Source organism: Dermochelys coriacea, chromosome 4 (genome assembly GCF_009764565.3).
Source record: "Dermochelys coriacea isolate rDerCor1 chromosome 4, rDerCor1.pri.v4, whole genome shotgun sequence".
NCBI lineage: Eukaryota > Metazoa > Chordata > Testudines > Dermochelyidae > Dermochelys > Dermochelys coriacea.
In genome coordinates, this window is record NC_050071.1 from 107,658,420 (window position 1) to 107,730,508 (window position 72,089).

The window sequence follows — 72,089 nt, forward strand, 5'->3', positions numbered from 1 at the left end:
TCAAAGTCTGACAATCCTAAATATTATGGAGTGTCATGTGATGTAATAAAATATTCTATTATAAAATATATGCACAGGAGGACCGATTTAAGGTTCACCTGAGAACTATAATTATGAATTTTTAATTCTACAGTAGCAATGAAATATCTGATTTAATAATATATAGTTTTGGCAAATGTAAGATGAATACAAACACATATATAAAGTATATGTATTATAATTTAATTATTAGGCAATCCGATTTGCCTCAAGAAGATACAAGAATGTGGGAACAGGATTAAGTATTTATTAGCACTGAAGAAAAATATCTAGAACTTGTTTAGTGCATTTATCATTTTCAGTTTCTGGAATGTCCATGAGCTGATCTAGATTTTTTTAAAAATATATTTATTAAACTTTTTAGTTCCATGCATCAATCACAAAATGTTCTCAGTGAGTATTTGATACTTGAAATACAAAATTCAAGGTGTGTTGGCCAGATAAGTCCTGTAGTAGTGCATCTGTTCTTGATAGATCGGATAAGTGTAGCTCTTATAAGTCCCAATTCATCAAGGTACTTAAGAATATGCCTGACTTCAAGAGCATGAAGTCCAATTGAATCACTGATACTACTCATTCACTTGCTGTTAAGCACATATGCTTAAGCAGCTTGTTGAATCTGGGCCATAATCAGGAGGAGGAGAGCTTCAAAAAGCAACTGGAGATTGGGTTTTTCAGGGAGGAATCACAGAAAAGTAGTTTTAGAAATTGTAGAATATCTTCAGATTTTCTCTTCTGAGTCTCACAGCTCTTAACACTGCTAGAAAAGTTAGACTACTAAAAGATTTATTGGCTGGTGACAACATTAAAAGGTTTTTTTGTCTTTTCTTCTCACCTCCACATAAATTAGTTCGAAGTGCACGTAAAATCCTAGCTGTCAAGTTTGTGGTCCAGTAGTTGTCGTCTGTCTTCATCCTCCTGAACCCTCTCCGGTGCATAGGACATCCACCAGTTTCTGCCATTATTTTGATCTTGTGCTAGTCTGTTCAGGCTTCTGTGTGTCATGTCAATGAATTTGGCTTATTTCTCTTAGTTCTGTGCAATGGTTCTATTGGTCTCTCCTTTTTTCTCTTTCATGGTGGTGTTCATATTGTCATTTGCCATGAAGGTTGTGTTGGTGGCATCCTTAAAATGTGTCCTAAATATGTCCATCATCTTCTTACCATATTTGACACTTTAGATTGGTATGCTCTCCTTAGAATTTCTGATGTTGCAAGGAACTCTTTCAAATGCACTCTGAAGATCTTCTGCAGTCATTTACTTTAGCATGAATTGATCTTATCAATTTCTGTGTTAGATTTCTATCACTCTGCTACATAACGGAGGATAGACATGATACCAGTGTTTAAACTTGGCATTGACACAAATACAAATCATGTTTCTTTTCTAAATCTTTTGTTTGCTCTTTTTGATAGTCAGTGCTTGACATCTTGCATGGTGTCACCCCATCATTGCATTCTCCCTTAGTAAAATGATTTATTTCGTCTAGTGTTTCTTCATCCACTCTAATGATTACTTTGGGGACACTGATAGCCATATATCTTTCCCTTGTTGATGAATAAACCAAATTGTTTTGCCAAAAGCTGGGTCTCTTCTTCCATAAAGTGATTTGTAGTCCTAGCAGGACAGTGTCATCAAAAAATGAGGTCCTCCAATTGTGCTTTATCATTTTCCCATAAAATTCCTTAGTTGCCTTCTGCAATTACTTTCCTCATGTCAAGATGAATGACCAGAAAGGACATAATACACCCTTGTCTTACTCCAGTTGTCACTGCAAACTATTGGCTGATGGTTTTCACCATCTCTGCCTGTGTAATGGACATTATCATATAGATCCTTGATGGTTCTAATTATTTTTGCTGGTACAGTAGAACACCAATTATCCAAGCCTCTGTTATCTGGTTCTCTGTAGTTACCAAACTGAGAGGCAGGGCTCAGGCTGTCAGACCTGCCACCCCTGGGGATGACAGCCTGAGCCCCACTGTCCCAAGGACAGACAGCCCAAGCCCCACCCATTCTCTGGATTACCCAAACTTTGGTTTATCTGAACTGGCCTCAGTCCCATTAGATTGGATAAATGAGGTTCCACTGTATTCTGTAATATTCCAAAGATTGTTTGTGTACGCTGTCAAAAGCCTTTTGGAAAGCTATAAAATTTACCACAAGAGGTGTTTGCCACTCCCCACTAGGCTCTGTAATATGCCTCAGAACAACAGTATGCTCTGCACATGATTTCAGTGGACTAAAACCTGCTTGTTCCTTTAAGTTGAAGGTCTATTTGTTTCTTGATAAGTTCCAGGATGATATTGCAAATGATTTTCCCAGATGCTCAGAGTAATGTGATTCCTCTTCAGTTATTGCACTTGGTAAGGTCACTCTTCGGCAACTTTACTATAAGACCTCTCTTCCACTGAGGTTGGGTTCTTTTCTTTATTCCATATTCTATCCAAAAACACATGGAGAGCCTGGAAATCTGTTTTGTCACTTGCTTTAAGCATCTCTCCACTTGTCTCTTCATTTTAAGTCTTTCCTCTTGTGTCTCTCTACTTGTCTGGCCCAGTTTAATTTTTTCAACCACAGTGATGGTCTAGAGATGGACAAATGCCTTTTCTGAGAGGCTTTGCATAATTCAACTGTACTATCTAATCTATCTAGTTTTTATATTGCTGCTTATGCCTGGTGACTCAAAGAAAAAGGCTTAACATTTTCTAAACCTACTGTTCTCCTACAAAGTAATTGCATTTTAATACATGTTCCCAGTTGCACAGGGTTCAGTTTATTGCCCTTGTACAAGAATTTTGAGAGGTCTGCCGAGGTCAGAGTAATTTCAACAGAAACACATGCTCTTGGAATATGCAGTTCCATTGAAATCAAAATGCTTCAAAAAATTGGGTTGTTTTTTCTGAAATTTTGTTCTAGAAGAAAACCAGAAAATCAAGTTCCAACCATGTCAAAATATTCTGTTTCAACATTTTCAGAATGAAATATTTTGATTTTTCATTTTGAAATAACTTCTTTTGCTTTAAAATTTTCTTTACTTTGAAAGATATTATATGATGTAATACAAAATAAACAGTAAATGTTGAACAAAATGTTTTAATCAGATTTTTTTTATTTTTATTTTTCAGAATTTTCTTTCAGAGAATTTGGGGTTTTGGTCTGATTAGAAATGAAGCCAAATTTGAAATCTCAAAATCCTTCACAAAATGAAACTTCTGTCCTTTGCACAGTTCTAACTTTGGGAACTGTTGTCAGACTCCACCGGTGTGGTGCTCTGCTCTGTTCAATGTTGATAACAGTTGGCTGCGTGCATGTGTTCCCTCTGTGTGCTGCAGTTTGCTGACACAGCAGACCCCAAGAGAACCACCAATGACCACAGACTCTGATAAGGTATGAAGGTACCCGACCAGGTTTATTGTCAAACGAAGCACAGTAATAGTTTCCAGCAGACTGTACAGGATATACTACGAATATGTGCTCCCTGACAATGGACACAGCTCAGTCAGTGGTGAGACACTCTGCTGCTCCCTAGGCTGGACAAAGACACCGCCCCAGGGATGCATTCTTATACACAGGTACATACAAGTTACACATCACTCCTGACGTATTGAGGTGCAACCCCTCTACGTAACAAGGTGCTGCCTTTCACCTTGTACATGTTGGTTCGAACAAAATAACTCTATCCATCATATTGTCCTTCTGACCCTGTGTTTAGGATGGGTCTGCCTGTTCCTCGTTATCTCTGTCGAATGTGTTCATACCAGGATGTTCTGATATCTAGTGTCCAGTACCTTTAGTTATGTATCTTTCTGCAGTATCAGCCCTTTCCTTGCCAGCTTCTGTGAGCCAGGCCTGCCTCTGGCTCACAGCTTAACTTTGCTTTATGTTAGCAAAGTCTTGACCATTACTTCAGTTCAGACCTCAGGCCTCATACCGGGCCTCTGATACCAAGGGTTTATGTTTCAGGGCCTCATCTTACTACAGGAACCTTATACCCCAGCTGCATTAGTATTTTTCATAAGAGAAAAATTCTTAACTGTATTTTGTGGATGTCAAAGCTGATTCACCACTCTGGCACTTAGAGTGCAGAAGGTGGGGGCCCACAAGGATTCTAAAAATTTAATACTGGCCACTCCAGGCTTGTATTAAGTTCCCATGGTTACAGCTTCTCTCTGACCTTGGATGGGTAGATCCTGCTACCACCCAAATGCAAAAAAACCCTTTGAACCCAGGAAGGTACACTTGGGAATTCCTACCTCTGGGGTACCCTCAAGCCCTTTCACCCTCCCTCCCGGGAAGAGCTGAGAAAGAAAACAAAGGAAATCAGCTGTTGCCATCAGCTAATTAAACAACATGTGCACAAACCTCTTAGGACACACAAACCCAATCCTGTCCTTAAAGGTAAATTTAATTAAAAACAAAAAAGAAAATACCTCCGAAACTTAGGCTATTGCTAGATTTAAACAGAGCAAATATAATCATTAAGCATCAAGAGTGGTTTTCTTGAGGTCCAGTTTAATGTTGAATATTCATGGAAAGTGAACACAGAGTAAATTAGAATGTAAATCCTCTCTAAAAGTCAAGTGGATATGTATAGCAAAAATTTTGCAGTACTGTTTTTGCCCAGTTCCAGGATGGTGTTATGTTTCTTAAAACTATTTCTAAGAATTATAAAATTGCTTAGATTAATAGACAAGCCTTATCTAGTGTGTATCCAATCTTTTCCTTAACTGAGCAAAACTCCACATTGAAGCCACTGGGAGTTTTCCTAAGGAAGGTTGGAAAGATTGTTCTGTGTGGGTCTGAATCTTCATTGTCTTTCATCATGTGTAGTTATAATATGCTTGGAAAACATGTCTCTCATCCCCAACCATTGGTTAGTCCACAATAAGAATAACAGTTTAGTGCTCTTCACAGCTAAAGGATTTACTCCTTAAACTCAAGGGGAAAATCAATGCCTAGTTGTTGAAAGTTTCGTATCCAAAATTTACTTGCAGTCCATGGGAGTATCATTTACACCTTTCCAATGTAAAACATTACCAAATCAGAATTCTCTGAGCATTATGCACTGGTGTAAATGACAATGCAAATTACAAGGCAGTGGAGAATTGGATCCTATGTCATTTTTATCAGCCATACTTTCTTCTTCAAGCATACTTCTCCTATCTTGTGTATTCATAGGATTCCTTTAAAAGAAGTCAAGCAGCCATGAAGCATATCCCACACAAAAAAAATATGGCAACAAGGAGGTATTATTCTAAAGACAAATCCTTATTGTATTCACAACCATATCCTAAAGTAACTAGTTTATAAAGAATTTATGGATATGTTTTATTTATAGAATGCTGTGGCATTACATACTACAGATATCATGCAGAGGACTGAATAAATGGCAGAGAATTTGGGTATTTTTTAACAAATATAGCCCTTAAGAGAAACTCATTATTCTCTTCTAAAATTGATAAAGACTATAATTACTCCAGCACCTGTTCATTTTCTTAAAGGAATACTAATTTGTCTCAATGTTCTTTAGTTCTAACGAGTGAGAAATATGCACTTGGAAGACATGAGACTATTTGAACTGCAGTGAACAGATGCTTTATGTTTTAGTGTATTAAATTATGTATGATGCATGAATTTTTCTATCCATTAATGTGCAAATTGCAACTGAAATTGAGCAGTTTGTCTGTCCCATACCCCAAAGAAAATGACCAGTTAAAAGATGCATCTGTTTTATGCCTACGTATACACTGTTGCCCAATCTTTAGATTATATGTTAATCTTATTGATTACTTAATAATCCTCAGTTATTACTTTAAGGGTGGACAGGTTCTTGTCCCAAGATCAGGCCCAGTATTTAAATTATTACATAGTTGGGAACCCCAATGTAATAGAGTTGCAACACTGTCACTATAGGGACTCTTTTTTTATATTTACAAATAGTTTATTAATACATTTAGCACAGTCACAAACACCCCCAACTCAGTAACGTAGATAGATACTACAGAATGTACATCTTCACATCCATATACTCACACCATCTCTTGTAGAACAACATGAAACATTAGCCATCACCTTCCCCATCATCACCAGTGGCCATCATTCTGGTACCTCCCAAGGACTACATCTCCTTCTCCTACCGCCCCTGGGATGTCACTTCTATAACATGTTACTCTGACACCATTATGTTTGATGAATATTCAATAGGGGATTTTCCCCCTTTTCTTTATTTGTGTTGGAGTGTCCTTTTTTCTATAGGTTAGTATATCAATAATTTCAACTTATTATCATATATGTCAATTTGTTACAATGGCCCTCTTGTGGTTAGGTATTGCATTTGTTTCTGTCCTAACCAGTTATTTCAGCTCATTCCCAATTGTGATGTACCTATTAAGTTTAAAAGCGTATGAACTTAGGAAGCCCTCTATGCCAATTTACTTCAATGCATCTCCTATGATAAAGGTTGCAGCCATATATAACCTAATGCTTTAGCTCATCACCATCTTTCTAGGTGAAAGGTTCCAAACATATATATGCTAACTTTGCTTAGCTCAACATACAGGATGAGGCCTGTAGGTTCCTTGCATTACAGTCAAAATATACTCTAATATAAACGTATTATAATAAAACAAATAATAAAACCCTTAAGAAAAAAAAACTTATAAGAAAAGATTTATAGGCAAGCAAGCAGACTGTCCTTAGAGGTATCTCATGTACCTGTTATGTACATCAGTTCATTGCCAGGACACTTCTGCGGTTGACTCATGAACCTGTGGTCAGAACTTCCCCTTAAACTCTATTTTCAGCTCCCTAAATACTTGGGATTTTCTCTTGGGCTGTTTATATGTGCAAAGCTTATCTATTCAATGTTCATAGGCCTCAAGCCTTATGCTAACTTCCTGAAGCTAATGTCTTAAAGGATACAGGCCTGTAGGTTTCTCGCATTACTGCTGAATATACAGCAAAGCAGAATATAATGCAACACAGTGAATATAATAAAGGTAAACTAGCCCAGTGGGCTATCCCACACACACAGTGGCCCCAATATAGTATATGTTCATCAGGCTTCCAATGTATTCATTAGCCTAAATAGTCTAACCTGATAGATCCTGTTATCAAGCTCATTGCCTCCTATCTGAAATAGGTTCTGATATATCATTGCCAACTGTACTGATGCACCTGTGCCGCTGTAAGATCTCCCATGTAGCTGCTCTGTGCCAACGGAGGAGTGGTGGTAGCTATGCTGGCAGGAGACTGTCTCCTGCAAACATAGGACTGTCCTTACCAGCACATCTGTTGGTGTAACTTATGTCGGTCAGGGGTATGTTTTTTCACACCCCTGAGTGACATAAGTTTTACCGACAAAAATCCTAGTGTAGAGTTAGTGCAACTTGCTTATCTAAGGCTAACAGGAGATGACCAACCAAAATACACATGACAGTGATTTTGAATGACATTTTTAATATACATTAATAACACAGTTAATGTTCCTGCCTCAAAATGACATCACCAACATTTCTTCCTGACATCAGTTGTCCCCACAGCAAAGCAACTACTACCAATATTTCCTTGAGCCAAATTCCAAGGGGATTATTTCATCCTCACTTAATGTTGCGAATTATATCTGATCGGTCACGCACGGTTCAAGTTTTAGTGGACCAAAAACCAGGTCCACATCTGCAGAGTTTCCAGTCTGTGTTTAATGCATTACGCTCGAGCGTGGTGCCCCCCCGCTAGTCAGGAGGGGACCGCGTATACAGTTTATGCAAAGCTTATATACCATCTGACATCGCGTGCTGCCCTCGTGCATCGGCACCCTTAACCAATGAATTCCATCCTCACCCCATCCTCAGCCACTCTCTGGTGAGTGCTTTCTCGTGTTCTGAGAATGTCAACAACTTTATCATTAAAACGGAACATGCAGTTACACAACGTGCCTCGCATACCACAAAGACAGGAAGGACAACAGTTTCAAGGCCCGAAACGATTCCCCAAATGTGCTGCGGTCTGTGCTGAACAGTTTCAAGGCCCAAAACGATTCCCCAAAAGTGCTGCGGTCTGTGCTGCACAGACAGTGGCTGGCGCCAAAAGGTGCCAGCTCTGCACATATTAGCTTTTCCCTCAACAGTCCTCCCTTTTTTTTTTATACGTCAGTTAACACTATATAGGAGCTGAGTAACCACGATGAAGGACTAATAACTGCGAATAACACATTTTACAACATTGAAGGCATACAAATAACACGGCAAAGAAAACAGCAATCAATATGAACATGTACAGAGCACGTCTTCCCCAGACCCCGAGATCCGGCATCCATGATGTGAGCCAATTCCATACTTCCTGCAATCCAGTACTGGTATTATCAAGACTGATGTGATGAAATAAAGTCGCCTGTTGCTTGAGGATATGGATATCAGTCTCTACCCTATGGTGTTGATTTATAAAAGCACAACAGCTGGATTTAACTAAAGTGCATACCCCACCCTGATTAGCGAGGAGGTAATCTAATGCTAAGCGATTTTGCAGGGTTGTTTGAGATAATTGTGTGACTTCAGTTTGGAGGGCAGATAAAGCATCTGCAGTGGCATTGGCCATCTGCTGTAAGGCAGCAGAAATATTAACTATAGCTTTTTCTAGCTCACTTACTCCTAACCATGGCAGAAACCAGCGCGCAAAGGAATGAAAACCCGTGGGCCGCTCGATAAGGGAATTAAAAGGGATACTTCGCCGATCCCTCCATACTATATTGCGAATTTCTTTTTGTGTTAGACTCTGATAAACTGATATACAAACGCGTTTCATTAGTAGGGATAGGGACCCCCACCAATGGAATTCCCTGACTAATATATGTGGGGGTATGGATACATATCCAACATTGTGTTTGATTTATATTCTGCGTAATAGCCCGAGTCAAATTCAAAAAACTATTACCTGCCCACCCTTGTACTGGACTTGGGAGTACGGGGAAAAACCCCCGGGCCAACCATACCAATAGTAACATCTGCCCCGGTATCATACAAAAACCCCTATTCCCAATATACAAGTCCAAAAGAGAAATACAAGAAGTCCTGGTGGGCTGTGAAGATTCCAGTAATTGGAGGGTTCGGTCCACGGGTTGGTTGTAATATTCATCCATGGAATGGCTCGTACGCTGGATCACTCGGGTCCTGGGGAGGTGCTGTCGCTGCTTTAACGTAGTTGTGGTGGATCCATGAGCTCTTTCCTGCAACCTTTAAAGCAGAATAAGTACATAACAGAACTTGATATGGCCCCTCCCACCTAGGTTCCAAGGGGTCTGTGCGGGGAATCCTTTTTACCATAACCCAATCCCCTGGCTTTAAATGAGTGAATTTGCAATCCCAACAGTGCAGTTTGACACAATTGAGCTTTAAATTGATTATCAATCAGCTCCTTTTGTAACCTAGCAACATATTTGGCCAGAGTTTCGTCACCATCCAAGAGACTAGCATGCGCTGGAACGTAGGTTCCTGGAATTAAAGCGGGTCTACCAAATAACACCTCAAATGGGGATAGGCCCAGGGGTATGCGCGGTGTCCGCCTTATATGCCATAAGACGTTTGGCAGGATTTCCGGCCATTTAAGTCCAGTTTCCTTACAGAACTTTGCTATCATTGTCTTTACTGTTCGGTTCATGCGTTCCACCTGACCAGCAGACTGAGGGTGATACGGAGTATGTAATTGTCGAGTGATTCCCAAACATTTATACAGTTCCTCCAAAATTTTTGCAGTAAAGTGCGAGCCTCGATCTGTATCTATAACTTCAGGAACACCAAACCTAAGTACAATATCCTTCATTAGAAACTTAACTACAGACCTCGCATCTGCTTTCCTCGTCGGTACTGCTTCAGGCCACCCAGATAGCTGGTCCACTATAACGAGAAGGTGATGGAATCCTGAACACCTGGGCATGTCTGCATAATCCATTTGCAGACGCTGAAACGGAAAATTCGCCCAAGGTCTCCCCCCCCACGAACTGGCATCAGACCGAGTCATAGCAGAGAATGCCAAACAAGTTGAACGGGATCCAAGAATACGCTTCACCGCAGGATAAATGTGTGGTGCCGCCCAGGATTGGAGTATGGCAGCCACTGTGCCTTGAATACCAGCATGGCCCAGGGAATGAAAATAATGAGCAGCTGCCAGTAAATAACAATGGGGAAGGATAGGTTTGCCCCCGATTCGCCAAATTTTGTCCGCACCCTCCACACCCTCCCAACGTTTCCACTGGCCCAATTCCTCCAAGGATACATCAGTGTACATTAATGTCCAATCCGCAGGTGGGAAAGACCCATCCAAGGGGAGGGTAACCGACACAGAAAGAGGTTGTAGAGCTGCCACTTTTGCGGCTGAATCAGCTAACGCGTTACCTTGAGAAACAGCACTATCGGAGTGCTTGTGTGCATAGCAATGTACCACTGCCACCTGGCGTGGAACTAAAATAGCTTCTAGCAACGCGGCAATCAAGGGACCATTAGCTATTTTTGCACCTGATGAAGTTAGAAATCCACGCTGTTTCCAAAGCTGGCCTGTAGCATGACAAACTCTGAAAGTATATCTCGAGTCTGTGTAAATGGTAGCAGTTTTTCCCGCGGACAATAAGCAAGCTCTCGTGAGTGCATACAACTCTGCACCCTGGGCACTAAATGATGGTGGTAAAGGAGCGGCTTCTATAACATCAGTCTGGGAAGTCACTGAATACCCTGAAACCCGATAGCCATCTAAATAATATGAGGACTCATCTGTGAAGAGAAGCAGATCGGACTCCATTAAAGGAGAATCTGTTAGATCCGGGTGGGGCTTACCATTCTGGGTGACGACGTCCATACACACATGATGAGGGGTGCCATCCTCTGGGAGGGGTAACAAAGTCGCTGGATTAAGAGTGTTGCAGCGGCGTAGAGTGATGTTATCAGCGGCCAACAAAATTAGTTCATATTTATGAGCTCGTTATGGAGACAGCGCCTGGGTAGAATGCTGTTTTAAAAGAATTTCAACCTCGTGGGGGACCCAAACTGTCAGGGGATGTCCCAGAACTATGGGTTGCAAACGCTCAACCATGATTGCCGCTGCGGCAATCGACCGCACACAGGAAACAGAGCCCCGGACAACAGGATCCAGTTGTACTGAATAATAAGCTATGGGGCGTGGGCGGTCTCCAAGATATTGTAGGAGGACTCCACTAGCCACTCCCTGTTGTTCATGACTAAAAAGAAAAAATGGTTTACCGTAGTCCGGGAATCCCAAAGCGGGCGCCGTAACCAAAGCCTTTTTAACCGCTGTAAAGGCAGTCTCCCTCTCCATAGTCCAGGAAATCGGGTCGAGGATTGATGACGTGGTAGCTTGGACCAGGGGTTTTACCAGTTCTCCAAACCCCACGATCCAAGGTCGACAAAAGCCGGCAGCCCCTAAGAAAGCCCGTAACTTTCTTTTTGTTGTCGGGCGCGGGTAATCCTGGATTGCCCGCACTCTATCGGGAGATAATAAACGCTCCCCAGGCCGAATTACAAAACCCAGATAAATTACCTGATTTAGGCACAGCTGTAACTTGGATGAGGACGCACGATGACCTTTATTCGCTAATGCAGTAAGTAAAACGACAGAATCAGTTAAACATGTGCTATAGTCCAAAGAGGCAATCAACAAATCATCTACATACTGAACCAAAACCGAAGAACCGGGCAAAACAATGTCCTTCAAATCTGCTGTGAGAATGCGAGAAAAGATAGTAGGGGATCCAGAGAATCCCTGGGGGAGCCGCGTCCATGTTAATTGCTGACCTTTCCAGGTAAAGGCAAATAGATATTGGGAATCCGGGTGCAAAGGGATACTAAAAAATGCGGCACACAAATCGACTACAGTAAAACAAGTGGCCGAGTGAGGAATTAATGTCAAAATAGTACTCGGGTCAGGAACAACTGGATGCAGGGCTACAACGTAGTCATTAATAGCGCGTAAATCCTGAACAAACCGATAAACCGGGTGCCCGTCAGTTCCTGGTTTAGGTTTTCTTACCGGAAGGATGGGCGTATTACAGGGTGAACTACAAGGAACCAGAATTCTTTGTGCCAAGTAGCTGTCAATAACACGTGAGATACTCTCCTCCGCTTCCCTTGGCAAGGGATACTGCTTCACAGAAGGGGGCGGCCCATCTTTAGTTGTTAGACTCACCGGAACCGCAGATTTAAGGAGACCCACATCAGTGGAATTTGTACTCCATAAAAAATGGGGAACACTAGACAATTCAAAGGGTACACTGGGAACAGACGTAGTCAATGTCATAAGAGAGGCAACTGTAGAATCTGGAACAATCAGACGAAGCCCCTCAGGGGCACAATATATATGTGCTCCTAATTTGCCCAGCACATCTCGTCCCAGAAGGTTTGCTGGGCCCTCCGGCATTATAACAAACCTATGGGATAGCTTTAGAGAACCAAGCTTAATGGGGATAGGGTAAGATAACCGAGCCGGGCAGGGGTTTCCTTCTATACCTTGCACCCACACCTTAGTATTAGACACGGGCCCTGGCACAAACGTTATAGTGGAAAGGGTGGCTCCTGTATCTACCAAGAAAGGCACTAAACGTTCCCCAATTTGCAGGTAAATTTGTGACTGCATTCCCAGGTCCCATTCCAACTCTCCCAAAGTTCCCAAAATCTCTGCCTTCAGTCACTGGGGGTCAATTTGATTCAAAGGGTTGGTGGGAGGATACCCTTGAGAAGTCTGGGAAAAACCGGTCAGGCCATTGTGCACTGGCTCCTGCCAAGGGGCCCCCTTTGGGCGGAGGGGACATTCCCTTTTCCAGTGTCCTGGTTGTTTGCAGTAGTTACAAGTGCCAAATTTCGTATTTACCCAATTTCCTCTTGGCTCAGTTCGTCCCCGCCCCCTGCCTCTCGCCCCGCCATGCTCCCGCCAATTCTGACTCCCAACTGGGACCTGCAACGCGGCTGCCAACATACTTACTTCTTCCTTCTTTTGTTTACGCTTTTCCTTAGCTTTCTCCTCGTCCCTGCCATTAAACACGAAATTGGCCAAGCGGACTACTTCCTGGAGAGGTTTCCCTGGCAATCAGGCACATGTTTAGAGAAATATTTTCTAATGTCTGGGGCTGCTTGATCGACATAAAAGGAAACCATCATTGGACGGTTTGTCTCTGCTTCTGGGTCGACGCCGCCGCCGTATATGCGGACTCGTTTCGACAAGCGGGCTAGAAAGGCAGAGGGATGCTCAGTGACCTCCTGCTGACATTCACGAATTTTAGACCAATTAGCTGACTTACTACCTGCTTTACGCACCGCCTCTAAGAGACCGTCCCTGCCTGCTTTAAGGAGGTCCATTTGGGCAGAAACATTAGGGTTCCAACCAGGATCAACAAGGGGCCAGGCAGTACGGATACCATCCTCTCCTGCCCAGCGCCTATTGGCATCCAAGATGGAATACTTCTCATCGGGAGTAAAAAGTGTGTCCAAGATTACCTGAACATCCCCCCAGGCAGGATTAAAAGCAGTAAACACAGATCGAATTGTTTGTAATACCTGTTCCGGATCATCACGCAGGCGAGGCATCTGCTGTTGCCATGTTATCAAGTCGCCTGGGCCAAAGGGGCAGTGCACATAGGGGAAAACAACTTGTTCACCTCCGTCCACCGTATGGGAGACAAGAGGTTGCTGAATAAGAGGGGCTTGCAAAGCAATCGGTGGATCCAGAATGGGTCCGCATGAGCAGGGAGGCTGAGACCAGGAGGGTTGCGGGCATGAATCAGAAGGCTGAGAATAAGCCGGAGGAAAGGGAGAGGAAGTAGGTAGAGGATAGGGTGGGGCCAAAGACCCCTGGGACAGATAAGAAAAAGAAGAGGTAAGAGGACGTCCTTTCGCACGCGCATAAGCCCAATTGTCCCATACATACCAGTAATCCATCTGGGCTGGAGCCTTATCTTCCAGCCTCTTTCTCAACGCAGTCAATATTTCCCCTGCAAATGACCCGTCAGGTGGCCATTGCATAGATACCTGAGGAAGGGCCTGAATTACTGGCCATTCTACTTTACATAAAACAATAGTTTTCTTCTTATTTAACCCATGGGTGCCTGAAATATTCTTCCAATTCTCTAGAATTTCCGCCAAAGGGGTCCCCTTCTTGATACTCTGTCCAGAGCCCATAATTGGGCAACCGAGGGGACACCTAATGTGCCACCTAATCATCCGAGCGACTTCTCGCACTCCCCCCCGTCGGAATTCTCCAAGGTAAATTCACCTTTTGCCAGCTAGAGCTCTCCGCGAGGAGGAACGCGACCTCAGTACGCCTTTTGTGACGAGCCTAAAGTCCCATCTGGGGTGCCAAAACTGTTGCGAATTATATCTGATCGGTCACGCACGGTTCAAGTTTTAGGCTGAGGCACCAAAAACCAGGTCCACATCTGCAGAGTTTCCAGTCTGTGTTTAATGCATTACGCTCGAGCGTGGTGCCCCCCCACTAGTCAGGAGGGGACCCCGTATACAGTTTATGCAAAGCTTATATACCATCTGACATCGCGTGCTGCCCTCGTGCATCGGCACCCTTAACCAATGAATTCCATCCTCACCCCATCCTCAGCCACTCTCTGGTGAGTGCTTTCTCGTGTTCTGAGAATGTCAACAACTTTATCATTAAAACGGAACATGCAGTTACACAACGTGCCTCGCATACCACAAAGACAGGAAGGACAACAGTTTCAAGGCCCGAAACGATTCCCCAAATGTGCTGCGGTCTGTGCTGAACAGTTTCAAGGCCCGAAACGATTCCCCAAATGTGCTGCGGTCTGTGCTGAACAGTTTCAAGGCCCGAAACGATTCCCCAAATGTGCTGCGGTCTGTGCTGCACAGACAGTGGCTGGCGCCAAAAGGTGCCAGCTCTGCACATATTAGCTTTTCCCTCAACACTTAATCACCACAGCCACTGAAGTCATAATGGGAGTTTTGACTATGTAAGGAAATTTGGCTTTGGATTTCACAACTGTCTTTCTAAAACCATAGACCCCCCCCCCCCCAAGAAAGTAGAAATACCATTTATCTGAAAAAATTAGAAAGGTATCTGCCAATCAGCAGCCTAATCCAAAACTCATTTAAATCCATTGAAAGACTCCTATTGACTTCAATAGGCATGGGATCAAGCCCTTAGTTGCTTGGGGTCAGATTCTGTATGGCTCTTACATGGACAGGAGACAATAAGGAGTCCCTTCCTGCCCTTGACCAGCCTGCATAAAGGTGAGGCAATGTTCCAATCCCTACACTTAGAAAGTAGAGTGACTGACTGCTTCCTTCCTACTCCTCCAAAGGTGCACAGTGCCCCAGAGTAGGGAGGGATGAGGACCTGGATCCATGCACCCTCAGATTGCAGAGTTGGGCTGCTGTGTGGGAGAAAGTAGGGATTGCTTGCCCTGAAGCCTTCCAGAGGCAAAGTGCCTCATGATGCTCCCTCTGGAGTGGGGCAGCTGCATGCCAACCCTTATTATGAACTGTGTAAATCCAATCAAGCGATTTGTTTTCAAAGAGCACCAATTTTTATGTGGGAAAACAAATAGACTTTATTTTAAGTTTCAGTTGATCAGTTTTCAACAGCATGCACTTCTTGAAATGCAAACAAGTCAGGCACTCGCGCATGGTGAAAGTGAGTATGACAGTCAGGACAGCAGGCTGATGTGCTGCATAGTGTGCATCATCCAAGGGAGAATGGTCGGCTCGCATTTGCTGCATGTAGTCAGTGGTACAGAATGTCCTGAGAAGGTCATACAAAGATCTGAAAATAAACTGCAATTTAAATAAGTCTGGGATTAGAAATACAATGGGTGACTGTTTAAATCCTACTGACTTGTGATTCACCAGACAAAATTGGACCTTTTACAACCACAGCTGACTGACTGAAACTACATTTCTGATGCAGAAAACAGGAATATACTACTAACTTTGAGATCACATTGAAAACTTGCGCTGTAGTTTTCCAGTGATATGGAAGAAGGAGCAAAGGTAAAAAATACAAATTAATAAGATTTTATATATTGGAGGTATAGATAATTTTTTTAATTAGGATGATAGAGCCATTTAAAACAAGGTTACTTTAGATTCTATCTACCCTGCAACCTTTTACTTTAAAGGTTGTAGACAGTCATAGGTCCAAAGAGAAAAAGGGACCACTGTGATCATCTAGTCTGCCTTCCTGTATTACATAAGGCAGTGCTTTTCAAACTTTTTTCTGGGGACCTAGTTGAAGAAAATGTTTGACTGCAACCCAGCAGAGCTGGGGATGAAGGGTTTGGGGAGTGGGAGGGGCTCAGGGCTGGGGCAGAGGGTTGGTTTGCAGGAGTGAGGGCTGCTGGGTAGGGCCAGGAATGAGGGGTTCAGAGTGTGGGAGGGGGCTTTGGGCTGGGGCAGGGGGTTGGGTTGGGGCCAGAGATGGGGCTTGGGGTGCAGGAAAGGGATCTGGGTTTGGGGTGGGGGCTCAGAACTGGGGCAGGGGTTTGGGATGCAGGAGGGCTCTGGGTTTGGGGGGGCTCTGATCTGGGGCAGGGGTGCAGGAGGGGGTCAGGGCTTGGGGCTGGGAGTGCAGGCTCTGGGGTGGGGCCAGGAATGCAGGGTTTGTGGTTCAGGAAGGGGTTCCAGGTTTGGGGGGCTCAGGGCTGGGCCAGGGGATTGGGGCATGGGTACGGATTTACCTCCTGTGGCTCCCAATCAGCAGCACAGCTGAGGTGCACCACAGACCGCACTGCACCCCGGAAGTGGCCAGCAGCAGGTCCGGCTCCTAGGCAGAGGTGCACAAGTGGCTCCACGTGACTCTCGCCCACAGGCATCGCCTTTCCAGTTCCCATTGGCCAGTTGCTGGCAATGGGAGTGTGGAGCCAGTGCTCAGGGTAGGGGCAGCATGCAGAGCCCCATGGCTCCTCTGCCTAGAAGCCAGACCTGCTGCTGGCCACTTCCAGGGCACAGCGCAGTGTCGGAAAAGGTAGGGACTAGCCTAGCTTACCTGGGTAGCACTGCTGATGGGACTTTTAATGTCCCGGTCAGCAGTGCTGACCAGAGCAAGGCAACCCAGCACCTTACATGCCATGACCCAGTAGTGGGTTGTGACCCATGGTTTGAAAAACACTGGTATAGGGCATCCTCATAATATTTGTATTAAAACTAGAGCATATATTTTTAAGAGGAAACATCCAATCTTAATTTTAAAATAACCAATGATGGAGAATCAACCAAAACCCTTGGTGAATTGTTTAATGATTGATTACCCTCACTGCAAAAAAAAATCTTATTTCTAGTTTGAATTTAGTAAATTCAACTTCCAACCATTGGTTCTTTGTCAACTAGTTTGAAGAACCCATTATCAAATATTTATTCCCCACATAGATACTTATCGACCGTGACTAATTCACCTCTTAACTTTCCCTTTACTAAGCTTAAGCAGAGTGAACTTCTTGAGTCTATCACTATATAGCATGTTTTTAATCTTTTAGTCATTCTCATGTCTCTTCTCTGAATCCTTTCCAATTTGTCAACATCCTTCTTGAATTGTGGACACCAGAACTGGACACAGTATTCCAGCAGCGGTTGCACCAGTGCTAAATACAGAGATAATATAACCCCCCTATTCCTGCTCAAGATTCCCCTGTTTATGGATCTGTGTTGCTGTGGGAGCTCATGTTCATGCTCATGCTGATTATCCAGCAAGCCAGGAGCATGTTAATGATCTGATGCTAATGGCAGGAACCTACTTGTGATCTGAAGTAAGGAAATATTTAAACAGATCTGAATTTAGTCAAGCACAGTCAGCAGATATATCATGAAGTTTGAGAAGGAGGGTCCAGAGGGGAGCAGGGGGCAGAGATTGAAGAAGATGAGGAGAGGGCTAGTTTTGAGGGAGATATCACCTGATATAAGAATAAGGAGGAAGGTAAGAAGACTAAAGTGGGATTTTCTAAAGTTCCTAGGGGCCTAACTCCCATTGAAATCAAGAGGAGTTAGTCATCCAGGTGCTTTTGAAAATTGCCTATTTGCATCTTCAGGTGCCTAAATACCTTTACAAATCTGCACTTATCTGAGATTGTGTCATGTGTTTGTGTGAATATGTGAAAGGAAAAGGGCCAACTCTGTTATCACTGTTGGGAAATGTAATTTTTTACTGATTTGACATTTTAGTAGTTCTAAATTACCAAGAAGAAAAGGAGTACTTGTGGCACCTGAGAGTAACAAATTTATTTGAGCAGAAGCTTTCGTGAGCTACAGCTCACTTCATCCGATGAAAGCATTCGTGAGCTACACTGAATGCATCCGATGAAGTGAGCTGTAGCTTCTGCTCAAATAAATTAATCAAATCAAACAAATAAAAGTTGTTACTGCAGAGAACAACAGTGAAAGAGCTGTGTGATGAAGCATCTGGACATGCTAGAAAGAACTCTAATAATTGCTCCAGAAGAACCCCGTGAGGAAAGCTTCTTAGTGAAAGCTTGGATCATGCAGCTTTTGCTCTTAAAACTCAGTTTTCCCCAAAACTATCTGCAGGAATTGTCAAGTTGTAGATGAATATTACTAATCTTCTATTCTCACATCCTATTCTCTCCTAAGAGAAATAATCCATATTGTGGGTCAAAAGTATATGTCCTGTGTCTCTCAGAACCATGACAAATGAAGACATTGAGCATTCTGATAAGGAGTTACACTCAAGCTTTATCTTGAATAAACATTATATGCTTTGCAAAGGAACAACTTTTACAAGGGTTCATGCTTAGTTGATCTCCTGAGATGGATCAGAACTTCCCTTCATTCAAGGTAGTCAGAGATGGAATAATTTGCTTTGCTCCAACATCATTTTTTCCATTTTATATAATTTACCATTGTAAATCTCCAAGGGGTGAAATTTCCCTCTATGCATAGGCCCAGCACAAAGCCTATGTACTACTTTCATCCTGTTTTGAGCCCTCAAATTAGGTATTATGAGTTCTAAAAGCTTCATAAGTCTTATGTGGTTGTCTCTTCACTTCTTGTTCTATGTGCTCCAGTCAATGCATGAATTCACAAATGTTGTTGGTGTCAATGGGAAGTATGATGTACATTATAAGGAGATGAGCCCTTTAACATTTTTGTTGAGTGGCCTACTCACTTGCAATAATAGACTGCCATTTTGTACCTGGGTGCATTTACACTAAGTCCTGGCAAAGTTAACCTCCTCTCCTTTTGTGTCTCTACTTTTTATTTCTCCTCTTCACTTCTGAATGTGTTCACTCTTCCTTCTGTTTTGTTGTCCTTTCTATATATATATTTTCTTTTAATTCATTTTCACTCATGTTTTCCACTCCTCTCTTCTTGTGGCTCCCCTTTCATTCCATCCACTAACCAGAAGGCTACATGCAGTTTAACATAGGTTTCATGGGTTGCTCCATGGGTTGGACTCTATACTCTTGCAGCTGAGTAGAGTGCTACAAGTGATAAGCTTGGACTAGTGAACTGCTGACTAAGCCTTCAACCTTCTATACATGAGTTGTTACAGTGGCTGGTTGTATTAAGGGCCACCAAGGAACAGAGAGCCCACTTTACCCACAACTATGGCAGGATTTTTTCTGTATAATGTGGAATGGGTCTGTAGTCATGCAGCTTTCCTTGTTCCCCTGCTCCTCTGATGAGTCTTTCATCCCTTGGACTTCTCTGGGGTCTTTCAGGATGGGAAATACTTGAACAAGAAAACTTATACAGCACTTTTCCCATTCATATCAATAGCTCGTACATCAATTAAATGCTATAAGAGCCATTTTACAATTACATTTTCATATCATTTATTTTCATGCAGATTTTTCCATTCAAGGTACCAAATATTTGTCATTCTAAAGTGATTTAAAACAAAATTTAGAGGAAAAGAAAGGGCTCAGAGGGAGGGAGGAGGCCTTTACATATAAATAGTGAAGCACAAGTGAGTGAGTGAACCCTAAATGTGGAGAGACAGCAGGGAAATCCTATAGCTGGATATGTGTTCAAGGAGGCAATAGAAAATTGAATACCAAGAAGTCACTTCGCAAAGCCAGTGAAGATGTGTATTTCATGAAACCCTTATGCCTCTTCATATTTGCATGAGATGTGCAACATCAGAGACTGATCAATTGGTTGAAATGTATATGGTCTTCCAGGTCTTTCCTCATTACTACTTTGTGGGGAAAAATTCTCCTAATTTGTTATAGATCTGGGGCAGTCCCTCAGTTAAGAGGAACATTTCAAAAAAATGAAAATAAAATTGTATACTTGTGCTTCGTTTCAGTGTTTTAACCTCTTGAATCTGATAACATTCAAAGTTTATTTGATTCAGACTTTTCCTAATTTTGGTGTATCATTTCTGATTTTTAAGAGTGTTGACCCCAATCTCTCTGCTAGATGTATGATGTTAGACAAAACAAAGTCTACCACATCAAAACGGGAATGTATATTACTGTAATCCCAAAGAAGATGCAATTTACATATGAAAGTAAAAAGCTAAGCAGGTGTTTACGTCTGGTGTTTTTCTTTTCAATGCAATATGTCCAGGGAAAAGCAAATTTTCAAACACAGAGCCAATGTAGATTTTTAGGTATCATCTGAGTGTAAATAGTAGGTTAACTCAGACATAGAAGACATGACAAGCTATTAAAGTGGAGTCTGGAATTTTCTGAACTAAACCATATACCTTGAGGAGTGAACATCTTCCTCAAACATCTAGAAACAAATGATGCCATGGCTCTTTAAGTCAAAGACCCAGAATAAAGAGGGAAAGTCTACCCTTAGCTATCCCTCACCCACATGCCCTATTCAGCCCAGCTGCTAAAAGCCCAACCACTCTTAACTCATGTGAATGTTAAGGGTGCTTGGATCTGCATAGGACACTGGAGCCCACTTCAGGGCACATATCTACAGACTCCCGGTACCATGCTTGAGTTCAAGCCAAGTGTTGGCCCCTTAACATCAGCACAGTCCTGCACTTTACCTTGGCAATAGATGCAACAACAATACATGAACAATAAGCTATCTCCTAAGCAGGTTTCCAGCCTGGTATGAGGAAGGCATAAAACCCTACAGCAATTCTGCAGTGAAGGAAAAATTCCTTGCAGTCTCCAACAGATGTATCCACGACTTACTTTGAAATCCAGTGTTTAAGAAAAAGCTATGCAATACATGAGAGGGAAGAACTGGCTGTCTTGTCCAGCTCTCTCAGCCACTCCATTTGATTGTGGAAAGTATTGGGTATTTGTGGGTAATATTTTCTTTGGAATGACTTAAATTATGTTGCAGTGACTTGTGGCCTGTTCATCACTTGTTGTTCTGCAATACCAAAGTGACCGTCATGAAAACAGTAGCCAAATCAGATAAAAAGGATAAAGGAACATAATTCTTTTACAACAGTTGTCATTCAGAGAACTGCTAGGTCTAGAATCTGGTGACTGTGTTCATTTCAAATTGGATTGATCTGTCCGGCATGACAACTCCAGCTGTAGTAAAGAAAAAGAGTTCATCACCTAGATCTTATGTGATTGAGACTGAAAGTAGGGAGTTCAACAGAAACTTTTAACATCTACAGTTTGTCCCTCAGAGAGAACAATCCACAGAGCAGATACAGAACAAGAAGAAGAAGAAAACTTTAAGATTCTAAACTGACAACAGCCAGTTGTTGCAACTAATGGACAGCCAGATGATCAAGTTGTTATGCATTCAAGTTGTGTAATTAGAAAACCAATACAATTCAGAGAAACTTAATAGATTGATACATACTGAACTTCATAGACAGCATGTAAGTATTCGCAAAAAGAAAAGGAGTACTTGTGGCACCTTAGAGACTATGAAGTGAGCTGTAGCTCACGAAAGCTTATGCTCTAATACATTTGTTAGTCTCTAAGATGCCACAAGTACTCCTTTTCTTTTTGCGAATACAGACTAACACGGCTGCTACTCTGAAACATGTAAGTATTGTACATGGAAGAAATGTGGAACTTAAAGGGGGAGATGTAATGGAATAGTGAACCATATCACATTCTTCAGTCTCCAGGTGGTGCTGTGTGAAAAATACTTTATTTAAATGAACCTCAGCCATACCTGGAAACCATTAAAGGATCTAATGATGAACTCATCCTTTCTGTATAAGCGAGCTTTCTAGCCAGTCCATATCAAGAACAGAAGAACATGACACCAGCACTCTCTCAATGACATCTTCATCCAAAAAGAAAGGGAGGGTGACCATCTTGCGGGAGAAGTCAAGGAACAATGTTGGAAACCACAGTGTACTTATGACATCCCTGCTGCCAGTGCTAGAGAGGGTGGGATTAGCAGGAAGCCAGGGTTTTTGCATGCAGGTAAGGAGGCATCCACCGGAATTTCTACTTTTCATCCAAGAGAGCCTCATCTTTTGTGTATTCTTTTGGCCATTTCCTTGGTAAATCCCTTAGTTGTAGATCTTCCCATTCGGAGTAGATAGTGCAGTGGATTTCAAGACTCAATAGGGAAACTTTTAGGCGCCGACAGCAATCTTACACATTGCAGTTTACTTTACAAGTAATACTGAAATCTGTGTGCATGCAGTGGAGCAACAAGTGAGAATAAACAAAACTTTTTAAATATTTTTCTGCATGAGTAATTCAATTTCTTATAGAAGCAACAATCTTCTTTTTTTCTAAGAGATGCTGGGGAAGAGCACAATTACAACTTCCTGTCATTAGAAATCATAGCCTTGGGTGTCAGTATTCAAATACTTTTCTTGGGAGTATAACCTTTCAATGTAAATGGCATCAGGATGTTTCTGCTATTTTGGTGATTATATGAAATAGTAACATGGCAGCCTTTTACTTGACATGTCATTGTAGATTAGTGGGTTGGGCATTTGGCATTTCAGTTCCAAGCATAATTCTGGAATGTTAATGAATACTCCTTTGATAATAACTGGGTTCCTCTATTTAGTGCAAATAAATTAGCATGTATACAAATTGGAGCACAATTTTGATAATGGACCAATTCCATGTATAAATAAAAATCTGGTAGGGAACATTAAAATTATCCCTAAAACTTTCAAGTGAATATACAGGAAAACCAACAGAATCCCAGTTATTCAGTGAAACTGAAAAGGTTCTACCTGTTGTCCTTTTTGAGACAGCCTGTCAAGGTTCCTTCCCCACTCTGAACTCTAGGGTACAGATGTGGGGACCTGCATGAAAACCTCCTAGGCTTACTTTTACCAGCTTAGGTTAAAACTTCCCCAAGGTATGAACTATTTTACCCTTTGCCCTTGGACTTCCACTGCCACTACCAAACGTCCGGGTATATTTTTGGAGAAAGAGAGTTGTTTGGGAACATCTTTTTCCCCCCAAAATCCTCACCAAAACCTGCACCCCCCAGCCTAGGGAAGGCTTGATAAAAATCCTCACCAATTTGCATAGGTGACCACAGACTTAAACCCTTGGATCTTAAGAACAATGAAAAAAGCATTCAATTTCTTACAAGAAGAATTTTAATATAAGAAAAGGTAAAAAGAATCACCTCTGTAAAATCAGGATGGTAAATACCTTACAGGGTAATTAGATTCAAGACATAGAGAATCCCTCTAGGCAAAACCTTAAGTTACAAGAAAGACACAAAGACAAGAATATTCATTCTATTCAGCACAGTCTAATTTCTCAGCCATTTAAAGAAATCATAATCTAACGCATATCTAGCTAGATTACTTACTAAGTTCTAAGACTCCATTCCTGTTCTGTCCTGGCAAAAACATCACACAGACAGACACTTTGTTTTTCCCTTCCTCCAGCTTTGAAAGTATCTTGTCTCCTCATTGGTCATTGTGGTCAGGAGCCAGCAAGGTAATCCTAGCTTCTTAACCCTTAACCGGTGAAAGGATTTTTCCTCTGACCAGGAGGGATTTTAAAGGTGTTTACCCTTCCCTTTATATTTATGACACATCCAATCTATATATATATATTATTCAAGGATGTTTTCCTACATACAACATTCACTGTAACTTCCTATAGCATGGCTAACTTTTTTCCAATGTATTATTTTACTCTACTGTTGTGTTTTGCAAATGTTGTATAAGGAAAATTGTTGATGAAATAATAGGCTGACTGATCAGAAAATATACATGTTGTTTGTGCTGTGACTATATTGGGTATCAGTTAGAAACATTTTTTTCCTCTAGATCAAAATCTCATTTCTGTATTTCCTAATGCCTTACAATGAATCATCTTGCAGAATGGCTGCCTGTAGTACAGCAGAGATTGAGGCTCATTAAAACTCTTACTGAGAAATATGGGCTGTGCCTAATTATTTTGCCTCAGGTTCACTTTATAATATCTGTTCCAAATATATTCATCTTTAAAATTTCAAATTCTGAAAAATCAACCTAGTATCATTTTTATCCCTAATTAGAAGCTTTTGGAGTACTCAAAGGGTTCCTATCTCAGATAAGTGAAAATGTACAGAACCAGGCTGATAAACAATGTCTTTAAAAAAAAATGAAAAATTTAAAAACTCATACAATAAGGGGAAATGGTAAAAGAATAAATTGTCACCAATATTATCATCCAAAGCTTATCTTCCATTCTGATGCAAATTATATTTAATAGCTGTGCATTTGAACAATAAACTGGAGCTCTTAATTGATCATCTTATACTTAGACTGTAAACTCTTTAGGGCAGGGACCATCTGTTTGTTTTGTGTTTTTATAATACAGGGGGCCATGTTCCAAGACTGGGTCCCCTAGGCACTACTATAGCACAGATATCATCATCATCATCATCATCATCAACATTTCATTTGCTGATGCTCAGTGCATCAGCCTCCTTGGATGGAGGAATGGATACTGCAACACAGAGATTTAGGAGGACAGAAATTATAAGAAATGTTATGCTAGTGTATGGTCCATCTACTCCAGAATCCTGTGTCCAACACCGAGCACTACCAGATACTTTAGAGTAAGGTGCTTAAAACACTGCTGTACAAGTTACTGGATAACTAGCTCCAGGATTTCTTCTAACCCCGACTATAGTTAGAGGTTGGTTCATGTGCTGAAGCATGAAGGTTTGTATCCCTTTCAATATTCTTGTTTGTTTCTTCTTTTTCTTTAAATACTTACAATTAGAGCTCTGGATGTTTTTGTCATTCAGACATGTAGCATGTGGTGCAAAAGATAGGGGAACTGAAGGGGGAAAAAAAGTAACTCAAGTTAGCACTACCACTGATGTAAGAACAAAAGTGAATAAATAAATTATATCTATGTATTAGTCCAGATGAGTATGAATTACTCTAATAAAATTTCCCATTCTGTTCATTTTTTACCTGAGATGATTAGAAACATGAAAGTGTTAAGAATCTTTGCAGTTGCAAAATTTAAACTTTCTTTGTTTTACAGCATTTACTGCGAATTTTGAAGCTTAATTATGATAACTTATGCCAGTGTTACTTGTTTCACTTTCGATCACCTTTAAAAGGCAAATCTAGAAAATGAGCCTGCTTTTGTTTCTGACACATTCTGTTATTCAGTGTTGTTGTAGCCATGGTGGTTCAAGGATGTTAGAGAGATAAGGTTGGTGAGGTAAAATCTTTTATTGGACTAACTTCTGTTGACGAAAGAGACAAACTTTGGTGCTAATACTGTTCTTCTTCAGGTCTGAGTGTCACATGTAACTCTAGGGTGGAACAGATTGCTTAGCATAACATGTTAGCATGTTTTAAGTTAAGTTATGAGTTAACATGTTTTAAGAGAGCATTCAAGCTGAAGCAGGCAGTTTACATGGTTGCAGTCATAGGATGAAGGAAGAGTAGATGTTGTAATGAGCCATAAATCCAGGGTCTTTATTAAATCCATGATTTTTAGTGTCTAACAAAGTTATGAATTTAAGCTCCCAGGCTCATCTTTTGAAGGTATTCTGCAGTAATCCTTTGAGGATGAGGACTGAGAGGTTCTATATGGAGTTATATTTTGTGACAAGTTTTTGCCTATGAGTGATATGTCATTTTTATCTTTATCATTTTTCTGTGTGAGTTCATTTGAAAGTGTGATGATTGATTCACTTCACTTACATAGTTATTAGGGCTTTTATTGCACTAGATGTGATACACCACATGTTTGTGGTAGGCATATGTAGGACCCATAGATCTTGAAAAGTATGTTGTGGAGGGTATTGATCATCATAGCAGGAGATATATCTGCCGGTTTTCCATCTGTTGTTCTTGCAGGATCTGATGCCATTTTGAGTTGGTGGAGCCTGATCTGTGGGAGTTTGTTTTTGATGAGGAACTTGGCGAGTTGCGGGAGTTGTTTGAAGGCCAGAAGAGCAGATTCAGGAAAGGTTTCTTTCAGGATGTGGTCCCCATTGAGTCTGAGTTGTATTCTTAAATGATACCCCATCTGGGATTCAGTGTGGTTTGGTCGATGACAGCTAGAGATGAGCAGTCAGAGGGTTTGTTTGTTTTTCTGTACCAAACCAAGTTCTCTCAAGATTTTTACGTGGCCCAACGCATAACTCAATCTACTTCCCTGATGGAGTATTAAGATGTATTTCTTGGGACTTTCTCCTTTGAGCATATTCTGTGGTATCTGAGTGCCTGGCTGTAGAAAACAAATGTCTTGGTGCATTTGGAGTTGGTTACCTGATCTGTGAATGTAAGAGTGGTGATTTGTGGGTTGCTTGTAAATAGTTATCTGTAGGGTTCCATTGCTGAAGCTGATTGTGCTGTCCAGGAAGTTGATGCTGGTGTGGCAGTGTTCTAGGAACAGTCTGATGAATGGGTGGTGATGGCTGAAGTTGTGGTGGAAATCTATGAGGGAGTTTAGGTAGTATGTTCGTTCTCTGGAGAGATCATCAATGTATTCCAGATATATAATTGGTTTTATGGTGTACTTGTTCAGAAATTCTTCCTCCAGGTGGCCCAAGAAGAGATTGGCATACTGGGGAGCCATCTTAGTATCCATAGCTATTCCCATGGTTTGGTCTGTGTTTTGTTGTTGAATGTAAAGTTGTTATGGGTGAAAATGAAATGGATGAGTTTAGTGATGTTTGAGGTAGATATCTGAGTGTGGTTGATTTGTCTAGTATAGCATTTCTCAAATGTGGCCACTGTGGCTGCATGCAGCCACCAGGGGCTTTTCTTGCGGTCACAACCTCCTGGGATATGATTGGGTGGGGGGAGGGAGCAAAGCAGCAGCCCTTCTCCCTCCCTCTCTCCTTCCCTCCCTCTTGCTTCTGAATGCACCACCTTGGTGTTGATTGCCAGGGCTGCCAGAAGGGGATAGGCCTTTCCCCTCTCTGGAGACACCTGAAACACAATGCTGGAGGGGCAGGCACAAAGTGAGTTCCCCACCTTCCCAGGTGTGGTGCGGCTCAGGCTTTGGGCTTCAGCCCTGGGGTGGCGGGGGGCGGGAGGGGACGGCTCTGTCCCTGGGGCTTCAGGCTCCAGTTCTGGACTCTGGATGCGTGGTGGCAGGCCCCAGGCTCCAGCCATGCAGCTTCAGGCTTTGTCCCCCCTGCTGCCTCCCTAAACCCTGCCCCCTTCCCCATCCAGGGTTTAATTTGTCCCCAGGCTTGCCGGGGCTGAGTAAGCCTGCTGTGAATAGTGATACTTGTACGTTTATTAATATCAGTTTTCACAACAGACTTACTAACTAGCAATAAATAAATTACAATGATTTGGATGTGTATATATGTGTATTTATTTGTTTTTCCTAAAACTAATTAAGTATTTTAGGAAAAAGTATGAGAGCAGCCAGAGTTGGTGTTTGCACTCTGAGGCCATCAAATAATTTGTCCTGAGAACACCTGGTCTAGTAGATATTTAAGGCAGACAGTAATGCCATCTTTGTGAGGGATGTTGGTGTATTGAGAGGTGACATCCATGCTGGCAAAGATGGTGTTCTGAGAGAGAGATTGTTAATGTTGCGGAGTTTCTGGAGGAAGTCAGTTGTATCCTGGAGGAAACTAGCCCTTTGTGTGGTGAGTAGTTTGAACATGGTGGGTGTGGAAAAAGCTAATGTATTCAATCCTTTTTTTGCCTCTGTCTTCATGAACAAGGTACGCTCCCTGACTTCTGTACTGGGAAGCACAGTATGGGGAGGAGGTGACCAGCCCTCTGTGGAAAAAGAGCACTCTGTGCTGGATGAGCACAAGTCCATGGGGCCGGATGCACTAGATCTAAAGGAGTTGGCAGATGTGATTTCAGAGCCATTGGCCATTATCTTTGAAAACTCATGGCAATCGGGGAGATCCTGGATGACTGGAAAAAGGCTAATGTAGTGTCCATTGTTAGGATATAGATATTCAGCCTGTCTGCAAAGTCCTATACTTTAAGAATTTAGGTGTATTCTTACCACTTAGCTAGTTTATAGAGGTATAAAAGAGAGAATCAAAATCACTGTCTGCTGGTGTAATGGCCTTCTCTTACTGTGAAAGTCTGAGGCCCTGTTCTTAGGCTAAAGCCTTTGGCTAAGCAGTAGGAGCAGCCATAAACTGGGAAGTGTACAGTATAATCCTCACATTTCAAACCAGTCATATTGAAATAAAATAATCTGGGGCTGTTAGAAAGGTGATCCGATCTATCACCTCCAGAGAAAGGGAAGAGCCTAGAAGATGTAAAAGGAAATTTAGTTTGATAGTTTTCTGTTTGGTAAGAGCTCACTTATCAATAGACATAGCTGGGAAACCCTTATGTCTTTATAGATGTAGTTGTAAAATCCTGACCTCTGTATTGTTTTGTCATTATCGTTCCCACTTTGTTATTGCTTATTTGCATGATCTCTGTCTGGTTCTGTGATTGTTTCTGTCTGCTGTATAATTAATTTTGCTGGGTGTAAACTAATTAAGATGGTGGGATAAATTGGTTAGCTAATCATGTTACAATATGCTAGGATTGGTTAGGAAAATTTCAGTAAAATGATTGGTTAAGGTATAGCTAGGAATATTATATAAATTAGGGGCAAAGAGGAAGTAAGTTGGGATTCAAAAATAAGGAAAAAGGAACTTGGATTTAAGCTTGCTGGAAGTTCACCCCAATAAACACTGAATTGTTTGTACCTTCGGACTTCGCGTATTTTTGCTCTCTGTTCATGCAAGAAGGAACAGGGAAGTGGGAGAGTGAAGGAATAAGCTCTCTAACACCCATCTTTTAAAAAGGGAGGAGGAGGATCCAGGGAACTACAGGCTAGTCAGCCTCACCTCAGTCCCTGGAAAAATCATGGAGCAGATCCTCAAGAAATCAATGTTGAAGTACTTTGATGAGAGGAAAGTGATCAGAAACAGTCATCATGGATTCACCAAGGGCAAGTCATGCCTTACTAACCTAATTGCTTCTATAATGAGATAACTGGCTCTGTGGATGAGGGGAAAGCAGTGGACATGTTCCTTGACTTTAGCAAAGCTTTTGACACTGTCTCCCACAGTATTCTTGCCAGCAAGTTAAAGAAGTATGGGCTGGATAAGTGGACTATAAGATGGATAGAAAGCTGGCTAGATTGTTGGGCTCAATGGGTAGTGATCAATGGCTCCATGTCTAGTTGGTAGCCAGTATCAAGTGGAGTGCCCCAAGGGTTGGTCCTGGGGCTGGTTTTCTTCAAAATCTTTATTTAATGATTTTGAGGATGGCATGGATTGCACCGTCATCAAGTTTGCAGGTGACATTAAACTGGGAGGAGTGGTAGATACACTGGAGGTTAGGGATAGGATCCAGAGGGACCTAGACAAATTAGAGGATTGGACCAAAAGAAATCTGAGGTTCAACAAGGACAAGTGCAGAGGACCTAGGGGTTACAGTGGACAAGAAGCTGGATATGAGTCTACAGTGTGCCTTTGTTGTCAAGAAGGCTAACGACATTTTGGGTGTACAAATAGGAGCATTGCCAGCAGATTGAGGAACGTGATCATTCCCCTCTATTCAGTCTTGGTAAGGCCTCATCTGGAGTACTGTGTCCAGTTTGGGGCCCCACACTACAAAGATGTGGAGAAATTGGAAGGAGTCCAGCAGAGGGCAACAAAAATGATTAGGGGGCTGGAGCACATGACTTATGAAGAGAGGCTGAGGGAACTGGAATTATTTAGACTGAAAAAGAGAAGAATGAGGAGGGATTTGATAGCTGCTTTCAACTACCTGAAAGGGGGTTCCAAAGAGGATGGATCTAGACTGTTCTCAATGGTACCAGATGACAGAACAAGGAATAATGGTCTCAAGTTGCACTAGGGAAGTTTAGGTTGGATATTAAGAAAACCTTTTTCTCTAGGAGGGTGGTGAAACACTGGAATGGGTTACCTAGGGAGGTGGTGGAATCTCTTTCCTTAGAGGTTTTTAAGGTCAGGCTTGACGACAAGGTCCTGGCTGGGATGATTTAGTTGGGGATCGTTTCTGCTTTGAGCAGGAGGTTGGATTAGATGACCTCCTGAGGTCCCTTCCAACCCTGATATTTTATGATTGTATGTTTTTTTCTATGAGTCCTGGTAATCCTTCAGTAGTAGTGACATGGACAGATATGGATCTGCCTAGGTTACCTTGTTTGTGTATCTTGAGAAGCATGTAGAACAATGGTTCTCAAACTTTTGTATTGGCAACTCCTTTCACACAGCATGCCTATGAGCACGACTCCCTTTATAAATTAAAAACACTTTTTAATATATTTAATACCATTATAAATGCTGGAGGTGAAAAAGGGTTTGAGGGTAGAGGCAGACAGCTCATGACCCCTATGTAATAACCTCACAACCCGCAGTTTGAGAACACCTGATGTAGAAGGTCCTTGGGGGCAGAAGAATGAGGTTGCAGATTTTTCTCTTGGAGTTGTTTGGGGAAGAATTTGACATCCATAAATTCCTGTGTGAACTGTAGTGTGGGATCTTTTTTGAGTTCTGTGTAATAGGTGGTGACGGAGAGTTGCTGGTTGGCCTTTTAGATGTAGTCAATGTGGTTGAGCACAACAATGGCGACTCCTTTGTCTGATGGTTGGATTTCAGGGGCTGTATAGCTGTCTTCTTGCTGGGGAGAAATTGTGGTGAATGTGATGTTTAAGGATTTCACAGTCAGGTTTCTTTTTCCTGAAGCAATGACTGTAATGATCAACTATTTGGTTTCATCTGCTGTGAGGTGTCAGTCAGATGATTCTCTTTTCTTATTACTGTATATGGGGACATGGCAGTTGTAGGTGGTGTCCTCTTTCTTGTGACAGAATTATTTGAGGGGAATCAAAGAGAATTCTTCTAGTTCTCCACACATTTGTATGGGGTCACATTCTGTGGTGGGGCAGAAGTGCAGTCCCATGAAAAGTAAAGATAATTCAGCTCTTGTTAGGGGTAAACTTGATAAGTTGATGATGTTGGGGTGTCAGGTAGTCATGGTGAGTCCTTGTGTCATGAATTCTCCCAAAGCTGTGTTCTGTTTGTTGAGGAGTTGTAGTTTGTTCCACTTTCTGCATTTATGCAGGATGGCTGTCATCAGGTTTTTCTGGTAGTTATTTTGGGTTTCTTGCATGATCTCTGGGTAGGGTTCCTGATTTTTTTTTCTGTGCAATGTATGGGAGTAGGTGGTGATTTCTTGTTTAATGTGGTCTCTTCTGGAGTATGTGGGGTGTAGGAGATGGTTTCTCAGTTTTTCTGAAGTTCTTCTGCACAGCTGTTCAACATATTTGGAGCTGTATGTTGTGGTTAGAGAATTTTTTATAGATAGTGAGTATACTGGGGATGGTTGCCCATTCGGGTTTGTTCAGTACAGTATGTTTTCCATTGCTTAATCTAGGGAAGTTTTCATTCTCTCAAATTATGGTGCTTAAATCACTTCCAGTCAAAGAAACAGACAATGAAAAGTACAAAAAGGTAAATCACAACTTGTATGTGTTTCCAAAACCCATGATTCATGGGATCACCAGTAGCATTATGAAATTACACAATTTTACAACTTGTAAAAGCTGCATGACCAGACTATCGCCTGTTAAGGTGTGGATAATGTAATAAAAGAGAAGACATGCATGAATGGAGATGTGGGAAGGAAGAGACAGGAGGGAGATGGAAAAAGAAGAGGGGTTATGTTTAATGGAGTTCTGATGGCATTCTTTGAGCCATCTCAACATTTTTATCCAAATGTATCTAGAAATAGAATTGAAATTTCTTCAAATGCATATCATTGTTCTCTGTAGTGACAAGCTATTCTTTCTTTGGCTGCTAACTCACAGTTCCTAATACCACAGCTCTTCTGAGCATAAGCCAACTCTTCCATTTTTGTAAAATCATCTGCTTGGTGATCATTACAGCCCTCAAGAATCCAAGTCTTTGTGATGGATTTAAACCAGTTTAGCAGATAAATAACCTAGGACATCATTTCCAGATGAGGTTTGGCCGCTGAAGCGAAGCACTATTTTAATTCTTGTGTCCACCTCTTTCCATAGCTGCCTGACTGTTGGACAGTCCCATAGCATATGCATTGGGGTTCCTTTTTCTTTGTTACTATGCTAACGAACATCAGAGGATAAGGCCTGTCACTTGTGCAACCTCTGTGGCCATTACATTTTGAATAAAATCTTTTGTGTCAAGTGTTGCCTAAGATCCACAGAGCATATTGTGGAATGTTCCTGAAGAAGCTTGATTGCAAATCAGTCATGTAGGGTGTACTTTTCCTGAGTGTTGCTGATTGAGAAGGAGATGGGAAGGGGTAGGGAAGCATGGGATGACAAGGGGACATAGGAGAGGAGGGGGAGGGAAGAGCACAAAATGACAGCTAAAAGCAAAAACAGAAAAACACAACACATACACATATTGACAAGCATAGACCTATTCTCAAGCATGACTGGCTGTCTTCAGTGTGTGGTGCTAGGATTACAGGTCTACTTTATCCTAAGTGGTATCTCATTGTGATTAAAATAAAATCACAATGAAAAAGCCACAATTATCAAACACTTTACAGTTGCTTTAGTTTTATTTATAGTGTTGATTCTGGAGGGGGCAGACTGGTGAGACACCTCCAGGTTTGTAGCTCTTCCAATTGCAACTAAGAGGTATTCTGTATTTCCCATACCAGAGTAGAAAGCACATTGTAAGGACATAGAAAGGGAGCACACACTTCACAAACATGGTATTTCTTAAACTGGCTATGTCTGTATATTATCCCCAAAAATGCAATATTTTCAGTTTGCCAAGGCCAACACCAGAATAGTGGTAATAAGCTTAGCGTACTGAGTATGTTTTGGGAATTATTTCAAGGAGCACAAAACCCCCCTCTTTGGTTTGCAACCAAACATTCTTCTCCCCATATTAAGGGAATATATAATGCACAGGGGAGACAACTAACTGCTCCCGGAAATTGCAAATTTCTGCACTATAAAGAGTACAAGAAACCATTCTATTCCTCAAGTGAATCTTAATACAAATTTCATATTCCATGTTCATGTAGTCAAGATCTGAGATTATAGAATGTGTTAGGATCAGGAAAGGGGCTGAAAAGGCTGAGGAGCGGGATTCAGAGGGCAGGGTGATGTAGGAAAGAGAGTGGGGACGTAGAAGAGGGAGAGGGCATAGGAGGAACAGAAGGCAAAGGAGCTGAGGAAATGGCCTGGGCAAGGGGAGAGGAAGGAACTAGTTAAAAGGTAATAGAGCAGATATCGTTGTTCCATGTAGATCAGCAACTTGCATTGATCTTCTTTTCTGCTCCAGTGGCCTAAAGAAGATACAGCAACATTGCTCGGCTCCTGTGAACCTTTCCATGATGCCTTGCTGGGAGGAGTAACATCTATTGCACTTCCAGCACATCAAAGGTCAATCTGCCAGGCTTTGGGGCCTCCAGTGATGAGATGTGGCAACACTATATGGTCTCTCATTGGCACCAGTTTTGAAAAAAGCAATGAGAGCTGTTAAATCCTGCAGAGCATCAGGGAGCTGCATTGCCCTCTGGTGATCTCTTTAGTATACTTCAGTGTCAAGCTAACAAAGACTTCATCTATAAGACAACAATTATGTCACAGAAGTAATGGAAGTCATGGAATCCGTGACTTCCATTGACCTCCATGAGATTTTCTTTCCCGGGGCTCCCAGCCAGACCCATTCCCCACAGCTCCCACCCCACAGCCTGGTGGGGGGAACCCTGTGGCTGCCCAGCCGTGGCAGAGGGCTGGCAGACCCTGAAGCTGCTCAGCTGCCGCAGGGGTCCCCCTGCTGTCCAGCTGACCCTTCAGCTGCCCCCAGGGTGAAGGGATCCCTGCAGCAGCCCAGCCCCATGGGCAGGGCTCCCACACTACAACACTGGAGGATCCAGGAGCCCCAGCAGCATTCGGTGCTGAACCCGCCACCTCTTTTGTCCGGGATGTTTTCAGTGAAAGTCAGGGACAGGGCACGGGCTTCCGTTAATTTTTGTTTATTGCCCATGACCTGTCCATGACTATTACTAAAATTATCCATGACAAAATTTTAGCCTTGCTCATCTATCACGAACAAATTGTTTGTGTCCAGTTAGGAATTATATGAAATGTTTCATGAACTCCCAAACAGAAATATAAGAGCACATGCACTTAATAGTGCTAATATACAATTTAAATAAATCCTTTCCACAATCTCAGTTCTCTCCCATGAGATCAATTTAGGATGGTGTTCCCTCAACTCTGCTGTTGAGGCATGTCACATTTAGCCATTTGATGACAATTGATATTCATGTTCCAAAAGTTAATAAAATATAAGCCTGAGCCAGAAGAGAGAACCCAAAAAAGTAAGGAAGTTAGACACAGTCACTGGATAAGTTACTATAAGCAAGTAGGACACACAAACTTAGTATAAAACAGAACAGATACTCAGTTCACCAAAGGCTGTTTAAAATATTTTCTTCTTCTAGTGGCTTTTGAAACAGATGCACTTCGTCACCAACCTTGGCATGAAACTGAGCTGAAACATCACAAAATATGTGAGCCTTTGCTGCTTGGTAAGTTCCCTAGTTCTTCCAAAGACTGATCTTTGGTCAACCACATCTTTTGAAAAATCATTGTCTTATTTTGTGGCCTCCCCAAAAACATTTTTGGGGGTTGTTTTGTTTTTTTTTCCATGTGCTAACTGCATTATTTTTTTTATAATGAATCTGAGAAAATTGATAATCAATGCATTTAGTTTGGAATGTGAGGCCAGCATAGGAGCCAGGAACCTATGTGCTCTTCCTAAATCAAATTTAAGATCATCCAGCAGGCTGAGCACTTCTGAAAGAAGCCAGGGAAGAAATTCTGGGGGTTGGCCTCTCTCTGATCCTCCAGGTACTCCTATAATTCTCAGATTATTGTATCAAGAACTCCCCTCGAAATCTGCCACTCTAGATTTAAGAGATAAGTCTGTTAGGCTTCTCTGCACCCTGGCAGAGAGCCCTTGTAGCTGATCTTCCCCCAATGATATTTGCCCTTCTGCTTCCTTCACCCACCTTGTCAGCACTTGCAGAGAGGAGCTGATTGAAATAACACATAGTGGTATTGTGGTTGTTGTGGCGTTGGTATTGAATATGTCTGCAGCAACTTTCTCGAGCAGGGCCATCACAGACATAGCCCTCATCAACCTTCTTGTTGAGGGGGTGAAGGTTTCTGTTCTCCATGTCTTTTGACCACTCAGAGTCCATGTCAGTCAAATATTTGCCTGCTGACATTCCAGAGATTTTGGGGTATCTATTCCCTTATGGGGGGAGGGAGGGTCCATCGCCGGCCCCAGAACCAGATAGAAATGGATATTAGTGATGGCTCTGGAGTTTAATAGTTCCACTCCTCCATGCCACATGGGGCCTCAGGAGTTCATCAATTTGTAAAGTGCTTTGAAATCTACTGATGAAAAGCAATATGTAAAAGCTGGGTTTTCTTTCGTTCTTTTGTTCTTTGTGTGCCCTGATACCATGAATTAAATTGCCCACACCTTAGATGGAGGATGAAAATGTTAGATGAAATTTTAGACATCTCTAAAAATAAAACAGCATTTCCATATTTAATAATAACACAATATTAAGATCAAATATCTTTAAGCTACTAGGCTGGGAATGCATGTCTTATCCTATTGCAAGTAGCAACTGAGTCCACCCTGACCTCAGTTTGGTAGAGAACACTGATTTTTAGGTGTGGTGAGTTGAGATATATTGGACATGAAAATTGTCTTTTGTTTGGGACTGAATATGAATAGTCTTAAGCCTTCTGACAGTTTGATTTGGGGGAGAGATTCCCCATTTAGGGAGGAAAGTAAAAAACCTTTCTCTGGCTGGTTATGAAAATGGCATTGATTTTGAAGCTGCTAAGAAATTTGGATGATTGATTGTAGATTGACTTTCTAACCTTTTGCAGAATTTTAGTAAGTAAATTATCTAATTTAGCATGCAGGTTAGCTTGTCCATATTAAACTGATAACTTTTATAAATAGTTAATTGTGTTCCTTCAGAGAAAGTGGAGAAGTTTATCAAGATTTTCTCCCTATTCTCTGTTCATTTAGATTGCTCAAATTTAACAGCAGATAGTTATATCATACAAACAAATAATATCTTCCTTGAACCAAAAACTTGAAGGACCTGGAGAAAAATTAGGCAATAGGAGTAGTTCTTTTGTTTCAGTGAGAAAAGACATAAGTGATTTGTAGTGTTTTATCATGTTGGAATGCCCATTAAATCATTCATTCATTATACATAGATTTTTTTTATGGCACATTACACAATGGTGTAAACAGGCTGCAAATTACATTGTGTGTTTGCTACACATATCAAATGTCACAAAACTCAGGCTTGGATAGGAGCTATATATTGAGATGGAAGTCAGTGCAAAAACCTGAAGTCTGAAGCCAAGCTCAACATCCAATTTTCTAGCTGCCCCAGCAACCCTCATTCTTTATAAATTGACTGAGTAAATCTATCCCTACATAATATTTCAAAATGTGTGGGGGGGAGGGTGTTTTGGGGATTAAAATGTTAATGCCATGTTTTTAACAATAGCCTTTACATCTGACATTAAGAAGGCTTTGTCCTCACCTCTTTCAGAGACCCCTCTATTCATATTAGATGCCTGGATCTCAATTGCAGTTAGTACTCTTTTGAAGGCAACAGCTACATTTAAGACTTTAAGTCTGATTTCAGTTCCCAGACTATCTTACTGATGAATCATCTTTTGGTTCACTGCAGTAACCTTGATAAAATATGCAATAATCGCCAATCAAATGCTGTCAGGGGTTAATGACCATTTTTGTCATTAAAAAATCTCCAGGAGAAATAGTAATTAACATCTGAGCACATTAGCCATTTAGTAATCAACAATTTTAAGAGAATCTGTATTGCACTGATAAACCTCTTACAAATAAATGTAACAATAAAACCAGGTTATATAAATGGGTTTATATTCAACATTTTTGAATGGTGCAGACATTTATTAATTTCCTGAGTTGTTGTGCTCCAGGACTCTATTTTGTCAGGACTTACAGAGTGACCTATTGTAGATTCTGCATAGCACATGATATTGCAGGGCTATCCTATTTGAATAAGACAGTGGGCATTTTGTCATGTGGATTTTTTCCCCCACCATACAAAGGGATACCAGTGAAGGTCAGGCAATGCATGTGCAAAGGGAGCAGGAAAACTGCAGGAAAAAGGCTAGATTGTGCCTTTAGGTACAGAGGTGAGCAGGGAGTACTGGGAAAGCTACTGCTACCACACCAGAAGTAGCCCTAGAAGGCATGCTGCTTTGTCAGAGACACCTCTAAGAGGCACCATTGCCTTCCTGTTTCTACCCGTGTTCTAATAGGGTAGCAATTTGCTGCTGACATGCCAGAAGAAAATTCAGACACCCCTTGCAGCAGCTCAGCTGTGCTGGTTGGCATGTTGTGAGTGCAGACTCCTGGCTTCACCCATTCCACAGCTGTCCCTGTGGACCTGCTCTGAAATAGTGTATGCAGCCATGCAGTGTTCAATGACCCAAGGCCTGGGTAGCTGGCTATGGAGAGCAGGGGTGTTCTTACTTTCCCTGGCATCCCTTATAGGGTCATGTTGCCCAAGAGGCAAATTAATCCTCCATATTTATCAATGAATTCCTGATGGGTGTGAGAGCCTGCAAATATAGCACATTCTTTTGGATTCATGGGTTTCACAAAAATTGTTTGCATTCATAAGCTATATTTTCCTGGAATAAATTCATTTATTTCAGATGGTGATTCCATTTTGAAAGCAAACATTTTCAGACAACAAAAGCTGGGCAGATGGGCAGTGTTCCTGGACGGTCTACAAATCTGGGCTATTTCAGGCTGGGTGCGGGGGAGCATATCCCAAAGGAAAGGACTCATGAAGAATGCTGTACAATTCCCTCCCTTTTCTATTGAAGCAGATCCACCACTGATTGAGAGTTGCTACTAATTTCCAGTGTCTCAGGGAGAGAGGCATTTGCTCACCTTAAAGTCCTGTTTCACTAATAAAAATGATACCAACAGGATCTTGTAAGAGGGACAAGGCAAATTGCCACGTTTATTGTAAATACAACAAAATATTCCTAAATGCAATTTCTATATAGCGCCATTCACACACAGGTTCTACATAAAGGTTGTTATAGTTACCAGCCTAGATGTTGCTCATGCCAAGTCCCTGGCCAGGGGGCCTGGACACGAGAGTGGAGCCGAGTCATTGTCAGATGCGCATCCGATGCTCCTGGAGGGTGGTCGTAGAACCAGACTCAAAGAACACAGTCTCTGGACCCAATTTTTATAGGTCTCTGGTTCAATACAAGTCTATGGAAGTTGCTTCATCATTCTGAATTTACAACTGAGATGACCAACAATCAGCTCAATCAGCAGGTGGTACATCCATGATGGCTAGGTGGTATCTTCTTGTTCTTCCTTGATGAGTTTTGGGTGGATCCGGTTTGCCCTTCAGGGGTCATCCGGTTATCTCCACTTTGCATATTCTTCAGCCCATCGATATCAAGGTTGAAATTCTTAGGATTAGGCTGGCACCATTTACTAACCAATTATTTCCCTGCTTCAGGCTCTCAATTCCATGAACTCATCATTCATTCTTTTACTTAACAACACAATCTATGACTCTTGATTCATTTAACAAGTTTTATCCCACTATCTATTTTTCCGTCTTTGGATACCAAGATTTACAAAGGCATTGGGTTGGAAGAGCATCAGGGTGTTGTTTTAAAAGAACAGCATTGTTTCCCAAAGTTCTTATCAATTTCCAGCACAGACTCTTTGTCCTGTACCGGCCTGAAATAATTAGCACTTTGGCCTTGCATTTGTTACAGAGTGAAATTCAACAGCATGGAACGATGTTCATACCTTTTTACAATACTTACATACTCTTTTGTCTATCTTTATTTCTACTACTACATAATTATAATTCTATCATACTTGTATAACTTTGAGGGTGACCCAACAGTCCCAGGTCACTTAGTATTTTAGATGTCAAAACTTGAACTGTATCCAGAAGCCAATAGCCAGGGGCTATTCAGGGCTATATTCACAAGAGGGATTTAGGTGTCTAACTACAACTATAAGATGCCTAAATCCCACATTTAGGCACCACTGACATTCACAAATCCCCCACTCATTTGCTGCCTAAACCTGTAGGTAACTAAGGTTCCTAAAAGAAAAGGAGGACTTGTGGCACCTTAGAGACTAACAAATTTATTTGAGCGTAAGCTTTCATGAGCTACTCTGAATGCATCCGATGAAGTGAGCTGTAGCTCACGAAAGCTTATGCTTAAATAAATTTGTTAGTCTCTAAGGTGCCACAAGTCCTCCTTTTCTTTTTGTGAATACAGACTAACAAGGCTGCTACTCTGAAACCTGTCATTATGTAAGGTTCCTAAGTTTCCTCTATCTGCTGAATTTCTGCCTTTTGGCATGTGCAAAGCCAAGCTCCTGAGCGGCTCCATGTGGGATCCACAAACTAGGTGTTCCCCTGCCTATCTCACCTGCAGGGCTGAATCTAGTAGGCATGCTCTGAGCATGCCTAAACCTGCACAAAAATGATAATATCTGTGCCCCATCTTTATACTGAATAGCTCAGTGGTTAGAGTACTCATTCACAATATGGGAGACACAGGATCAAATCTGTCCTCTGCCTGATTAAGAGCAAAGGGTTAAACACAGGTCTTCTACTAAGCATCCTAAATACTGGGCATTAAGATGGTATTCTGTAGTGGCTCTCTCACAATCACTCCAAGTGAAGCTGTTCCACTTTGTATAAAATACGTAAATAGTCATTGCCCAGAGAGAGAGACAGAATGATGATATTGGCCAGTGGTTAGGACATCCACATGGGAGATCTAATGTGCTTAATAATGACTCTGCATACCAAGAGGAGTACTACACTGTACACTGGTTGCAGTCTCTATGGATATGAAGTGCAGCCAATGTATAGTCACCTACAGTATAGAGGTGAAAAAACCATGAATGATGGTGGTGAAATTTTTGTCTGGAGGAATAAGCCATCACGTCCTGACCTAATGTACGTTAATAAAAAAAAGATGTGGTCACTTCCACCATTTGAGTATTAATAAGACTAAATGAATGCTAATAACTACTGTAAGACCTGTGGCCTGAAATGCTAGACAGTTAAGGACTCTGAGCTCTCTGCTCCCATCCATTAGTGAACAGGGGGAAGTACAACCACAGAGAGAGCCTCAATTGCATAAGTTTTCTGCCCAGAATTCCTCCAATGACACTTTGGGAACCACCATAACTGTGTACAAACTCAGAATTTATTGGCTAATGGAAATGAATGGAGTAAAGAGGGTAAAAGGGCAAGTCTGAGTCCTTTGTAGCAAGAATTCTGCTCAAGGATTCAGTGTATTGGCTTCTCTCTCAGGATTCTGTGGGGGTGAGAGGACTTTGCAGGAAGAAACAACTCAAACTGAGGACTTTGCCACAAAAGATGAGGGGATGCAATGCAGAGAAGGCTCTTTGCTGAAACTGTAGAGAACTTCAGAAACTGTAGAGTCATGGAGCTGGGTGAACACCAGTGAAGCTTCTCTGACCCAGCCACTAAATAAAGCTAAAATCACTATAGCTGGGTTAGATGATGGAGCCTCAAGATAGGAGCAGGCTACACTTTCCAAGACAGTGGAGACATGCCTGCCAAGTATACCTCAGGACTTTGGGAAAATGCTTCCTACTGACACCAAACCACGAGTGCGGTTTAGCAGATATGAGTGACAGAAGTGATGTGGTAAGAGGACATTTGGCTATTGAACATTCACTGGTTGAAAAGCTGATGAACTTTTCAATGTGTAGCAGCAGTCAAAAAGCTAACAGAATGCTAGGAGCCATTAAGAAAGGGATAGATAATAAGGAATAAAATATCACAATGCCATTACATCAACCAATCAACCCACATCTTGAATACTGCAAGCAATTCTGTTTATCGCATCTCAAAAAGATATATTAGAATTGGAAAAAAGTTCAGAGACAGGCAACACAAATTTTTAGGAAGATGGAACAACTTCCATATGAGGACAGATTAAAAAGACTGGTACTGTTCAGTTTAGAAAAGAGACAATTATGGGAGGATATGATAGAGGTCTATAAAATCATGAATGGTGTACAGAAAGTGAATGAGAAAGTGTTATTTGCCCCTTTACATAACAGAAGAACCAGGAGTCGTCCAATGAAATTAATGGGCAGGTTTCAAACAACATAAGGAAGTATTTCTTCGCACGACATACAGTCAACCTGAGTGTGTGGAACAGGAACATTGTGTGTGTATAAATTGTAAGTATACATAAAAGAGAATGTGTTTTGGCAGTTAAAGAGGAATATGAGGTATAGTAACTGTAAACTGAGCCTGATTTTCAGAGGTGCTGAGCACTGGAAGCTCCCATTAATATCATGGAATTGTGAATTCTCAGCAGCTCTGAAAGTCAGGCCATTTAAAGTGACTCACCCAAGGACCCTCAAGAAAGTTATGGTAGAGCAAGAAAGGCAGAGCATAGCAAGTCTCTGTAGCCCCAGCTTTGTGCCTTAATGACAAGATTATCCTTTTTCCCCACTCCCTACTTTTTAAAGTAGTCTCAACTGGAAGCACTCATTTTGAGACACATATTTCACCACATTTAGTTCCACCAAAGTCATTCTCCCAATGAAATTATTTGTTCTAATAAAGATATCTTCACAACTGCTCAAAAAGAATTAATCTCAAATGCCACAAAATTTGGTTGAACTCATTCATATAAATGATTAAATCAAATGATAACTTAACTTGGTCTCCCTCACTTATTTGTATTTCAGTAAAGAAGTTGTAATACTTCAATTTTTTTTGGTGGATACTTTTAGACCTATTTCAATTAGTCAGCTAAAAATCCTCCAAAAATTATTTGAAAGATTTCCAGAGAAGCTGAACAAATTCCCTTTTAATCAAGAATACTGGAAAATGCTCTCTCCCCATCAGAGACCTAACAGACATAAGTTTTAAGTAATCTAAACAGTCTGTTGCATCCACTAGTATCATGCAATAGTATGAATGCAAAGGTTATTCATATTTCAAGAATCTAATTTTCTCTATGTTATAATTTTAATGAATTTAGGTGTCTCCAACTAGCAATTATGACATCTCAAACTCTGAGGAATGAATATTGCTGACTGGAAGTATTTTAGGTTTGAATGTATCTGAAGTACATGATTTACAGCATATGGAGTTCATGCTGTTAGTAGTGCAATAGAACAACTGGGAGCAAATTACATAGTCCTTAGGTAGTATTATAGGGCCAGATGGTGTCATAGAGGTCCATGTACAGAAATGTCTCTGTTCTGCAACCAAAAGAGATACTCATCCCCTTCCTTGGAACTCACAGAGAGTTCTCTGGAGAGCTGGGATCCACACCAAGGAGTAGGTGATCCCCCATACTGGGTGCGGACAGGGCACATCATAACATGACCAGCTCTGCAGAGATTATTAGATATTACATCCTAGGGTTGTATTTTTGGGGGATTGGGGGAGAGGGCATGGGTGGGGATGGGGAGATAGTTCTTCCATAATGGGAAACCTCATTTAAAAGGACTTGAATGATTGGGGTCGAGGGTAATCCCTGACAGCATGGCTCCATTGGAGTAGGATTGACAGAGCACAAGACAGGATGGTCTGTGTCCCAGAACCAACACAGAAATGTGAGACTAGAGCTACTAAAAAAGGGAAAGTCTTTTCTGTGAAAATTGTCATGTTCTCTGGAGCTGATGGGGAAGCAGAGCACCCCGTTGCTGTGCCTCTGTGTCTCCCAGAGCTAGGAGAAAGAAGCCGGGAGACCTGCCTGCATTTCAACAAAAGTTTCATTGAATCAATCTTAGGGGTTTAGAGAAATATTTCACTTTACTGAAATTCTGGACAGCTCTACATGAGACCTCTGCATGGACAGCCCCATAACTCTGCTGGATCTCAAAGCATCAATGTGAATCCCAGGAAATTTGTAGGGCTTAGGACCAGACTTGTCCTACAAAAGAGGATTCAGGAGGAACTCCATGGAGAGAACTTTGTAAGGATTTTGTCACTCTCTATCCCTTTCAGTGTCCCCCCATCCCCAGGAAGGGATGATCTTACGCATATTTACCAAATGATCTTCTTGTTTGCAAATAGTGCAATATAAATTTTTAATAAACAAACAGTATTTATTTTACTTCATTGTATACCTGAATACATAAATAGGCAGATTCAATTATCACCATTTGAAATGAACTTGGGATGCCTTTCTTAATCAGTACATTTTATTACGGAAAAAGACCCTTATACTACATAAGCCCATTCTGAACAAGTAATGTGGTGAGCCACAAACAGAAAAGTGGTATACCTAAAATCCTAAACACCAGCTCTTCAACTGAAAGCTTGCACTGGGACACTCTGTTAGAAACATATATTAAAGGTGCTTATGATTGAAGTGATTGTAGTTCAGTTGACTACTGACATAAACTCTAGGTGATAAAACCTTATGACACCATTGGGGAAGTTTATAATGTAAGTCTCTTAAATAGGTCATATGTATCCTCTTTTATGATTTTTCAATATGTTTTAAAGGGACAGAGGACTATCTGCCTAAAACCATAGGACAAGTCATAGAACAAATTATTTAAAACGAATTAAATCCAAGAACCTGTTTATGGTGAGAAACTCGCTTCATAATCATTCAATACCTTAATCCAAGTAACATTTCTTTGTCTTTTTGAAATTTGGCATCACGTTTTCAACTACTGCTCAACTATAATCCTGAACAGGGTAAAGTGAATAATTGTCAGTCAACAACATACTGAAAGAATTTTGATATTTTCCCTTTTTGCAGACTATCTATCTGTGAGTATCCTTGAACGTATTTATTATTTACCCTTGTTTGACTAATATCTCATCAATTTTTTTTGCTCTGTAGATGGATTGTGAATATTAAACAAATGGACTTAACTCCTGCAGTGTATACACTCCTTTTTCCCTCTTTTCCTACATGTGTACTCAATATTTACATTGATTTACATCATACTCTATATATTCATTACCTGAATGTTGTTCTCACAGCCAAAGATGCTTTAATGGAAATATCCTTGTTAGCAGAGATGGGACCTAATTAAAACACCAGAGCAGACAACCCCAGAATTTGGGGATACTTGAATCTGGGTGTAGATTCAGAACCTGATCAGAACTACAGGGCTGACCCTATCTTTATAAGGTTCTAAACCAAACCTTTCAGTCTGATCACTCCTCAATTTTAGGGAAGTTTGGATCCAGATCTGAACTTTTTTAGTTCACACTCATCTCTGCTAATGAAATGTACTTACATTAGAGTTTATTCAACCTAGTGTTAGGATATAGATATTCAGGCCTATCCGTAAAGGCCTATACTCTAAGAATTTTAGGTGTATTCCTATCACTTGGCTAGTTATAGAGGTATAAAAGAATCAAAATCACTGTCTGCCAGCGTAAGGTCTTTCTCTTACTGTGACAGTCTGAGGCCGTGTGCTTAGGCTAAGGACTTTGGCTAAGCAGCAGAGGCAGCCATAAACTGGGAAGCAACCGGTCACATCCTCACATTCCAAACTAGTCACATTGAAATAAGGTGCTATTGGGCCGTTAGGAATACAGTCCTGTCCTGATAATGCCTATCACCTCCACAGAAAGGGAAGTGCCTAGAAAATGTAAAAGGAAACTTAGTTTGATAGCATCCTGTCTGGCAAGAACTCACTTATCAATAGCTGGGATGTGAAATCCTCACTTCTGTATTGTTTTGTCATTATAGTTCCCATTTTGCAATTGTTTGTCTGTATAATCTCTGTCTGTTTCTGTGATTGTTTCTGTCTGCTGTATAATTAATTTTGCTGGGTGTAAACTAATTAAGATGGTGGGATATAATTGGTTATGTAATTATGTTACAATATGTTAGGATTGGTTAGTTAAATTTCAGGAAAATGATTGGTTAAGGTATAGCTAAGCAGAACTCAAGTTTTACTATATAGTCTGCAGTCAATCAGGAAGTGGGTGGGTGTGTGGGAGGAAATGGGAACAGGGAATGGGGTGGGGAAACTGGAATCATGTTTTGCTAAAGGGGGAAATGGGAATGGGGATGGGAAAATTGGAATCATGTGTGGCTAAGGGCAGGAATGGGAACAGGGACACAGGTGTAAGGCTCTGTGGTGTCAGAGCTGGGAAGGGGGACACTAAGGAAGGAAATTGGAATCATGCTTGCTGGAAGTTCACCCCAATAAACATCAAATTGTTTGCACCTTTGGATTTCGGGTATTGTTGCTCTCTGTTCATGCGAGAAGGATCAGGAAAGTAAGTGAGTGAAGGAATAAGCTCCCTAACACTCAGTACTGCTAAAAAAAGAGGGAGGGCAGTGAGGCAGACTATATATATATAATTTACACACACACACACGCTGCATATATCTTTGTTCAGGCTATACGAAACTATATACACATTGAAATTAAAGGTAATTTAAAAGTGCCATAACCAATGTAGGCAATAATCTGGATCTGTCCGTCAGTTTGGATATTGCACATAAAGAAATGCATCAAATATAGTATTTTATGTTACATCTAGACAGTACAAAAATAATGAATATTTTAGAGTAACTGTCCTGTAATAATGACAGGTTTCAGAGTAGCAGCCGTGTTAGTCTGTATTCGCAAAAAGAAAAGGACTACTTGTGGCACCTTAGAGACTAACAAATTTATTAGAGCATAAGCTTTCGTGAGCTACAGCTCACTTCATCGGATGCATTTGGTGGAAAAAACAGAGGAGAGATTTATATACACACACACAGAGAACATGAAACAATGGGTTTAACATACACACTGTAAGGAGAGTGATCACTTAAGATAAGCCATCACCCACAGCAGGGGGGGGAAAGGAGGAAAACCTTCCATGGTGACAAGCAAGGTAGGCTAATTTCAGCAGTTAACAAGAATATCAGAGGAACAGTGGGGGGTGGGGTGGGGGGAGAAATACCATGGGGAAATAGTTTTACTTTGTGTAATGACTCATCCATTCCCAGTCTCTATTCAAGCCTAAGTTAATTGTATCCAGTTTGCAAATTAATTCCAATTCAGCAGTCTCTCGTTGGAGTCTGTTTTTGAAGCTTTTTTGTTGAAGTATAGCCACTCTTAGGTCTGTGATCGAGTGACCAGAGAGATTGAAGTGTTCTCCAACTGGTTTTTGAATGTTATAATTCTTGACGTCTGATTTGTGTCCATTCATTCTTTTACGTAGAGACTGTCCAGTTTGGCCAATGTACATGGCAGAGGGGCATTGCTGGCACATGATGGCATATATCACATTGGTAGATGCGCAGGTGAACGAGCCTCTGATAGTGTGGCTGATGTGATTAGGCCCTATGATGGTATCCCCTGAATAGATATGTGGACAGAGTTGGCAACGGGCTTTGTTGCAAGGATAGGTTCCTGGGTTCCCTTGCAAATCCTTGCAACAAAGCCCGTTGCCAACTCTGTCCACATATCTATTCAGGGGATACCATCATAGGGCCTAATCACATCAGCCACACTATCAGAGGCTCGTTCACCTGCGCATCTACCAATGTGATATATGCCATCATGTGCCAGCAATGCCCCTCTGCCATGTACATTGGCCAAACTGGACAGTCTCTACGTAAAAGAATGAATGGACACAAATCAGACGTCAAGAATTATAACATTCAAAAACCAGTTGGAGAACACTTCAATCTCTCTGGTCACTCGATCACAGACCTAAGAGTGGCTATACTTCAACAAAAAAGCTTCAAAACAGACTCCAACGAGAGACTGCTGAATTGGAATTAATTTGCAAACTGGATACAATTAACTTAGGCTTGAATAGAGACTGGGAATGGATGAGTCATTACACAAAGTAAAACTATTTCCCCATGGTATTTCTCCCCCCACCCCACCCCCCACTGTTCCTCTGATATTCTTGTTAACTGCTGAAATTAGCCTACCTTGCTTGTCACCATGGAAGGTTTTCCTCCTTTCCCCCCCCTGCTGTGGGTGATGGCTTATCTTAAGTGATCACTCTCCTTACAGTGTGTATGATAAACCCATTGTTTCATGTTCTCTGTGTGTGTGTATATAAATCTCTCCTCTGTTTTTTCCACCAAATGCATCCGATGAAGTGAGCTGTAGCTCACGAAAGCTTATGCTCTAATAAATTTGTTAGTCTCTAAGGTGCCACAAGTACTCCTTTTCTTTTTGTGTCCTGTAATAAAAAAGTTAAAGGGCTAGATTCTGCCACCATTACTCATGTTGAGTAGTCCCATTAAAAGCAAAGGGACAGAAACTGGATAATAGTATTATATTTTTCTAAATAAATATTCAATCTATTAATATATTTTGCTGAGAGAAAAAATTTAAAAAATTAACTGTTTTATAATGAGATGCTATGAAGCAGTAGAATGTTTAGCTACAAGATGTGCTGTAGTGAGATAAGAATCTTATCTGTTGTAGATTTTTAAACAAAACAGTTAAAAGGGTTTTATTTTATTAATATGACAAACTTTTTCTTACGTTTCATTAAGTGACCTACCAGAAAACTTATTCTTTTTTTCTGTAATGTGGGTAGAAAAGAAAAGTCAATGAACTGTTTGATTTTATTATGGATGAGTCTGTTTAACTGTAGGTTGTAAATTTGTCAATCCCAGATTAATGAGAAAAAAAGACTGTTTGCAGTGAAGATGCTGTTAAAAGCAAAATGAGTGATCCAGTGGTGTTTTAGCTCAAATTTTACTGTGTGACATTTGGCATAATTATCTCTGGTTCAGTATAATTCTATTTTTTTAAAGAAATTCCACAATAAATTGCAGTAGCTATCTGTTTTCAGATTAATTTGATCTGTTTATTTTACCCCAGTCTCTGAATGTAGTTGGGTAGGTATGAAACCTAGTATTTATCATAATCTGCTTCATTTGTTCAGTCCCCATGCGGCAATACCAATTAGAATTTTATCAAAGTCATCCTTACAGCAATAATGATAATCCTTTAGCATCTATCTGGATTAGGTCTCTGTTTTATTCTACTAATGAATACTCTGGAGAGGTCTGCGCAGTTTTACAGAAAAATTAACCTTAGAGCATAACCATTTAAAGTGTTCATTATACTGGACACCTGCAAAGTGTACTGCCTTTACATGCAATTTACTAGTCCCACCCAGGCCTGCTTTAGATCGTACTAAAGAGAGCATGAATATAAAGACAATTAAATTGAGATGACATTGGAATGTTGTTGTAGTATTACTGATAAATATCAGATGTGGAATAACATCAGATATCAGTTGTGGAATGTCTCCAACAACATCATTTACTTCCTGAGCTACAAAACTTAAAACAGAAATAATTTCAGAGGCATTATTTGTGATACTGAAATCCTGTTAGCATTGCATAGCTAATTTGTTTCTGCGGTGCTAGCTTTGCCTATAACACATTCAACATGAATATCTTACATGTGGTATGTTTTGTTCCTTATACACAGGCTCACATCACTACCTGTAACTATGAAATTGCCCTGATAATGGGAAGGGGGTAAGTAGAGAAAATAATTGCTGTTTTCAAGTATTTGCATCTCCAAGCCTCTCTACATTATATATATTAAAAAAACCTGACAGCCTCTTCATTATCTCATTATGCTACAATTATAGCGCACGAGAGTGCCAAGGCCCAAGAGTAATTCATTAGCTTTATTCATCAGTCTAAAGTTTTGCCTCCAGAACTATATTCAGACCAACTCTGGAAAATATCAATCATTGAGTGCCAAGCTATTAGTGTCATATTAATTCAACAGGCAAATAATCTGAACTTTTATTAACAGAAAGTAGAGTTAAATTGGTATTTGAATGTTTTAATCAGTTTCTGGAATTATGAAATACTGTCTTCATTTTAGACATAATACTGGTGCATGCATAGCATGGAATCCAGTTGGCCAGACTGCACATCAGGGGCTGAGTAGCTGCATCTTGGGCCAGGATGCTATGTCACAAGCACAAGCTGCAACTGAAATGCATGCTTCCTAATGCCAGCAGCTGTACATCTCCCTATTCCCCACAGTACAGGCAGACCTTATGGATTTTACTTAATAAAGCCCTTATGCACAAGTTTAAGCATGTGCTTGAGTCTCATTGTAATCAATGGGATTTAAGCATATACTTAGAGGGTTTTGTTCAGTTGGGCCTAAGTGATGGTGAATGGTTGTGAGGGGTGATGATGGGGTTTGTAACTGGGTTGTGTCTAGTAGGTATAAGTTAATGGTGGTGGTGGAGGAGCTGCAGTGGAACTCTGGGACTGAAAATTTCTCTCTGCTAATTAGTCCAAAATCTCTAATTAGAGCACATTGATGGTTCTGAAAACTTTTCTTGTGGTCTCATCAAAGCGTTCCCCTGCCATGGCTAGTCATGAACCCTCAGACCTTAAGGCATGGATATCATTTAATGTCTTACATTGTTTTTTTATCAATGTTTGTTCTTACAGAAAGTCAACTATGTCCTATTTAAAAATGAAGTTAATATAGATCACTCAGATGGTTCATTTCCAAGAAATTCTAGGAGTCTGAGTCTTATGCTGCTGCTACTGTCACTATCACATAGCTGTTCCTGTTTCCCTGTCCAAGAGAAGTGTCAATTCCTCAAATAATCCCTCATCCCAGAAAGCAGGAAAAAATAGAAACGATTTGCTAGGGAGGTGAAGGTATTTTCAGCATCTCAAGAATGCTAGGAAACAATAACCCTTTTCAGCAGATGCCCTATGTACTTCTTGAAATAAATAACCATTCGCGCTCCTATACAGAGGGGGATATGTAAAATTTATAAAACAGCAAAGTCCTTCCCCTGTTACAAGGGCAAAGTCCATGGCTGTACACTAGCTGAGTACCTGCTGATGATGTTGAAGAGCCACACTCCACATCCTTACATAGCAATAGCAACTGTTCCACACAACTTTCCCTTATAAAATAGTGGAATTAAAATGTCTCTGTTTGTGAAGAATCTGGATATATATGTTACAGGTCTCCAGTCATTGATTTTCTTTGCAATAGTTGTCCATCTAGTCCATCTATAGAAACACTTTTTGACATTTTCTTTGTCGCGCAGGAAACATCAAATTGTTGCAGTGTGGTAAAAAATGGTACTGCAAAGCTGGTTGGTCTGTGATAATGCTTTGGCGCAGTGATAGTCAGACTGAGGTTCATGAGCTACAAGTGGCTTTTTAATGTGTCTCCTGTGGCTCTTTTCAGCACATGATATTAAAACACTGTGTGATTTAATTATTAACCAGTGTAAGTTATTAACCTATCAGGATGCTTTTACTAAGTTATTAACCAATTGTAGTTGATAAAATAATAATACTTGGTCAGTTATTTTGCTGTGAGAATAATATATATATATATATATATATATATATATATAAAGCCCAGCACTCAGTGGCTGGGAGTGTTCCAGCCATGCCACCCGCCCGTCACACTGGGGCTGGGGGCACGTGGGTGAGCCAGCAGCCGTGGAGGGCCGGGTATGCTCTGGACTCTGGCGAGGGGAGGGCGGAAGGGGAGGGCTGAGGCCTTGGGTGGAGTGGGAGGGGTCAAGGGCTAGACTCCCTCAAGGGCATGTTCACACACCGCCCATGAATGGAACACTGTTCAAGCAACTGTCAAAAAAGCTCATGAGTATAGTGACTTGGTCCATGGGAAGGTGGAATTAAGGGGCTATAGTGGGCTTTAAAATCAAACCCATAGTATTGTCATTAAAAAGTCAATGCTTGCAAACAAATATCATAGATTCTTTACAGTAATGTCCTGTTTAGTGTTTTTTGTTCTTGTATACCACATTCCAAATGAGTGATTACAGTTAATGATATAGAAATGTTAAATAATAACCGGAATACAACTGTGTGGCCCCTTCTTGCTTTAAAACATGATCACCAGACATAGATTATACGGGAGAAATACAAGGAATCTTCTATAAAATGATTGAAAACTAGACTATAGGCAAAATGTTGGCAGTGTAGTAAAGTCCCTGGTTCTTATGGTCTAGGATTGCCCTATGGGGAAGAGTTCTTGGAATAAAATGTGTGGTGTAATGAATTCTAAACTCCTTCATTCTGCTTTCTTTCGGCTTTGTGTGAAGCCATACAGCATAATTTGCAAATTATGGAAAACCTGTTCATAACCAAAGATCAAAGCCCAGTAAAACAAATGATCAGAAATGGTAGCCCTTCACAGTCTCATACATAAATGACAGCAGGAAATCAAAAGGTATCTATCCGGGCCTTGATTTTTCACAAAACAAATAAAAGTGGGGGGACCAGTTGCAGTTCCCTGATTAAGGGCCATCTGATCCTGGCACAAGTTAGGGTTGCACAGGGGCAGACCCAACCGATGCAATTGGCTTAATGTCATTTGTTTACTTTCAGCCAATGAAGATTCAGACATAGCTCCACTCTGCCCTGCCCTGCCACTTGCTTCCCTGTGCCACCTTTGTGCTGCCCTGTCCCAGGGATGGAGGGACATTTCTTATGTTGGGTGATGGAAAAGGGGCAGCTGGCACAGGAGGCAAAGTTCCTCTACACGGGGAATTCTCTGCTAGCCACCTGAAGCTGGTTTGTTGTATGCTAAGGCATTTTGCGCTCTGTGTGCATTTACAGAGTGCAAAATGCACTAGCATACAATAAAATTTGTCCCACAATGGTTCTTTCTCTGGCTTGCAAAGTAGTCATTGTTTTTCTTTTTTGACACATACCTGTTCTTTAGACTGTGGGATCCTGTGGGATCCTTAGACAGTGCCTTCTTGAACATCTGGAAAGTGCTGAGAGCATCACAGGTGCTGCCATAAACAAATAAGTAATGATAAAAAATTTAGAAGGCCTGCATTTTCAAAACTGAGATTTAAGTGCCTCAATTTGAGACATGGTAAAAGAGCCTGATTTTCACAGGGCTGATGTTCTAGGCACCCAAAAATCACTAGTCACTTCTCAAAACTTAGGCTAGAAATGTGTTTTTATTTGTTTAAGTTTTTGGAAGTAAATGAATCCAAAACCTAGGCTATCTCAGAAAATATTCTAGTGTATAATCTGATTATTAGTTCAAAACCACTGGGGTTCCAATGGGAGTTTCTTCCCTTATATTCTGTATTTGTTTTAACATTTTTAAAACAAACTGCAGGTGCTGGGCTCAGATCCTATGTTACTGTACTTCAACATAGATTCACGAAATAACCCCCCTCTGCCCAAAGCAATAACTACTGCAGGAATAAAGTGATTATGCATTGTTGCCTGGTGTGTGATTCCTCTCAGTCTGATCTCTTCATGGAAATAAAGCCCCTCAGCCCACAAGCCTTAGGGTCGCAGGTCCAGCAAATGTCCGGTAAGATACCCTGATAGCTTAAATATATCCTCTCTTAGAACTGCAGCCAAAGATGTGAGCCTTCTAGCTTATACTTCAAGGCACCAGGTTCTCAGGTGTGCCATAAAACACATACAGACCTTTCATGGGACTAGAACACAGTACTGCTCTTTAATAGCATAATAATTATACAACTATATAAAAAATAATAAACACTACTATGACAGAGTGCAGGGCACAAACAGGTGAGACTGCTCTCTGATCTCTCTAATATTAGTTAGTTCCCTTGGAGAAAGCTGACGGGGATAATAACTCAGTCACGCTGTCTGGCTGAGCCAATTACCACAAAATCCCATGGCTGATAAGAGGCAACACAGAGAGAAGTGTAGTGTGGGAAGGAAGGAGAAAGGGAGGAATAGGGTTAGCTGAGCCTTGCCAGGTAGAGGCACAGAGCAGGAAGTCTTCTGTTACCCTCAGGTCCTGATGAGGGGGCCAAAGCTAGTTGAATAGTGTAAAGAGATTTTTGCACAGGGACTGTTGTGAGATTGGGGTAGGGAACGCAAAAAGAAAAGTTTCAGTGTAGCAGCCGTGTTAATCTGTATCTGCAAAAAGAAAAGGAGTACTTGTAGTACCTTGGAGATTAACACATTTATTTGAGCATAAGCTTTCATGAAATGAAATGAAAAGACACTATGAAGGCATAACCATGGGTCTGTACAAATTTGCAAGGAGAAGGCACCCCCCGGACACCTACACACTTTTCTCCTGCCTCATTTTTCTTGCCACTCCAGGGCATTCTTTGGGCTGGGGTCAAAGTCCCCTGTAGCTGCCCAGGCCCTTCTGATGCAGAGCATTGCTTATGTGCTGAAACATGAAGTCTTTCCCCCTCAGACTGTCCACTCTCACCCTGGCTGCCTGTGTCTCGCCTTCCTCATGCCCAAACTTCCTGTGTCTCATCCCTAAGTATCCATGTGAAATCTGTGAATCTGTTAAATATTCCCCTACTGACACTTTAGCATATTTCTTCTGTTTGTTAACTTTCTACTCCACTTCCCCTTTGGGCCCTCAGAAAGGAAAACTGGTTTACCCCAGGGTGCAGTTACTCTTTAACGTAACTATTGAGTAGTCATTAAGTGTAAAGTATTCCTCATTGTCCCTGGGGTGGAGAGGATCTGCTTTCTTGCTTGTAAGCCAATATGGATACACAAACCTAGAGACATTTCATGATACAACAGTTTTTATAGCAAACAAAAAATTGTCCCATTTTTAATTATCTCTGTTGACAGCATTTACCTAAGTAAATGTCAGATAGGAATGGGATAGCAAGGATCTTGCAGGTCAGATATGGAAAGCCATATGAAAAGTCTTGCACAGAATCTGCCTTCACTTATGTTGTATGTAGTGGTATTAATTCTTCATTTATGTTCACTGATAAATTGTAATATCTGTATCTCACTATAATATTTAAATTTACAGACTAAGACAGAAAAGCCTGTCATTATCTTGGCTTGGGCCACCCAGTTAACAGAAACAATATTCTAACCCCATAAAGTGGTTCTTTATGTTTGTTATCCCTGAAACTGGGAGGCTTTCAAAGAACAGTAGCTCTCTGGCTCCCCATGTGGAAGGAAACGGGGGGAAAAAGAAGGGGCATCTTGCGGCAGGCAGCCTTAATTTGCATAATTATCACTTGGTTCAATGTAGTATAAGAATATGTTCAAAGCTATTCTAGTTGAGTTTCATTAGGTTCTGTTAATAGGAATGTGTGTTAATTTGGCTATATAATTGAATAAATGAAAAGTCAGGTGGGTTTTTGAATATATTGAAAGGTACACCCTGGGGAAAGTTGGACACACTCATGTGATAGTTGGTGGACTCACATTGGATAGTTGAGCCCCGGAAAGTTGGAGGGCATAGTGGACATTTTGCTTAGTCTTACTGTGATATGGACTTCATGAAAGAGTCTGCAGTTTAGAAGTCACACTACATTGGAGTTTTGAATAAGATATCCCATCAGAGCTGAAATCAGTGTTGTAGAGCTGATGTAGGTGGGCAGCAATGGGCTAGAGTGGACCTTGTTGGGTGGCAACAGTGAACTGGAGCTGGCTGGGTGGACAGGAGCAGGCCTGGTTGGATTGCAGCATAACTGCTGGAGGTAGCATCAGCAGATCAGAGCAGTCCACAGCAGGAATTTACTGCAAATTGAAGAGAGCTCCAGCTCACTTTTGACTATTGCAGGCTTCACCTTGATTTGTGAGTGAGGCTTAGATAAGGATTTTGCTTTGAGCCAGAGTTTCAGGACATACAACAAGACAACCAATAAGTAATAACAGAGATTAAGGAGTCTGTTATTCCTCACTTACATTTTGTGGTTTCTACATAATTCCATGTTATTACTTACTGAAATATTTGCCTTTTACCTAAATGGACAGGTACTTGTATTACTGGATTCCCAAAAGACTCCCTTGCACTTGCTAAGTGTGGAAGAAACACCATTAAAGAAGACCAGGGTTTTAGTTCTTAGAGCCTGAGAGTGTTAATAAGATCTCAAGTGGTAGTTGAGCCCAAGAGAATCCTTGCTGTAACCTGCACATCATATTGGATTGAACCTAAGCCTTTATACAGTTTTTAAGGGTTACACATTAAAGTGAATGTATGATAGTGATAAATGACTAAACTATGCTGGGAAATGAAATCTCTGCCCAAAGTGTTACTGAGCCTACAAGAAGCACAGGGGAGCTGTAAATTATCTGGCCCAGAACCTATGGAGAAACTCAAGAAAAGTCCACCAGTAAGGTGCCTGATTCATGCATCTAGTATCTGTGCCATGCACCAAAGACTGCCATGATAAAAACCAACAATTACATAATAGCAGGGGTCGTCAACCTTCGGCATGCGGCCCATCAGGGTAATCTGCTGGCAGGTCATGAGACATTTTGTTTACATTGACTGTCCACAGGCACCGATCCCTGCAGCTCCCAGCGGCCGCGGTTCGCCATTCCCAGCCAATGGGAGCTGCAGGAAGTGGCAGCCATTTATCATATTTACAGTGCAAATATTAGTAATCAAAGATAAATATAAAGTGAACACTGTACACATCGTATTCTGTGTTGTAACTGAAATAAAAATATTTGAAAATATAGAAAACATCCAAAAATATTTAAATAAATGTTTTTTTCTCTTATTGTTTAACATCGTGATTAATTGCACAATTAATTGTGATTAATTTTTTAATCATTTGACAGCCCTAATATATATATTTTAAAAAAACATTATCAAAACAAGACATTCCACTGCACATAGTTCTTCCCTTGTGTAATCACATGGCTTAATGCACTAATGGAAGTGCACAGATACTACTGTGATGAGTGCAATATAAGAACATATAGATTACAATATTAATGACCTGCACATTTGTGTCTATGGATTACTCTTAATGGGCCTCATGACTGAGAGAATTTTGTCATAAGAAACAGTCACTTTCCTCTCTCTGGGCAAGGAGGGCTATGACATACCCGTTCCATTGTGCATTAGAGGGGAGGAGGATGCTGCAGGGCTCATAGCACATAGAGGAGAGTTGTATGAATGGGGCTGGGGAAGGAATAGTGTAGTGTTTACTATACAAATCTACCCCATCCCCTTCTTTCAGGGGGCTACTGCACCCCTCAGTCTTTAGCAGTAGATAAGGAGTGCATCTGCTGCCTCTTTATAATTAGCAGGGGAACGGTTTCTTCCTGCATGGTAAAATCAAAATGCACAGCCTACTCTGAACGTGCCTGGGACTAATATTTGGCCCAATGTGTTTATTAAAATGGGCTGTAAAGCTAGCTGTAAACTCTAGTCATATTTGTTGGTTAAATGCCTTCTTTGAGTGAAGTAGAAGGTAATACAAGATTGACTAGTATGAACACTATCTGGATGTTCTCTGTGGTATATTGAAAACTGTATTAAAATGACAAACTCCCTCTGAGTGTAAGGAGTTTCCTGGTCCTGCTTCCTTGTTAGGGGACTTGTATGGAAGCATGCAATCTGGGCCTTCAGCCATCATTCTGCAAAGAGCCCAGGCCAGGGTTGAGTTATGCCTCTCTGCCTTAGTGAGCAGCCTACTCTCTTGCTCTTTCTGTTTTTTGGTTCTTGTGTTTTAGGTTCTGGATTCTAAAAAATAAGAGTGCTACACTGCAACCTTCTAGAAAGATTAAAAACAAAATACTCTAACTCCTCTGTGTGTGTGTCAGGAGCATAATATTCTATGGATAGGAACATATACATTTCAGGAAATATTGTTCTTGAAAATGTCTTGTAACAGAACCTAAATGGTGAGAAAGTTTAGCCAAATGTAAAAAAAAGCAGCATCAATTTTCCTGGAGCCTATATTTGCAAGCCACATTATGAAACCTTCTTAAGGGACAATTAGATCTTCTGACAATCATGTTACCAAATTGTGGAAAGAGTAAAATCTTCAAATCGCCTAACCTTGCTCTACCTCTCTCTTCTTTCTGTGCTGTCTACATCTCTCTCTTATACATACAAACACTTCTCCATGTCAGCTGAAGATCTATTCTGGGAAAATAAAATTCTTTTTATAAGACACTGAGATGAAATCTTTTAACAGAATATTTAAGAGGAAAAGAGATGGTGGAGGGTAGGACAGCCAAACTGAAGCAAAACAGGCATTAAACTCCTCAGGTTTTTTTTTTATGTCATCCATTATCGGCTCTTTTTGCCCACTAAGTAGAGGACCTACAGTTTCCTTCATATTCCTCTTGCTCCTAATGTATTTATACAACCTCTTCTTGATGTTTTTATGTCCCTTGCTAGGAGTAAATCACTTTGCACCTTAGCTTTTCTGATTTTGTCCCGACATACTTTGCTGTTTTTTGTACTTATCCTTAGCAATTAATCAATGTTTCCAGTGTTTGATTTTCAAGTCATTAAAGAGTTCTGGATGTAGCCATATTGGCCTCTTAGTATTCTTCCTATCTTTCCTCTGCATTGGGACATTTTGCTGTTGTGGTTTAAAATATTGTCTCTTTAAGGAACTTCCAGCTCTCCTGAACACCTTTTCCCCTTAGATTTTTCTTCCCATGGGACCTGATGTAGTAACTAGAGATTATTAGGCCTACTTTAATTGTTAGACTAAGTGGGGAAAAGTGAATAATGGTTCATGAATTGTCACAATGACCTATTATATAAAACTGTTTAAGAGAAGATGTGAGCAGGAGACAGATATATTTAAACAGAAAGGGTTTATTGAACCACTCAAGAACTGTATTAAGATTATGACTGATAAATAAGAGGAGTAGAGGATTGGAAATCAATTAGCCAAAATTGGTGCTTTGGAAATTAAGTCTAACTGGTGGGCAAAATAATGAGAGGGTGACTCATTCCTGTCCCAGGGTTCACTACTCACTACTGTAGCATCTCCTTGTGGCTCATCTGGGGGTTAGCTCTTGAACAGTCTGATGCCCCCTCCTTTGGTTGCTCACTCTGTTGTCCCTTTCTCCCTTTGGATTCAGGTTGCTTCCTCTTTGTGAATCGGTCCTCCACTATAATCCTCCCTTTCTGGAGTAACAAAGTCTGTCATAAATATAAAGGGAAGGGTAAACACCTTTAAAATCCCTCCTGGCCAGAGAAAAAATCCTTTCACCTGTAAAGGGTTAAGAAGTTAGGATAACCTCGCTGACACCTGACCACAATGACCAATGAGGAGACAAGATACTTTCAAAGCTGGAGGGAGGGAGAAACAAAGGGTCTGTCTGTGTGATGCTTTTGCTGGGGACAGAACAGGAATGGAATCTTAGAACTTAGTAAGTAGTCTAGCTAGATATGCGTTAGATTATGATTTCTTTAAATGGCTGAGAAATTAGACTGTGCTGAATAGAATGAATATTCTTGTCTTTGTGTCTTTCTTGTAACTTAAGGTTTTGCCTAGAGGGATTCTCTATGTTTTGAATCTAATTACCTTGTAAGGTATTTACCACCCTGATTTTACAGAAGTGATTCTTTTTACCCTTTCTTATATTAAAATTCTTCTTGTAAGAAATTGAATGTTTTTTCATAGTTCTTAAGATCCAAGGGTTTGGATCTGTGGTCACCTATGCAAATTGGTGAGGATTTTTATCAAGCCTTCCCCAGGCAGGGGGGTGCAAGGTTTTGGTGAGGTTTTTGAGGGGAAAGACGTTTCCAAACAACGCTTTCTCAAAAATAAACCCAGACGTTTGGTGGTGGCAGTGGAAGTCCAAGGGCAAAGGGTAAAATAATTTGTACCTTGGGGAAGTTTTAACCTAAGCTGGTAAAAGTAAGCTTAGGAGGTTTTCATGCAGGTCCCCACATCTGTACCCTAGAGTTCAGAGTGGGGAAGGAACCTTCACAAAGTCTCACTCGACACACTATCTCAGGCAGTCTTCTGATCCACTGCCCATTCTTTGCCACTTTCCCAGTGGATGATGGGGGAACCCAGGCCCACTCACTACTTCAAGTTCCAGCGTAGGGACTCTATACTCAGAAAACATGATTGATTGCACTGACCATGTTGCTGTTTCCCTGGGATCTTTCCTACCTTTCTTCCCTATCTTCTGGCCACCTCTATGGGTTACCATTTTAGCTTCCTCGACTCGCTATGGCTACTTCACCTTGTCTTGGGTTCTTGTCAAAATCTATAGTCCAAGGCAGGATCCAAGATCTTGCTCTCCCCCTTGACCTCCTTCTTATACTAGCCAATCCTCTCCTATCTAGGGTGTGACTGCAGAGCTCCTCCCTGTAGCCCTTCTCCTACCACCAACTTCCTCTGTTTTTAAGTGTATTCCAGCTCTTCCCCCAACCTGGGCTACATCAGCCATTAGGCCTCATCAGTCCTTGGCTTTCCTTCAGGTACAGTCTATCAGTTAATTGGCCTATTTTACCTGCCTTGTGTGGGTAGACACCTCATCACAATTCTACCCATCGCCTTTGGGGCAATTAAAAAGACTTTGGGGGAGAAAACCAAACTTTTTACCATCACTGTGGGAAGTTGTGTTGCTGAAACACCAGACCTTGATACTCTAGTGAGGAAGCTTGACCATCATCACTGCACCAACAAGGACCACAACCGGATACGTGTGAGATCCTGCTCTGTCTTCTCCTCCCATCTGTGTTCCTTTCTGTCCCCCACTATCTTACACGTGTCTTCTCTCTCTCTCTCTCTCGCTTTTCACCTGATCCTGACATCAACTGTACTACATGGCACTAACACAGTGTGATGAGATAGCCCATCCAGTTCTACTCGGCCTGAGAAGGACCAGTAAAGGAGAGGGACCTCATCAGACTAATCAGATGATGTCCCTCACTGGGGCAATGAGCAGGGGCCCAGAGCAATAGCTATCATGGCCAACCTGCGAGCCCAAAGTATCCGTGTATGACTGATCAGCCACCCTGTATCTTGATAGGTTTCACAGTGGTAGCCATGTTACTCTGTATCAGCAAAAAAAAAAAGGATTTTTTTTTTAGAGACTAAGAAATTTATTTGGACACAAATTTCATGGGCTAAAACCCACTTCATCAGATGCATGCAGTGGAAAATACAGTAGGAAGATGTATATACACAGAGAACATGAAAAAATGTGTGTTGCCATTTTTCAAGCTGTAACAAGAACAATTAATTAAGGTGGGCTATTATCAGCAGGAGAAAAAAAAACTTTTGTAGTGATAATCAGGATGGCCCATTTCAAACAGTTGACAAGAAGGTGTGAATAACAATGTGTGTGTGTGGGGGGGGGGGGAGAGCAATAGCATGGGGAAATAGTTTTTACTTTGTGTAATGACCCATCCACTCCCAGTCTTTATTCAAACCTAATTTAATGGTGTCCAGTTTGCAAATTAATTCCAATTCTGAAGTTCCTCGTTGGAGTCTGTTTTTGAAGTTTTTTTTGTTGGAGAATTGCAACTTTTAGGTCTGAAATTGAGTGAGCAGGGAGGTTGAAGTGTTCTCCGACTGGTTTTTGAATGTTATCATTCTTGATGTCTGAAAAAACACCCATTTTTTCATGTTCTCTGTGTATATATATCTTCCTATTGTATTTTCCACTGCATGCATCCGATGAAGTGGGTTTTAGTCCACGAAAGCTTATGCCTAAATAAATTTGTTAGTCTGTAAGGTGCCACAAGTACTCCTCGTTTTTTCCCCTGTATCTTGAGATTAACAAAAGCTGTAAATCCACATCTTTACTATCCTATCTCTTCTCTCCTTTCTGTGTCTGTGTTGCTAAAAGCAGGAAAGAGCATGCCCAGCTCAGAATTGAACAATAGAAATAATCCCCTCTTCCCCACCACTGAGAACTATTTGATCAAATAAGAGACTTTAACCAGTATTTACTCTCTCCAAAAAGGCACTTTGATGGGTTTTGATTGTTTTGCATAATCACTCAATTTAAGTTTCAGTGTGTTTTGCCTTGTTTTTCTTCTTTTGTGTCAATAAATCAATACATTTCTAACCTTTGGCATGAATTTCCTAATGTGTTTGGCATCACATGGCTGCAGTCTCTATATACGAAACCCTGAACCTTTTTAAGACTGTTTAATGTTGGACAGTTACAGGGTCATGTTACTGTCTTTAGGTCTCTGGATCCATTTATTAAATCTAAATTAATACACCAGACTTCATCTACTAGTTCTCTGAGTTTGATGTTGAAGTCTTTTTTTTTAAATGCACTGCCCTTTTTCCACTGCTCTCAATCCTTCCTTTCCTTAGAATCAAAAGGCCTTATCATTTCATGATCACTTTCACTCAAGTTGCCTTCCATCTTCAGACTCAAATCTAAAATGGCTGCCCTCCCAGTTCCTTCACCTTCTGAAGCAAAAAGCTGTCCTCAGCACAGTCAAAGAAATTACTGGACATTTTATGTTTTACCATATTACTTTTCCAACAGATATCTGGTTAGAGACTCCCATTACTATCAGGTCTTACATTTTGGATATGGATGGACACTGGAGTGTTCCACAGGCAGAGGGAAGGACTCATCCCTACATAACTGCAGAGTTTCTGCACAACGGCTCTGCAACAGCTTTGCAGTCTTTTAAGAACATTATCTGCAATGTTCTTCCAGAGGTTTAATAGATAGACTCCACCCCCTATTCAAGACAGTGCTTAAAACAGTCTAGTTGTCCATGATCATAGAATAATATTTTAATTCATTTTTGTATAGCAGTTGGCCTGTCGTTGCAGGTGTCCAGGAGAAATTCAGTACATTGCATTCCCCCAAACAATGGCCAGTTGAGCAGGAGTTCAGCATGGAAGGGGGCTTTGCCAGTCAAAGTGAGACCACAGGACCATGTATTTACGAAGATGAATTTGAAAGTGTAGGGAAAAGAGTCTGCCATAGAGTGCACTCCTTGGTAATGGTATATACCTGCTGCACATCTTCCTTTCAGCAAGCAAATGGTGTTCAAAAATTCAATGCATGCTTTATTTAAAAGATAACATTCTTACTTCTAGCAGCTGCCTTCCTGTATACCATGTTCTGAGGAAGGCGGAATGTTAGTGCATAAATCAAATATTTCTTAATCAGCAAAGAGCTCTGAATAGTATTTTTTTTCTGCTAAAGAATGGTGCACAGCAGATAGTGTTATTGGTAGAAAATGAACTTGCTACAATTAAATTTCAGATGCCAATCCCATAGATAATAAGGTCAGAAGGGACCATTCTGATCATCTAGTCCGACCTCCTGCACAGCGCAGGCCACAGAATCTCACCCACCCACTCCTACGAAAAACCTCACCCATGTCTGAGCTATTGAAGTCCTCAAATCATGGTTTAAAGACTTCAAGGAGCAGAGAAGCCTCCCTAAAGTCACCCATGCCCCATGCTACAGAGGAAGACGAAAAACCTCCAGGGCCGCTCCAATCTGCCCTGGAGGAAAATTCCTTCCCCACCCCAAATATGGCAATTAGCTAAACCCTGAGCATATGGGCAAGATTCACCAGCCAGATACTACAGAAAATTCTTTCCTGGGTAACTCAGATCCCATCCATCTAATATCCCATCTCAGGGGATTAGTCCTATTTACCCTGAATATTTAAAGATCAATTACTTACCAAAATCCCATTATCCCATCATACCATCTCCTCCATAAACTTATCAAGTAGAATCTTAAAACCAGATAGATCTTTTGCCCCCACTGCTTCCCTTGGAAGGCTATTCCAAAACTTCACTCCTCTGATGATTAGAAACCTTCATCTAATTTCAAGTCTAAACTTCCTGGTGGCCAGTTTATACCCATTTGTTCTTGTGTCCACACTGGTGCTGAGCTGAAATAATTCCTCTCCCTCTCCTGTATTTATCCCTCTGATATATTTATAGAGAGCAATCATATCTCCCCTCAACCTTCTTTTAGTTAGGCTAAACAAGCCAAGCTCCTTAAGTCTCCTTTCATAAGACAAGTTTTCCATCCTCAGATCATCCTAGTAGCCCTTCTCTGTACCTGCTCCAGTTTGAATTCATCCTTTTTAAACATAGGAGACCAGAACTGCACACAGTATTCTAGGTGAGGTCTCACCAGTGCCTTGTATAATGGTACTAAAACCTCCTTATCCCTACTGGAAATGCCTCTCCTGATGCATCCCAAAACCGCATTAGCTTTTTTCACAGCCATATCACATTGGCAGCTCAGAGTCATCCTATGATCAACCAATACTCCAAGGTCCTTCTCCTCTTCTGTTACTTCTAATTGATGCGTCCCCAACTTGTAACTAAAATTCTTGTTATTAATCCCTAAATGCATAACCTTACACTTCTCACTATTAAATTTCATCCTATTACTATTACTCCAGTTTACAAGGTAATCCAGATCCTCCTGTATGATATCCCGATCCTTCTCTGAATTGGCAATACCTCCCAGCTTTGTATCATCTGCAAACTTTATTAGCACACTCCCACTTTTTGTGCCAAGGTCAGTAATAAAAAGATTAAATAAGATTAGTCCCAAAACCTATCCCTGAGGAAGTCCACTGGTAACCTCCCTCCAACCTGACAGTTCGCCTTTCAGTAGGACCCGTTGCAGTCTCCCCTTTAACCAATTCCTTATCCACCTTCTGATGTTCATATTGATCCCCATCTTCTCCAATTTAACTAATAATTCTCCATGTGGCACGGTATCAAATGCCTTACTGAAATCTAGGTAAATTAGACCCACTGCATTTCCTTTATCTAAAAAATCTGTTACTTTCTCAAAAAAGGAGATTAGTTTGGTTTGGCACGATCTATCTTTTGTAAAACCATGTTGTATTTTGTCCCATTTACCATTGACTTCAATGTCCTTAATTAATTTCTCCTTCAAAATTTTTTCCAGGACCTTGCATACTACAGATGTCAAACTAACTGGCCTGTAGTTACCCGGATCACTTTTTTTTCCCTTTCTTAAAAATAGGAACTATATTAGCAATTCTCCAATCATTCAATACTACTCCTGAGTTTATAGATTCATTAAAAATTCTTGCTAATGGGCTTGCAATTTCAGGTGCCAATTCCTTTAATATTCTTAGATGAAGATTATCTGGGCCCCCCGATTTAGTCCCATTAAGCTGTTTCAGTTTCACTTCTACCTCAGATATGGTAATATCTACCTCCATATCTTCATTCCCATTTGTCATCCTACCATTACCCCTAAGATTCTCTTTAGCCTTATTAAAGACTGAGGCAAAGTATTTGTTTAGATATTGGGCCATGCCTAGATTATCCTTGACCTCCACTCCATTCTCAGTGTTTAGCGGCCCCACTTCTTCTTTCTTAGTTTTCTTCTTATTTATAAGGCTTAGAACCTTTTACTATTGGTTTTAATTCCCTTTGCAAGGTCCAACTCTACTCGACTTTTAGCCTGTCTCACTTGATCCCTACATGTTCTGACCTCAATTAGGTAGCTTTCCTTGCTGATCCCTCCCATCTTCCACTCCCTGTATGCTTTCTGCTTCTTCTTAATCACCTCTCTAAGATGCTTGCTCATCCAGCTTGGTCTACAACTCCTTCCTATGAATTTTTTCCCCTTTCTTGGGATACAGACTTCCGATAGCTTCTGCAGCTTTGATTTAAAGTAATCCCAGGCCTCCTCTACCTTTAGATCCATAAGTTCTTCAGTCCAATCCACTTCCCTAACTAATTTCCTTAATTTTTGAAAGTCAGCCCTTTTGAAATCAAAAACTCTAGTTGCAGATTTATTTTTGTTAATCCTTCCATTTAGTTTGAACTGAATTAGCTCATGATCACTTGAGCCAAGATTGTCCCCTACAACCATTTCTTCTATGAGGTCCTCGCTACTTACCAAAATTAAATCTAAAATGGCATCCCCTCTAGTCGGTTCAGCAACTACTTGATGAAGGAATCCATCAGCTATTGCATCTAGGAAAATCTGAGCCCTATTATTATTACTAGCCCTGGTCCTCCAGTCTATATCTGAGAAGTTAAAGTCTCCCATGATCACAGAGTTTCCATTAGTATTTACTTGATTAAAAACATTAAAAAGGGCTCTATCCATATCCAGATTAGATCCCGGAGGTCTATAGCACACCCCAAGCACTATCGTAGGAGAGGCTTTACTAGTTATCTTCCCCAATGTAATTTTTGCCCAGACGGACTCCGTCTTATCCATTGCATCGCTTCTTATTTCTTTACATTCTACCTCATCATTGATATACAATGCTACTCCACCACCTTTACCTTTTGTTTCTGTCTTTCCTAAACAGCACATACCCTTCAATACCTGTAGTCCAGTCATGACTACTATTCCACCATGTTTCTGTTATCCCTATAATATCTGGTTTCACTTCCTGCACCAGTAGCTCTAGTTCCTCCATTTTGTTACCGAGGCTCCTCGCATTGGTGTACAAACATCTTAATTTTTGCTGTTTGGCCTCGCTCACATTTTGTACCCTATTAGGCACAGTCATTCTACAGCCAATATAACTTATTAGACTAGTATCCACACCGCCCTCGCTCCTTATATACATTCTCCTACCCACGGCTGTATCCTTTCTTACTTTGTCTTCTTCCCTCTCAATGCTAAAATCTGGCGTGGAGATTACCTGGACATCTCCCAACCATCTCCCCCTAATTCCTAGTTTAAAGCTCTCTTTATCAGTTGTGCCAGCCTTGATCCTGGAAGTCTGTTTCCTTCCCTACTCAGATGAAGTCCATCCCGAGAGAACTGTCCTCTGTCTGTGAATGCCTCCTAGTGGCCATACATCCCAAAGCCCTCCTTATAGCACCACTGCCTAAGCCATCTGTTGACAGTCATAATCTTGTCACACCTTTGTTGCCCTTCTCTAGGAACAGGAAGGATCCCACTAAAGATCACCTGAGCCTCAATTTCCTTAAGCGTCTTCCCCAGCCTAGCATAGTCTCCCTTAATACTTTCCAGCGAGAATCTAGCCGTATCATTTGTTTCCACATGAAGGATAACTAGGGGATTCTTTCCCGCTCTCTTTAGGATCCTTTTCAACCTCAGGTCTACATCCCATATCTTAGCACCCGGAAGACAGCACACCCTTCTATTCTCTGGATCAGCTCTAGTTACAGGCCTGTCTATTCTTCTCAATAAAGAGTCCCCTATCACATAGACCTGCCTTTTCCTGGTGACAGTGCTATTCTCCAGTCTCTCCCCTGTTCCCTCTGGCTGCCATTCCTATTTTCCCTTATAATCCTCTTCAACCCATCCTGTATCCTCCTGGGGCTCATATTTGGTGTAGTCTCCCTTGACTCTTCCGCTTTTCCTATAGGACTAGCCTCTCTTCTCTTCTTCCTTACCCTTCCACCTTCAACAAGTACCTGCTGAGCCCCTTCTTCATTTTCCAACTCTGCAAACCTATTCCTAAGCTCTATTTCTCCTTCACTAGCCCATCTTTTCCTCTGCCTGGTCCTTTTAGTCACATGCTTCCACTGACCACTTTTCTCACCCAGTCTCCCCTCAGAATTCCTCAGCCCTGTTTCCATCTGTGAGTCTGAGCTTTTCCCTTCAGATACCTCATATCTTTGCTCCATCATCTGCTCAAACCCCTTCCTAAACTCAACGAGACTTTCCACCTGCATCTCCAAACCTCGGATCTTTTCCTCCATCAGCTCTATCAGACAGCATTTCATGCAGAAAAAACTCTTACCAGGTTCCCCCTCCAGGATCATGTACATACCACAGCTTCCACATCCAGTCATCCTCAATGTGTCTTCCACTACAGGAGTCACTCCCACAGCTGCCTCCGTATCTGTCATCACCTTCCCACCTAAATCCTGTTAATCTGGGAAACACAAGCCACACCAAAAAGACCACCCCCCACAGCAAAAACAAACCCCAAACAAGCACCACAATACAAACTCCCCACTCAAACTCCCCTGTTTACAGCTCTGTTTGCTAGCTCCTGTGCCACTGCCTGACTGGCTGGCTACCTTTATAGGACCTCTAGTCAGAAGCCCCACCCCCTAATCAGGGCTCAGCTTCTCTCCCAGCACAAAGCCCCTACAAGCCTCTACACACACACAAATACTAAAAATACTAAAAAAAGGAGGGAGAAAGAGATTATTTTTTTACTATTTATATTGTATGCTAATAGGACAGTCAAAAAGAAGCCAAGACTGTAATATTAAAATTATACATTGAAAAATATGTCTTACAGTTCTATTTTTCTGAAGGTTCCTTGGCAAAACCAGTCCAACACTGCACTCAGTTATCACTAAGTGCCAGTGTCAGTAGCTGTGCCAATCCAGCACAACAGCAGCTCCTTCTGCTTTTCTTAAGTTTTACATGGGCAGGTGAGAGGGTCTCTGTTTTATTTCCTTTCTGCTTTCCTCTAATTATCATTTTGTTACTGGTCTGCACACATCTGTGGCTGAGCTTGACATAGCCAATTGCAGTTGACATTTCCCATAGCCCAGGGTTAGCCTAACATTAATTAAAACACAGCACTAGACTTTATTTTTCATTTTAATGGATTTGATGCTATTTTTAATGTTATGCCACTTCCAGATATGAATAAATCCAAATATTACATCCCCAGGTACAAATTACAGGGTTTATAAGCAACCCTAGTGCTAGCTTAGAGGTTCATGAACTCTCTTTTGCTGCTTTGAGTACATCTTCATCTCTAAACTACTGAGAGTCCAAAGAAATCAATGTATGAAATAGTTACGTATAAAAATTATATCTGCCCCTTTAAAAAGGCCTGGCAATAGTATTATGGGCTAAAACATATTAAAAGCCATAGGAGAATTGCTTTTAGAACCCCTGTGCTGACTATAACAGTATTCCACCTTCTAAACAACTCAGGTTATATGTGTTAACTCTAGTATTCCTAAATGGCTAGTGGATCCTGTTTCATTAGCAAAGAATGAAGCTGAATGCAGGTTCAATTAAACCAAGTGGAACTTTATTAAATCCTATGCACTGCTTTATCCATGTGGCTGTGTTGCTTCAAGCCCAATTCCTCACATTCCCTGTTTTCCTGGTGTCCCATCAAAGACAGTTCATCCAAGGAACATGGGCTCTCTGACTCCAGTTCCACTGATCATGATACATCTTCTCTATTTTACAAACCTTTTAATATAAATAATTGACACCCAGTCCCTCACCGCTGTCTCTTTGGCCAGAGGTTGCGAACACACAGCCAAGTTGGAGTCTTGTCTTCATCTTAAACTCAGCTGGTTACACAATCATTGAGATAGTTTGGTCTCCTCAACAGGCAGACACAGCAGGAGCTACCTATCTCTGCCTCTCTGCCACCTCTCTCCAAGTCTAGCAAGCTATCTTTCTGTGGCGTTTCCTCCTTCCCTGTCGGGTTTGCCTCTGGATAGTTCTCTGTCTCTCTGTTCCATGATGATATCGCTAGGTTTTCTCTGAGTTTTGTGTGTTGGGACTAATAATTGCCTCCTGTTCCTTTGGATCACTTGTTTGTCTTGCATAGTCACCTTGTATGACCTCCTGATGCCTTTAGTCCACTCCTGATATCTCTCTAAAGGCTGGATCCTCATAGGAGTGCCTGTCTCCAGGTCCAGTAGATCGCTGGCTGACCTAGCCTATTCTAATGCATGCTTTATGTGATTATTACCTATCTCCTCTCAGTGATATTTCCAGCCTTCTGGCTGCAATGGATCTCCCCTTATTGGTAGCAGGGTTTTGGTCATTCACCCTGTCAATGGGTGTGATGGATTGTTCTGGCCCCTTTGTGATGGGGTATTCTTATGTACAAAAATGCTAACAAGGGGTGTGAACCGGAAGAAACAGCCTTGTGTAACAGTCTCTTAGCAATTTTCACAGCTGATGAAATCATACCATTACTCTGTGGGTATGCTTGCATTGAGATCAAATTCCCATATGCATGTAAATTCCTTGAATTTTCTGAGGCCAATTGGTGTCCATTATCTATGAATATAGTATCCAGAATGCCGTATCTTTCAAAGTGAGCCTCCAGTTTTCCAGTCACTGTCTTGCTTTTTCTATGAGGCAATGCATCAACCTCCCAAAAATTTGAATAGTAGTCCACTATAATCTAGTACTGCTTTTCATTGAATGTAAATAAGTCTGCTCCGACCTTTTCCCATGGTCGAGTGGCAGCTCATGTAATAATAGTCTTTCTGCTGATAGTTATGACATAACTTCTATCAAGGAGCAGAGTTGTATATTCATTCCTGGCCAGAAAGCACACTCTCGGGCCCATGTAAGACAGATGTCAATACCAAGTGTTAGGCATGTAATTTTTGCAGGACATCCTCACATAATGAAGCAGAGGCAATAACTCTCTGGCCTCAAAATATGATTCCATCCTGCACACTCCACTCTTTAATTTAAAAACATGGTTTTGCAACTGCTGGTACTTGGCTTTTGTCTTCTGGGTACCATGCTAGTATTGTTCTCCTGATTGCCTATAGTTGGATGTCTTTTTCCAGAGCCTCTTTGATTTACATTAGCTTTGCTGTTCAAACTGGGAGATAGAACAGCATATTAATGGATTTAATGTCCTGATTCCCTTCCCCCAACTTGCTGATGCTGGATACATATACTCTGCAAAGTGTGTCAGCTAACACCAATAGTCATCCTGCACAATATCGGATCTCTGTTTTGTAACACTGTGCTCTCCTTGGAGAACTAAAATGGACTTTTCCATAATTGTCTCTAGGGGTTTGTGGTTTGATTGCACTCTTACTTGATAGCCATAGGTGTACTGCTGGAATAATGTCATTACAAATAGTATAGCCAGAAGCTTTTTTTCCTATATGGGCTCTGTTGGCATAAGTGACTGGCTGCTCCCCTGAAAAAGCTATACCCTGTCTTTTGTCTGATACATCACACCAGAGTGTCAGTGGCTCTCCTGGCTGGTAGTACTTCAGGACAGGGACATGCATTATCATTGTTTCAGTGTGTAAAATGGTTGCTGTAGGGGACCTGCCCAGTCCCACTCACCATTCTTCCTTGTGAGCTGACATATGTGTTCTGCTACTGCAGCCAGGTATGGACAAAATTTGGACAAAAAATATCATTCCTATGAAGCAGTATACTCCTTTCACATGCATCGGAGCTGGCAGTTCTCTGGCTGCCTTGGTCTTGTTGTGATCTGCTTTCATTCTCCCTGCTTTAAGCACGCGTTTAATGCATATCACCTCATGCTGTTTATGTCACATTTTTTTCTGGGCTGAGTTTTATGTTCTTGTCCCTACATCAGAGACCATAAAGATTCCTTTGAAAATTCTGGTAATATGTCATCAATTGCTGGCCGTGGATGGTGGCATCTTTACAATGGCTGGTTCGGTGGCTTTGGCTCTATGCAGATGTGTAATTTGCCTGATAGTTTCTTTACGATCACCACCATCACTGTGCTGCTTAACCCTACTCTGCAGACTTTTGAGCTCCATGCATACTAGATTACATAGTATCACTGGAATTTTTGTGTGTGGTTGGCATACAGGTTCCACTGTGGGTTCTACTTCGAATCATACCTTTCTGTCGAGGCACCCATCACCCTTGAAAACATCTCCATATTGTTTTTAAATTGTCTCTATCACCCATTGGGCCTTCTTTTGCTTCTTGTACTGCAGCTATAACATTCTGATGCTGCACTGTAATCGGGTCCATGGATTGTATGACCGTACTCCCCAAGAAGGGTCTATGTCATTTATCATCCACCACCACAAAGTTCAGTTGGTGCCATCTGTTATTTTATGGGATTGTTTCTTTGAGGAATACATTATGCTCTCATTGTACATTATTAGCATATTCCTGGTCTTATCAGGGTGTGTTCGCATCCAGTTCACCCCAAGAAATCACATTGCTGGAGGCCCCGCTATCCAGCTGAAATCACACATGGTGTTTCCCTGTTAACACTGTTGCATGCACAGAAAGTGGTGTTGTCCCTTGTTGCTTTTCTGTTCCATCAGCCTGAATCTGATCTGCTCCCAGACTCAAGGAGAGCATCATGATGTCATCACCACTGTTTGATGCCCTCTCCCTCTTGTACAAAATCTTTCTGGGACCTTCCTCTATTCTTGCACACACTGTTAAAATGGTTCAACTTGCCACATTCCTTGCAATGCTGGTCAAGTCTCAGGTCCTTTACCTTTACTCACTTTGTCTCCCACGGTAAATGCATCTCACTATGGGTATGAAATGCTGGCCACCTGCTTTTCTTTGTTGTTGTCTCACGGTATGTACTTCTGGGGGTCTTGTGTCTTCTAGGGCTTTCTTCCTTTCTCTTGAGACTTCTACTGCTTGCTCCATGTCTAAGCATCTATCTAGTGTGAGACCAGTTTCCCAGTGCAGGGATTCCTTTAGGTGGTGATTCTAAGTGCCACAGACTCTCCTATCCCAAATCAGGGAATCTGCCAAGTCCCCAAAATTGCACATAGGAACCAATGTGCATAAGGCTGTATCATAAGGGTCTAGCCCCTTCACTTCAGACTGGTCTCTTGTAAAAAACCTGTGCCTCAGTTTAGTTTTGCTTTGGGGAGCAATAGTTTCTCAAAGCTACTAGGACTGTTGTGAGGCTTGAGGCAGTGGCAAGCTTCATAGTGATGCAGCTCTCTCTGCCTTGTACCCGGTGACATTCTATACCTTGAGGGAGCATGCTGTAACCCCCATGTTCCTCATTTTCATATAATTGTGATCTTATATATAAAGCATGCCTTGTAAGGTATCAGGGGAAAGGTTATGATCTGCTGAAAGTAATTTCTCTATCCATATACGTATATCATTAATGCATATGAAGTTATAAGAATTGTGTAGTATGGTTCTCACTAAAACATGCTATAAGTTGGGGAAATCAGCAAGATATTAGCTCCCCTGAGGC